Source organism: Nicotiana sylvestris, chromosome 3 (genome assembly GCF_000393655.2).
Source record: "Nicotiana sylvestris chromosome 3, ASM39365v2, whole genome shotgun sequence".
Classification (NCBI taxonomy): Eukaryota; Viridiplantae; Streptophyta; class Magnoliopsida; order Solanales; family Solanaceae; genus Nicotiana; species Nicotiana sylvestris.
This window is the reverse complement of record NC_091059.1, coordinates 210,665,957-210,738,045: the sequence shown is the minus strand read 5'-3', so window position 1 is coordinate 210,738,045 and position 72,089 is coordinate 210,665,957. Positions and strand designations below refer to the sequence as shown.

At 36.9% G+C, this 72,089-nt stretch overlaps 4 protein-coding genes and 1 long non-coding RNA gene across 6 annotated transcripts; 4 read left to right on the top strand and 1 right to left on the bottom strand.

Annotated features, from left to right (window-relative positions):
- Positions 1-13,463: 13,463 nt before the first annotated feature.
- On the top strand, positions 13,464-15,238 carry LOC104221126 (uncharacterized). Its single transcript, XR_011406342.1, has 3 exons — positions 13,464-13,585; positions 14,033-14,331; positions 14,462-15,238. It is a non-coding gene; the product is annotated as an uncharacterized lncRNA (long non-coding RNA).
- A 12,474-nt stretch (positions 15,239-27,712) lies between these two features.
- On the bottom strand, positions 27,713-40,943 carry LOC104221123 (ribulose bisphosphate carboxylase/oxygenase activase, chloroplastic). 2 transcript variants are annotated; one of them, XM_009772115.2, is made up of 12 exons: positions 40,567-40,940; positions 40,384-40,469; positions 40,270-40,279; positions 39,518-39,580; positions 38,982-39,095; positions 38,092-38,153; positions 37,128-37,182; positions 36,756-36,957; positions 34,641-34,747; positions 34,156-34,211; positions 30,215-30,307; positions 27,713-28,113 (listed from the first exon to the last, which is right to left on the bottom strand). In XM_009772115.2, the coding sequence occupies exons 1-12, from the start codon at positions 40,898-40,900 to the stop codon at positions 28,006-28,008; spliced, it is 1,290 nt and encodes a 429-aa protein (XP_009770417.1). In that variant the 5' UTR covers positions 40,901-40,940; the 3' UTR covers positions 27,713-28,005. The 2 variants fall into 2 exon arrangements, with proteins under 2 accessions (XP_009770417.1, XP_070027540.1); XM_070171439.1 differs by lacking the exons at positions 27,713-28,113; positions 30,215-30,307 and adding an exon at positions 33,458-33,898 and having other exon boundaries at positions 40,567-40,943.
- A 3,561-nt stretch (positions 40,944-44,504) lies between these two features.
- On the top strand, positions 44,505-46,508 carry LOC138888629 (uncharacterized). The gene has a single exon (XM_070170525.1). It carries the CDS (start codon positions 44,505-44,507, stop codon positions 46,506-46,508), a length of 2,004 nt encoding a protein of 667 aa, XP_070026626.1.
- Positions 46,509-52,542: 6,034 nt separating this feature from the next.
- Positions 52,543-53,847, top strand: LOC138888628 (uncharacterized). The gene has a single exon (XM_070170524.1). The coding sequence runs from the start codon at positions 52,543-52,545 to the stop codon at positions 53,845-53,847; it is 1,305 nt and encodes a 434-aa protein (XP_070026625.1).
- A 2,139-nt stretch (positions 53,848-55,986) lies between these two features.
- Positions 55,987-56,610, top strand: LOC138888627 (uncharacterized). Its single transcript, XM_070170523.1, has one exon. The coding sequence runs from the start codon at positions 55,987-55,989 to the stop codon at positions 56,608-56,610; it is 624 nt and encodes a 207-aa protein (XP_070026624.1).
- Positions 56,611-72,089: the final 15,479 nt, after the last annotated feature.

The window sequence follows — 72,089 nt, the reverse complement described above, 5'->3', positions numbered from 1 at the left end:
CAGACCTGCCTGACATGCCGCCCGATAGGGATATTGACTTGGTGCCGGGCACTCAGCCCATTTCTATTCCACCATATTGTATGTCACTAGCTGAGTTGAAAGAGCAATTTCAGGAACTCCTTGATAAGGGGTTTATTAGGCCTAGTGTGTCACCTTGGGGTGCACAGGTTCTGTTTGTGAAGAAGATGGATAGTACTATGAGAATGTGCATCGATTATACGTAGTTGAACAAAGTCACAATCAAGAATAAGTGTCTTTTCCCGCATATTGATGATCTTTTTGACCAGCTTTAGGGAGCGGGAGTGTTCTCTAAGATTGATTTGAGGTCTGTGTATCACCAGCTGAAAATTCGGGATTCAGATATTCTTAAGACAACTTTCAGGATCCGTTATGATCATTATGAGTTCCTTTTGATATCTTTTGGACTGACAACACCCCAACAACATTCATGCATCTGATGAATATTGTATTTCAGCCTTATCTCGGCTTGTTTGTTATTGTGTTCATTGATGATATCCCGGTGTACTCTCGTAGCTAGGAGGAGCATGCCCATCATTTGAGGATTGTGTTGTAGAGATTAAGGAAGGAGAAGCTTTATTCCAAGTTCTCCAAGTATGAGTTTTGGTGGCGTTCTTGGGGCACGTGGTGTTCAGTAAGGGTATTCGGGTAGATTCAAAGAAGATAGAGGCGGTTCAGAGTTGGCCTACACCGTCTTCAGCTATGGAGATTCAGAACTTTCTAGGGTTGGTTGGTTATTATTGTTGCTTCGTGCATGGTTTCTCGGCTATTGCATCTCCCTTGACCAAATTGACCCAAAATGGTGCTCCTTTCAGGTGGTCAGATAAGTGTAAGGTGAGCTTTCAGAAGCTCAAGATTGTCTTGACCACGACTCCAGTTCTGGTTCTACCATTAGCCTCCGGTTCTTACATAGTATATTGTGATGTTTCTCGAATTGGTATTGGGTGTGTCTTAATGTAGAAGGGTAGAGTGATTGCTTATGTTTCGCATTAGTTGAAGCCTCATGAGAAGAACTACCCTGTCCACGATTTGGAGTTAGCTGCCATCGTATGCATTGAAGATTTGGAGGCATTATCTCTAAGGTATGTCTTATGAGGTATTTAATGATCAACAGAGCCTCCAGAACTTGTTCAAACACAAGGATCTAAATTTGAGGCAGCGAAGAAGGTTGGAGCTACTAAAAGACTATGATATTACTATTCTATATCATCTGGGAAGGCCAATGTAGTGGTCGATGCCTTGAGTAGGAAGGCAGTGAATATGGGTAGTCTTGCATTCATTCATATTGGTAAGAGACCTCTTGTAGTTGATGTTCAGGCCTTGGCCAACCGGTTCGTGAGATTGGATATTTTGGAACCCAACTAGGTTCTAGCTTTTGTGGTTTCTTGATCTTCCTTATTTGATAGCATTAGAGAGCGCCAGTATGATGACCCTCATTTTCTTGTCCTAAAGGATAGGGTTCAGCACGGTAATGCCAGAGATGTGACTATTGGGGATGAGGGGATATTGAGGATGCATGGTCGGATTTGTGCGCCCAGTGTGGATGGGCTACGTGAGTTGATTCTTGAAGAGGCCCACAATTCGCAGTATTCCATTCATCCGGGTGTCGCGAAGATATATCAGGACTTGAGGCAGTACTATTGGTAGAAGAGAATGAAGAAGGATATAGTTGGGCTTGTAGCTCGGTGTCTCAACTGTCAGCAAGTGAAGTATGAGCATCAGAGATCAGGCTAGATTGCTTCAGAGGATAGAGATCCTAGAGTGGAAGTGGGAGCGGATCACTATAGATTTCGTAGTTGGACTCCTACGGACTTCGAGGAAGTTCGATGCTATTTGGGTGATTGTGGATCGACTGACCAAGTCCGCGCACTTCATTCCAATTGGTACTACTTATTCTTCAGAGCGATTGGCTGAGATTTACATCAGAGAGATTGTTCGCCTTCATAGTGTGCTAGTTTCCATCATTTTAGATAGAGGTATGCAGTTTACATCGCAGTTTTGGAGATCCATGTAGCGAGAGTTGGGCACTCAGGTTGAGTTGAGTACAACATTTCACCCTCAGACAGATGGACAGTCCGAGCGCACTATTCAAATATTGGAAGACATGCTACACATTTGTGTCATTGATTTCGGGGTTTCATGGGACCAGTTTCTATTGCTCGTAGAGTTTGCTTACAACAATATCTATTAATCGAGCATTCAGATGGCTTCATATGAGGTTTTATATAGGAGGCGGTATAGATCTCTGGTGGGTTGGTTTGTGTCGGATGAGGCTAGCATATTGGGTACCGACTTGGTTCAGGATGCTTTGGACAAGGTTAAATTGATTCAGGAGGGGCTTCACACGATGCAGTCTAGACAGAAGAGTTATGCTGATAGAAAAGTCCGTGATGTTGGTTACATGGTTGGGGAGAAGATTCTGCTAAAAGTTTCACCCATGAAAGGTGTTATGAGGTTCGGGAAAAAGGGCAAGTTGAGCCCTCGGTTTATTGGTCCGTTTGAGGTACTTCAGAGGATTGGAGAGGTAGCCTACAAACTTGTCTTTCCACCTAGGTTGTCGAGTGTACATCTAGTATTTCATGTTTCTATGCTCCGAAAGTACTTCGACTGTCGGTCTCATATTTTGGATTTCAGCACGGTTCAGTTGGATGGTAATTTGACTTATGATGTGGAGCCGGTGGCCATTTTGGATTGGTAGGTTCAAAAGTTAAGGTCAAATGATATAGCATCGGTGAAGGTACACTGGAGAGGTCAGCCCATGGATGAGGCTACTTGGGAAACCGAGCGAGAGATGCGGAGCAGATATCCACACTTATTTGTGACTCTATGTATGTTTCTAGACCCGTTCGAGGACAAACGTTTGTTTAAGAGGGGGAGGATGTAACGATCTGGCCGGATGTCTTGAGAGTTGTAGCCCTATTTCCTTATTTTCTGCTCCTTTTGTGCTTTACATCTATTATATGACTTACCGGGTTGGTTGGTTCGGGTCTGGAAAGATTTCAGAGTGAATTGAGACACTTAGTCTCATAATTGAAAGCTTAAGTTGGAAAAATTGATCGGATGTTGACTTATGTATAAACGACCCTGGATTTGAATTTTGATGGTTCTGTTAGCTCCGTTGGGTATTTTGGACTTAGGAGCATGTCCGGATTGTGATTTGGAGGTCCGTAGTAGAATTATGCTTGAAATGGTGAAAGTTGGAATTTTGGGAAGTTTGACTGGGAGTGAACTTTTTGATATCGGAGTTGGATTGGATTTTCAGAAGTTAGAGTAGGTTTGTTGTGTCATTTGTGACTAGTGTGCAAATTTTGAGATCAATCGAACGTGATTTGAGAGGTTTCGACGTCGTTTGTAGAATTTGAAAATTTCAAAGTTCATTAGGCTTGAATATATGCGTGATTCGTGTTTTTAATGTTGTCTGAGGTGGTTTGAAGGCTCAACTAAGTTTTCATCATAATTTAGGACTTTTTGGTATGTTTGGTTAAGGACCCGGAGGCCTCGGGTGAGTTTTGGGTGGTTAACGAATTATTTTTGGACTTGGCTTGATGGCTGAAGATTGCTGGTATGAATTTTTTGGTTTCCTCTTATGCGTTTGCGAGAGAGGTCTCGCGTTCGCGAAGGGCATCTGTTGGCTGAGGAAGTTTTGTTCTTCGTGTTTGCAAAGAAAAGTACGTGAACGTGAAGCTTTGGACTGAGAGCGCATCACGAACGCGGAAATGGTAACACGTTCGCGAAAAGGTATTGAGGCAGCTGGGAACCCCAAGCTATTGGTCTACGCGTTCGCGGGGCAGTGAACGAGTTCGCAAAGAGAGGGCTCGGCAAGCTTCACCTTCGCGAGGCTGGGGTCACGTTCGTGAAGGGGTAAATTGAGGGGCAGTAAGAATGGTCTACACGAACGCAAGAGGAAGGTTGTGTTCGCGATGAAGGCATCACTGGGCAGTATAAAAAGGTTCAAAAACAAGGATTTCGGGATTTTTCACATTTCTAACATTTTTGAGATCGGCTTTAGAGATTTTTGAGAGGATTTTGAAGGTAATTCTTAAGGTAAGTTCCTTGTGTTCATTTTTATTCAATAATTATGTTTTTCCATTGATTTTCCAACCTAGTTGGTGTGTTTTTTAGGTGTAATTTGGGGATTTGAGGCTAGGGATTTGGAGAGATAATTTTGGGGATTTAAATGGTCATTTGGTATCGGATTTTGATGAATTTGGTATGACTAGACTCGGGATTGAATGTGCTTTCAGGTCTTGCGACTTTTGTCAGATTTTGAGACGTGGGCCCGGGGGACTGCTTTTGGCCAATTTCGGATTTTGGCTTGTAATTTCGTATTTTTCTGGTGGAATTGATTCCTTTAGCCTATATTAATTGTATTGTACTACTTGTGGCTAGATTCGGGATATTTGGAGGCCGACTTGCGAGGCAAAGGCGTATTGGAGTAGAGTCTTGCTCGGATTGAGGTAAGTAACAGTTCTACATCTAGTTCTGAGGGCACAAAACCCAGGATTTTGTGTTATGTGATTATTTTGGAGGTGACGCGCATGCTAGGTGATGGGCGTGTAGGCATGCACCGTGGAAATTGTGACTTGGTCCGTTCCGTGAAACTGAAAAATTGAATAAAGCTGTTATTAGCTATATGCCCTCCATGTATTATAGAAATTTGATTGTAAATCATATTAGAAATCATGTTTAGGCTATGTGTTGGTGTTGTTGGAACCCACAGAGGCCGTGTTATGTGCTAAAATTACCTGCTAAATGCTATTTGTACTTAGTCTCAGTTTTTACTCGCATATTATATCTCAGTCTCTATTATTCTTGTTGATACATCATATCATTATTGTTGGACTGATTTTTTTAATTTTTGAGAGCCCAAGATACTGGAGAGATTGATGATTGAGTGAGGCCAAGGGCCTGATTGTGAGGATATTTATGGGAACGGTCTGCACGCTGCAACATATTTCATTGATTTACGCCATTATTGGCTTGATATAGTGCTTGGGCTGAAGGAGCCCTTTCGGAGTCAGTACACACCCCAGTGAGCATGGAAACCTACTGAGTACGAGTGCTGAGTGACCTTGAGGAGTGAGTGACTGTGAGGAATGAGTGATTGTGAGGTTGGAGTGAATGGGAGGACTGGGTGATTGTTGCCTTGAGAGGCTGTATATGATTTCATTGTTGTTGCATATAGTTGCTATATATCACTGTTTTGAAAACTTCGGAAAGATATTTTTTTATCTAGTTTTACTTGAACTTGGCATGTATAAACTGATTTGACTTAATTTACCGAATTTGAAAGCATGTCTATCTTCTTTGTTGAGACTACTGAAAATGAATTATAACTTTATAGCTTGCCATTACCTTTCAGTTCCTTATATATTATTATTACTTACTGAGTTGGTTGTACTCACACTATACTCTGCACTTCGTGTGCAGATATAGAAGTTTCTGGATGCGGAGGGTGTTGATATTTCGCATAGCTGATCGTTGCAGATTTCGAGGTAGCTGCCTGGCGCACGTAGTCCTTGTTTCTCCCTCCTTATCTTTTCTTTCGTTGTATTTAGATCCGAATTGTTACAGACATTTTATTTCTAGACTGGTGATATATAGATGCTTATGAGCTCAGTGACATCCCAATTTGGGAGTCCGCTTTTGTGTTTTGGATTTTATCCCTGTTTATGAGAACTTGGTCATTTAAAATCACTTTTGTTCATTTTCTATTAAATATTGAAAATGTCGGTTGTCCTAGTATTGTCGATAGGTGCCATCATGGTGGATTAGGATTTTGGGTCATGACATCCAGATGAGTAACGTAACACCACAGTGTTTTCTTCAAACTTGGAATCCGCCGTTGAAGATGACTCTGCCTCCTTTTATAGTGGTTGGACGAGTATAACCGCCTAATTAAAATAGTTTAAAACATAATAGTAGCAACTTACACGGGATATAGAGCCCGTTTGAATTAGCTGATTTGAAGTAGCTGATAAGCATTAGGTGCTGAAATTGATTTAATAAATAAGCAATTACGTGTTTGGGTACAAGTGCTAAAATTGATAATAAGTTGTTGCAATATTTAATAAAAAGTACTTATAAGCTCTTTTTCTATTAAAATGACTTAAATAATCTTAGAATTGTTTATACTTATAAGAGCATAATTGTTTTAAAATTTTAGATTCCAAATCGATTCAAATATAAAATATTCTATTTGTCATTTTATTTTAAATACAACGGTGCTTAGATAAGAGATAAATATAATTTATTTTATGATAAGCATATAATCATAAGTTATAATAATTAATAAATTGACAAAAGTTTCTCAGTAAAAAATAAACATAAATAGGACAAATTATTTGAAGAGAAACAAACATTATCTTCATCACCACAACACTTAGAAAGCAACAACAACAACAACAACCCAATAAAATCTCACTAGTGGAGTCTGGGGAGGGTAGTGTGTACGCAGACTTACCCCTACCCCGAAGGAGTAGAGAGGTTATTTCCGAAAGACCCTCGGCTCAAGAAAATAAAAAGACAAAAGAAGACAATATTAGTATCACCACAAAAATCATAGGAAAATTAGGAACAATATGAAATCCAGAAGAAAGATGTAAAGCAAAAAGCGTTAGCTAGTAAATATGTCCTGCATTGAAAAGTGAAATAGTAAGACACAACATTGTCACTAGCTATCTTACACAAAAATTCTACCAGACTAATCTCACAAAAGTACGAACACTTAGAAATCAATATACCAAAAATTTGATATGTCCTCATTTATTACATACATTTCAAAGATTAATATACAATCACATAGATATAAGTATGCAAAGGAATAGAGAGTTGCTTATCTTAAATAGTCAATGATAATTGCAAACTTGAAGAGGTGGGATAGGGAGGGAGGGGAAGGGGGAGGAGGGGGGTTAGGTTGAATACTTGAGGCAGTGAGTGTCGATGTAGGAGTTTTGTTCTAAAAAGGAATATTTTAAGGATAAAATAGTAAAAATCTTGGTCAAACTTAAAGTGCTTATAAGCTAAAAATTCATAAGCTGGGGGTGACCGGCTTATGGCTTTTGGCTGATTTTTTACTCATAAGCACTTTTAATTTTATCAAACGCATAAATAAGCTGAAAAGTGCTTATAAGTTAGTAATGATCTAGTAAACAAACTGTATAATTCTTTTGGTCTTATTCCTAATTACAAAGCAAGATGATCATAGTACTCCTAATAATACAACAATTATATATACTTCCATTAAGTTGAGCTCTGATGTATAAATTCTTACTATCCACCTCATTCCATTTAAGTTAATTTAAGTCTAATATTAAGTATTATGAAAATTCATCATAGATAAATTAGTTTTACGCTAGTTATCTACTTGTTGTAATCCCTCATTGTTTTGTAGTTTGAATAATTTTTTAAAGGGCGGGGGCGTGAGACGGGACGTTTTACTTAATATGGAACGAGACGAAAGCTCGAGGCACGAGGCATAAGCCCCATGGATCTTTAAATTTTTTAATTTATAAATTAATAAATAACATAATAACACAAAAAACTATAAAAATTACATGAAAATTAATTAAAAAAATAAGAAAAAAACTCATAAAAAATAAAATATCTAGCATTTTACCTCCCTAAAAGTTGTGAGATACAAATCATTCATACTTAACTTTCAAATAATTAAAAAATTATAATTTTAAAAACTATTATCAAACTACACATTTTACCTCCCTAAAAGTAAATTAATTAATAAACTTCATCATTACTTTAATTTAAAATATTATTCCTTCACAATTAAATAATAATTATTTTCATATTTGAGAGACATAGAACTAAGATATGAAGATCAATGGCAAGTGAAGATACAAATTTTGGCTATCTAATTCCTAAAGAAATGTTCAAATAAATCCACTCTCACAATGTTCAATTGAATCATATGTAATACTACGGCTCGTTATTTAAGTTACTCCCAATTTTTACATTCCTACATATGAATAGAACTTTTATCATTCATTTGCTTTAGAATTATGAGAGCAAACAAAGCTAATTAAGAAATTCAACCCATAATTTGCATAAGAACTCTTGAGCGATCCTCGAACGTTGAGCGTTAAGCGTATTCAAGGCACACAGTCGGACGCTTGGGGCGTAAGTCTCGTGGAACTAAGCCCCGCATATGAGCCTCAGGTATTTTAATAGTGCTCCACGCAGGGACGAGCGCGAGTAAGTTCCCAAAAAGCCTTTTTAAAACAGAGGTTTGAAACTGAAAGAGATCCTCTTTTTATTTCGGAAGCTCATAGCATTGGCCCCGATAAACTTCAATTTAATGCTTTGTCTCTCACCCGGGTGATGGTGAGATCAAACTTATTAATAAATAGCTAAGTCATTTCAACTTCGTCTAATTAATAACTTTTACACGAAGTTTCAAGTGGATGAGATTGATCGTATGGTCTCAATTAGAGATGGGATTGCAAGTTTTTATGTTTTGGATGACAAGATTCAAAACTATCTTGCCAGTTTAATGAAGAAAATGACTCTCACATCACCCGCCCGTTTGACTTATGGCATCATCGACTTGTTTTTCAATCAAAGCAATTTCATAAGCATAAAGAAAGTCCTCTTTTTCGGCATCAATCCCGTCCCCAGATGTAGTAGTCAATCAGCGAGATATTTTAAGAAGCTATACACCTTGAATGTTAATAAAAAAAAGCCTTTTTTTTTATCCTAATCTCATATACTAAAAGGGTGTCGAGCGTAGCATGTTCTTTTTTGGGACACATAAGCTATTACATACACATAAAAAATTGACTTTTCGAAGCGCGAAATTCTATAATTAAATTATTGCATAAGAAGGTATATCGCTTGAGAACCGGAACATGATTAAGATAAACATACATATGAGTATTTGTTGTCAGCCCCAATCCTTCGATTTTCGGATTAAAATAAGGAGATTCCATGTTTATACTGACGCATCACTTTATGCCATTGAATGTATATTGGGACAAGAAGGATGGCTTGATCACTCCATCTACTTTTAAAGTATCCGACTTTCTGCTTAAGAATTATACAACCTTCGAACTTCTTTAATTTATTATGATTCGACCCCTATCTCATACCCAAAGTAAGCTATAATTATCTTGCGAAACAAATAAAAGAACCAAAAATGACACTGCCTGTATAAACATACAAACTTTGCCCAACCAACTTACGCAAAAAAAAAAAAAATCCCATATACTATGCTATGAAATACTGTTTGAGCAAGCTCATGCATGCAAAGTTGATCATACTCCCAAGAGAGAGGGTGGGGTCGGGGGTATCATTTCAGAAGAAGATACACATACATTCTAGGATTAGGTGCTCAAGAAGGTTAAAACTTGAAAGTTGGCATATGCAGCAAACAACCTAGAATCATATTTCCAACTAGAATGTCAAATTGACTTTTCCTAATTTGGCAAACTACCTGCTCTCTGTTATGCAAAAGTTTGTCATGTTTAACAATTTTACATCTTCATTTTCAGAATATGTAGCTTAGGCATGGAGCTTAAAAAACCTAGGAAAAAATTGGTGTACTATTACTCATTTCCTCGTTAGTACTCAGAATCTTTTACTTCTTTTTTTCCTGCAACACAAAGTTCTCTTTTTTTATTTTCCCATGATACCATTACTTGCAAAATTCATCTAAATACATTATCAAAGAACAAAAATACCCACGCGCACTCACGTTATTTAATCTCAAACGCTCTTTGAAGCCTGAGTACTAATCGCGTGGGTACTACGCAGAAGACAGCGCGTGAATAATGTGAGCTTTATAAGCGAAGAGAGAAAGAAAAATAGAATTAGAAAAATTGCAGAAAAAGAATTTGCTATTTCTGATCAGACACAAAAACGAAAAAAAGTCCGATTCACAGAGAGAGAGAGAGAGAAGTATCGGAAAAGAGCGATCAGAGAGAGAGAGAGAGAGAGACTGTGTGTGTGTGTGTGGAAAGTGGGTCTTCGTAGTTTCTGATTCAGAACAGTAAATTTTTGGAAGAATTGAAATGCGAAGCAATTTGTAAGGAAGAGCAATGGAAGAAGAAGCATGAACAAGTAAGAGTTGAAAAGCATTTGGGTTTAATATTAAATCTGAATTTCGAATAAATTTTGGTGACGTTCCAATAAAGGTTAGCTTCTCTATATTTTCTAATTTCTTTCTTCCTTCAAGCTTAAATATCTCCTCTTTAATCCCAATTTCGAGTGGGATATATTTGAACTTGAAGTGGGAAGCTTGAAGGTTTACATTTTTGGAGGCATTTTCTGTCTGTTTAGGTCTTGCCCTGTAATTTACAGGCAGTTTGAACTTATTGAATTGGGGAATAAAGCTGTGGGTTTACTTGGACTTGCAGTGAGATATCAGAAATTGAGGGTTTTTATAAAGCTGTGATTTTGATTGGTTTTAAGGTTGGAGTTTTCTTGGACTGAGAATTTGAAAATTTTTAGGATTGGGATTTTTGGAGGGAGAGTTAGTTGATAATTATGGATCTCTAGAACCCCCTCCAATAGCTATACTGTTACAAGTTGGAGTTTTTGAGATGGATTTTGATTCAGCATTGCCTGAATTGCTGTTAGAGGAGTACAATCTTGTTTCCACTATGGGTTTTTGGAATTGGGGCGAAACCCTAATTTAGTGTTGGACTTGGATACTGACCCTGACTTATTGTGTTATTTTAAAATATTGGACTTTATGTGTTGACAGAGATGCAACCGCCACATCAGCATTCGCGGATCAATCTTGCTGAGCTGAAAGCTCAGATTGTGAAGAAACTTGGACCTGACAGGTCTAAACAGTACTTCTATTACTTAAATAGGTTATTGAGTTTGAAAATAAGCAAGGTTGAGTTCAATAAGCTCTGTCTTAGGATATTGGGCAGAGAGAACATTCCACTGCATAATCAGTTCATCCGTTCTATTTTGAGAAATGCTTGTAGCGCGAAAGTTCCACCAGAAACTCATGAGACAAATGTTTTGAAGCTTAGTGCAGCAGTTGGCAGTAATGAGCCCCAAAACGATGCTTATGAGCAAAATGGATCGCATGTTTCCTCGAGCCAGGCTTCAAGTCAACCAGGTTTATCTAATGGGGATATTCTCCCATTATCTCCCCGAAAGGCCAGAACAAGCTCCCGTGATCGTAGGACTGCGGCGCTCCGTAGTGCACTAGGTCAAAATGGGAAGACCAGTTTCACTTTTCAACTACAGACAACAACAGAATCGGGTTTTGGCGTTATGGAAAATGGGGATACTAATCCACCTGATGCACGGAGGGCTGTGCAGCTTTATCAAGGACTCTTGCAGCAAACTGATGATGAAAGGGAGGCATGTGGTCAAGAAACTGCCAGATATTCTGTAATAAAGAGATCACAGGAAGGTCCTGTTTCTGTATATAACAAAGACCAGGTTAGAGATGATTGGAAAGAGATGCATGCTAGGAGTCAGCTCCAAGCTCCGCTTGGGGTTCCATTTTGCCCTGTTAGTGTAGGTGGAGCACGTAAAGCATTGCCTTTGGCAACAAATAGTAAATGTGTTAGCTCTTCTAGTTTTGGTGCTTTGTTGGATAGTGTATCACTAAAGGAACGCATGGAGCAGATTGCTGCAGAACAAGGCCTTGAAGGAGTGGCCATCGATTGTGCCAACTTGTTGAACAATGGATTAGATTCTTACTTAAGAGGTTTAATTCGATCTTGTGCTCAACTTGTGGGGGCAAGGTCAGGGCATGAGCCTACAACGAACAACACCAAGAAACAGCAGACCCATATGAAGCTCGTCAATGGCCTCAGACCAGGTCATCATTTTCAGATAAGTAGTGGTAGATCTTCAGAAGTCATGCAAGAACATGCTCCCCATAACTTGATATCGTTGCAAGATTTTAGGGTTGCCATGGAGCTGAACTCACGGCAACTTGGCGAAGACTGGCCATTGCTGCTGGAAAAAATATGTACACGCACATTTGAAGAATAAGGCATTCATGAACCTTCCAGTTGAATTTTTGGTCCCTACTGGCTCTAAGGGCACTGTTCCGTTCAGGGTTTCTGCGCAGCCACATCATTTCAGCTTTTGTGGCCTTTTTGAACCAGTCAACACCTCTTGAGGTCAATATTGTCTCTTGAAGATGATAGGCACAGAGCCCTGAATCTTTGTCTCACCTGCTACAGGGCTTAACTTTACCGGGAAACACCCCATTTCTTAGCAACCACTGAAAGGGACTTGAAGAAAGGAACACCTGCATTGGTCGCGCTGTTGTATGATTAGCATAATTCTCTCTGGATATTTTCTGCATTCTCCCTCCTGTATTTTACAGTAAAGAGCAAATTTGGCACAAGTTTTGCAGGAATAATTGTGTAGCCTAGGACTTCAGTAGAAAGGTGAAACTAGATGATGCAAGAATGGCTGTGTATCTTTAAAATCAAGATTGGTTGAACCTCAATATTAACAACACGTTTTCACCAGTAGGTTTATCATCTTATTATTTCTTAGTTCTAGATTGATGTTCATTGGGTCGGTGACCCACTTCTGTATTTTATCTTTTCTTACTCTATTAAATGTATACCCCGGAACAGTTTGATTATTTGATTCTCTTTCCCATAAACCATGATGCTAAATGTTGAGTTGATATTCCTCAAACTGACTTGACCATCTGCTCGACTTTCAATTACAAAGTAATTTTTTGTTCTCGATTTGAAGAAGCCCCCATAAACTAATTATTTAAGTGGTGATAAATTGCTGATATTCCTTGATGGTGTCTGCACTGAGCGAATTGTCTATGGTGTGTTTTGTAGAACATGCTCTATAGGATCAAAAAAAGCTTTTTACTAGTACCCTAAAGTGTCCAAATCTAATCTGATGTATGTCCACCTTTTAACTAACGGATAACTATGTTATTATTTTGGTAGTGCTTAACTAACCTTAGAGGTTTGGTAGAAGTTCAAAATTCCTGTTTTCCCCATTGCCTCACGATTTTCTATGAGTTCAAGTAAGTTCTTGCAATTTACTGCTGCTTCAATTAATCTTTATTTCTTTCCAGGAAAGATTTGAGAATCTTTTGTTTTATTCATTAGGTTCATTGACTAAGCTCACTTATTTTGGTGGTTTGATTGCTTTCATGCACTAGATAGTCAATGATACAGCATGAATGACTTAATGGGCATTTCTTTATGATATTTGCGTGTATTTATCACTTGGTTACTTTATTTTCTGGCTAATTTGGATCTCAACGATGTGTAATTGCTGCTATATTCAAAGCGGCTCATTCTGTCAGAGAATCAAACAGTTGAGCTGGTCTAAAAAAGATAAGCTCATATACTTTACAATGAAAAAAGAAAAAGAAAAAGAAATGAGCTTATATCCTATCCTGAGCTGGAATATTCAGTGTATGCATTCAAAGGAAATGTGGGCAGTGGTGGGGTGCCTTTAATGGAAAGACGGACAACAGACCGAGATATGACTAAAGTGCGTCATTCTGAAGATGGAGTAAAAGTTGGAAATAGAGCAGAAGACTGCTGATAATATTTCTTCTCTTGAGACAAACTTTACCTACTGGAAAACAGAAAAGGTCAGAAGAAAGTTGATCTCTTTCCTTATCTCTCTATCTATATGTCTTTTAGCTCTGAGTACTTGAATTTTCTTTTAAGAACTGAACAAATGCATATCTTCTCAGGAAACTGTACTATTTCGTTTCTTATGTATCTTCCTATATTGCAAGTTTGTATTCCTTATTGCTTGGCTCTTAGTCTTTAAGTTTATGTGCTTCATGTCATGCGTTATCGCTGTGTACTGTCCTAATAAAATTGGCACTTCTTCTGGATAAAAGTATTGCTAAATTGTAGGATCCGGATATATGAAGTTTACCAATAAGCCTGCTAATAATCAACCACTATTTCTGTTCTGTCTTCTGTGCATTTCCAAGTTAAAGATTTGTCTGTAAAACTCCATTCCATCTTGCGGTAATTTATTCAAGTACTAATCACAGCCTTAAATATCTTATGCTCCTTTTCTGTAGGAGACAAGCAGTCACCTGGGTAATTCTAGAAGACTGTTTGACTTGGGGTAGCTAGTGGTAAGAAGCCTCCTCCTCTAACCATGAGAAATGGCGTTTGATTCACTAGGGAAGCCAAGTTGGGAAGTCACTGTTTGGCTTCTGGGCAGGGGAGGTTTTGAGCGGGGCTGGGAATCTTTTTGAGGAAGGTAACCGCTTGTATATACTATCAGCAGAAAGGCAGTGCTGAATGCCATACTTACAGTTTGAAATAACAAAAGTGTGTCCTTATTCTTCTTACAAGGATTGTATAACATCTAGAGGTAATCCTGCATCATCTGAAAATACCTCTTTACACCATTAGTGAAACGAAAGAAGACAATTCATCTTGATCTTCTGAATAGAGCTACATCTGTGTTTAAAAACATCTTGTGTTCGTTCATATGCATGCAGGGATTGTTTTCCATCTATTCTTCTGCATGAAAAGGCTGCCAGAGCTATTACAGCGTACTAGTAAGTCTCCTGTTGAATTTGGCATTGTCCAGTTGTTTCCTTTCACATTTAAGAATAATTGCCAGAGTTGGTCAGTGACTCCACAGTTCAAAAAAAGGTGACTGTTGATCTCTGGTTCCTTCCCATACAAATAACATCTTAACATAGCACAATCCTCCTTCTCTTCAAATTATCTTGGGTCAGGCTGGCTTCTTTAACAACAAGTCATACAAAACAGATGATAAGTAATTTTCACTCTCCATATGTGTTTGAAAGGCCAAGAGTTAACCTGTTCTCCAATATGAGTGAGTGCTTAATAGGAAGATTTATCTGTATTGTTGCCTTTGCTATGCCTCTGTCATGATAACCTGTCCGCACGTTCAGTTGAATTAAGCCAGAACTCTGAAAAAATCAGCACTCTGTTGCCTTCTCAATCAATCAACAGTGTTCTAAAGCTCAGGTTCTACTGCTGTTGACCCCATATTTGGCTAACAGTTGCCCCTTTGTGGCTGGCTTAGGTAGACCCCTGTCTTAACCAATTGTTTCCCTAGAAAGAAGTTTTCATCCCATTCCCCACTTTGAGGTTGACATTGGAACTGAAAATGGGCCAAAAAGCTCTCGTTGACCTCCATACAATAACCCCATAAGGTGTAGTTACTGTTCTTGAAACCCACTGACCTTCAGTCCCATATTTTTCATTAATTACTCTCCTCCATAGAGCTTGTTCTTCCCCGCTAAACCTCCATAGCCTTTTGATAAGCAGACTTTAAGTTTGTTGCTTTAAGTGTCTTATGCCTAGATGCCCTTATGATAGTGAGTTTACTCCATCTGACCAAATGGAAACATCCCTTTCTCTATTTCCTTGCCAAATGAAGTTCCTTTTGAAACATCTATTCTCGTTTCAACCTTTGCTGGTATAGGGAATAATGACATCGTATATGTAGGTAGAGAATCCTTGTACTTTTTGCCAAAATCAATCTACCCCCCACCCCATATAAAGGTACTAACTTTTCCATCTTGCTAATATTTTCTCACATCTTTCCAATACCCCACTCGATATTTCTTTCTTGTGATTTGGTTTTTGATCCCAGCGGCAGTCCTAAGTAGTTTGTTGGAAGAGACCCAATTTTACACCCTTGATGTCTGTGCTAGCAACTGGATTTCAACCACTTGATTTACTGGGAGGTGGGAACCCCCAAAAATTGGATTGTACTAACTGGGAGCCCCTAAAATTTTATCTAGTATCTGTGGACACCACCAATTTTATGTGTTACTTGACGATCAACTTTGAAGCAGGATTTAACATTATTCAGTGATTTAAAATGTACGGCAATTGCTGTTTGGCATTTCTCTTCAGTTCTGATTCCATGTAATAGTAGATAGCAGATGAGAACAGTCATGATGAACCTGTTCTGGCTCCGAGGGGAAGGATGATGTTTGAGTGATTCTCCTCTTTCTTTAATCGACAGGTAGATGAGAGTTAGTTCTTTTGCATCACAAATTCTCTCTGTGGATTTAGTTCTGATTTTGCATGAAATGACTTAGCATTTGTTGCCATCATTGTTTGTCCTTGATTATCCCTTTCTGCTTTTGATGTCATTTCTTTGTTTTTTCTTTTTCTTTCTTTCTAAATGGATCAGCTTAATAGTCTTTTATCTTTGTCGCTTCAATCAGCTTAACATTTCTTAAACTTATGCATTGCATCCGGGAAAGACATTATTCAGAAGGAGGATGCAAAGTTGAAGCAGTGCAAGATTCTCTATCAAGTTGGTATGCTAAAGTGCTGCATTGCCACTCTATTGGCTAGTTTTGGCTTATTGATACCACACCTTGTAAAAATGTGTACAAATATGTGGATCCTTGTTTCATTTCAACAACTCATAGCCTTTTCCATTCGCCAGAATTTTTCTCCCCTCTAGTTAAATTTTTCCTACTCTAAAAAGTTCGAGATTGAAGTGACTGAATGATTAGATTATTTTGGCCAGAACTCCCTGCCCTTAGTTCCTGTTCGCTTTTTTCTAAATGTAATTGTGAGATTTTAAGTGACTGAATTATTAAGATTTTTACTGTGACCTACTGTCCAATTACATATCTGTCATTTTACAATTGCACAGAGGAGAGTGCATACTTGAGTAAGTGCACATACTATAGCTTGAGTAGAGTAAACGCCTGTCTCTTCAACTGGTAAGTTATTCTCAGGACAATGAGGCTGGTTTATACCCAAACCTTTCATTTGTTGTACATTCAGCCGCAGATGATGAATATCAGAGTATTAAGCATAATAGCATAAATTAACCTCCCAGAGGAAAGTTGAGCTCTTCACAGTTCTTTTTATCTATTTAATGCTGTAACATGATCGCGGATCATCACAAAGATGGTATATTTACAAATGACACCATCATAGATAGTCTCGTTATGGTCATGCTAGCTATAGAGGTATAGTAGATATACTTCATCCTATGCTGATATGGACATACAATAGCTTTTGTACCATATCTCAGGTTATACCACCCTGTGGGGCTCAAGAAATGGAAGCGCCATACACGCGTCTTCACTCTTCAGATACTTTTATTGTTGTTGAAGATGTAGCAAAGTTGTCTATTGATGAGCATGATCTGAGGAGAAGGATGAGTTAGAACTATGGGTGGACCATACAAAAATCCTCCACAATGGTCTGCGCTTGCGCTTCTGGTGCTTAGATGTCACTTCCGACTCGGTTCTTCTGAGCATTTCCCACATAACCTGAACATCTTCATAGCCACAAGTTTGTATGTCATCGCGAAGCTTCAAAAGCCCAGGACCTGAAGGAAAGAATAGTCAAGGTACAGACGCGTAAGTGAATCTCTAAAGCTACTGCTTCTATTTCCAGAACATGCAATATTAATCATTTCCCTTTTCCTGTCAATTTTCTTTCTCATATTTGGCTAAGATGTAAAATGCATAAGCTTCTGTTTCGTACTGATAAATATATATATCATACTTTTTGAAACATGCTGTAGAAAAGTAATTCCGATAATCCTCTTGATACTTTTGAGTATATGGTCTTCATTGAGGAATCAGATGCTTTATATTTTCAGTTGAAAACACATAAAGTGGTAGATGCTTTGTGTTTTTGAGATAATTTGGATCACTGAGGAATCAGATACCTTGGATACTATGTGCACTTATTTAGAATCTAGAATATTATCTGCTTATCTCATCCATGCGTGTGGCTAGTGGTCGATAAAATGGGACGAGAAGCATGAGGTTTCATGTTCGTATTCCAGCAGATGTAAACACTAGATGATTTTTTTTTCCCATCTGCCTAAGCCTTAGTGGGCAGAATTATACAGTATTACTGTGTTGGTAAGAGATACTAATAGGTATCCGGTGGAATAGACAAATTTTGACACGTTTAGACTTGGGTATATGAAGACACTTACGGATAGCAATAGAAAAATAGATAGAAGATTGCAGAAAAACAAAGCATATATTTAGTTGGCTGAGGTTTATCTTACTAACAAGTAGGCCTTTTTTTGGGTTCTATGCGGATCTTAAAATATATTCTAACAGAAATCAGACGAGTGGATTCTGATGGCACTAAGCTAGTGGATGGAAGTAAGCCACTAATAGCATCCTAAAAAATATGCTTGCCTTTTTTAATAGGTGAAGTGCTCATGACCTCAAGAAATGCTACTACTTTAGATATGGATGGACTAGGACTGATTTGAATTCTTTACATATTTGGTATGTTTTAGTGCTTTTATTAAAGATAAGACTGCAATTTTAGGTAATCAAGCATGCCAAACATTTTTCTGGCCTCTATGAGCATAATCATTTTTGTATCAATATGTTGGAATCTTCTAAAAAATTCTGAACACAATTCAACAGGAAATGTAGATAACGATAATGACACTGTATAGCCGGTTTCAAAATAATAGGCGAAAGTGTATATATTTTTTGAATATATATAATTATATACATTCTATATGTTATATAGAAAAATTATACTACAAATTTTACATTTTTCGGCTACCGAATGCAAATAGTTTCTGGCGCGGGTTAATGATAATACCCAAAAAAAAGTATATAATGGTCCGAACCCTTAACCCCCCCCCCCCCCAAAAAAAAAAAAAAGAAAGAAAGCCTGACAACTTCAATTAAGTTTCAATTAGCACTTTGTCATGGATGAATTTATGGTAAAGTCTTAATTTTAGTACATGGTTTATTATCAGAACTGATAAGCATATGAAGTCATAAATGGTGTCCAAATTAAAGAACTAAGTATCTGCTACACAGAAGAAAAAGCTTTGTTAAGAAGGTCATATAAATGCTTTGTCTCAATAAATATGAAAGTAAATTTTCTTCTATCAAGTTTCCAAACTCACTTTTTATCTTTTTTTTTATTTACTTTCCACGTGCGTCATATTGCGTGCTGAGTTAATTCCACAAACATATTCTCCTTCATCTTCACACCTCCCAACTCCCACCCACTCACCGCACCGGCACAACCAGTAATTAAAAAGGAGGGAAAGATATAGATGAATAAAAGATATAAAGATGAAAATTTTCTTTTAAAAAAAAAACAAACTTGGGCAAACCCCAAAAATCTTAGTACAATTCATACGGGTAATCTATCTGAAATCGATATTTTACGTTTTCATCACAGGTTGTAATGGAGTGATCAGAAATCTTGAATTCGAATTTTAGGAATGGAGTTCCCGTTGGCAGGAGGTTTAACTCGCAAATGAGGATGAAATAAATTAGTTGGATCTCAAAACGAGTACCAGTCAAAACAAAACAAAAAACGAAATTTTATAGTTTCCAGTTTCTCTCTTATTCTAACCAACTGGACGAATTCAATTAAAGCCATAACTTTCTACGCGGAATAAAAATCTATTAAAATTGTATAAGTAATAGATATGAACTCATAATTTTAAAAATATAATGTCTTCTTAAAATCTTAAAAGTTAAACTCATAGAATTTAAATCCCACAAAAATAGAAGAAAACGGGGGAAATAGTCTAAAAACGAACACATGCATATGTACTCTTTTGCATGTTGAGAATTCAAATTCACTGAATCATTGTTAAATTCTCAAATCATTACTCTTTCTAAGCCAAAATATAAAGGAAGAAAAAACTAACCATTTTTACGAGCTTTAACACGAGCAGAAACAGCAAACCAAACACGGCGAACAGGAAAAACCATTTTTTGCCACCAATCATCCATTACTTTGAATTTAATCTTCAATTTCTTCCTTCTATTTCTACACCCACCACCTCCCAATCTACTCACCAAAATCTTTAACCCGGCCAGACCTTCTCTATTTTTCTTTCTTCTAAAAAATAACAGAACAAATTACACACTTTTATTTTGAGAGGAAACAAAACGAGGACATAACACTGTTTTCTGTTGGGCTCAATCCCACTTTTCTACTTTTTATAAGGAGTGGAAATTAATGACTATTTCCCCACTTTAATGTTTTTTTCCTTTTTTTTATTTTTTTTGTTTGTTCGGTTTTAGATTAGGAATCTACCCGCCGACACGTGACACTGTTGTTAAGTACTTTTGTTTAAGAAATAATTTTCATGCCACGTGGTTGTTTTGCGCGTTGGACTTTGTTTTTATTTTTTTCTTGATTGGTATTTTTCATTTTTTTTCTTACTATTGTTACTGTTTGTTTTTTTAAAGCTTTTTGTCAGAACAAGTATTTTGACTTGAGTGGATACAAAAACGTGACATGTTTAAGTGGGAAAGCAACATAAAAAAGCAGAAATTCTGGTGATTGGGCGGTTTGTTTGACTGTGAGATTTTAACTTACATAAAAGTAGAAAAGATAATTCTATTTTCCTAAAATAGAGGAATTTTATTTTTATAAGCATTTGCTTATTTCTTGATTGTCGGTGATATTTAAGCCTTTGAGATTGGGTTAATCTGATTAATTAGATTCGTAATCCAGAAAAAAAAAGAATAAACGATCAACATCTCATTTGTTTTCTTTGAGGAGGGAGTTAACTTAAAATTGGTTAAAATTCTCATTATTTACATCACTTGAAAAGTAAGGGGGAATCCTCTTTTTTCCAACGGAAAGTTTCACTTTATTCGTGTTTATCTAAAGATGGCGTTTAATTGGTATTAACCATGGGAGGACACAAGATTTTCGTGAGAATCAAGAAACTTTTTGTAGTAGTCGTGATAGTGATTTTTTTCCGGGTAGAAGGTGATAACCCTAATGAATTGACTATGAAGGTGACTCTTAGCTACATCAGCGTCTAAATTCCTTAATCGTTATTACTCAGGCGGTTACCTTTTTTTCATGTTCATATTTATATCTTTTGGAAGAATTATTGGGACGGACTTTCGTGGAAAAGAAAAAAACCCTTTATCAGATTGGAAGCGATGAATTACCCGGCCTAAAAGACCGATGGAAAAAACTCTTTTTGTTGGTCAAGTCTTTGTTGAACTAAGTAAATATGTTTTCTATACCAAATTAAAAAAATGAGATTTATATTCAAGTGACGATCCAGGTCTAACTATGGGTGTTAAGGAGCCGGGCCGGGCTAGAGGAAAAGAAGAACGACTGGTCTTGGTATCGATGGGTTACCAGTTACAAATTACCGGTCTTACCGGTTCCGGACTTAGCCAGTGAAAAATTGAACCGGAACAGTTCCGGGCCTATTAGGACGGGCCGGGGTGATTTTTGGATGACATCGGCACATGCCGGTTCACCTACAAACCCAACCCTAACCTGCCCTTTTACCGCCGATCTAAGCCGGTCTAGAACCGGATCAGCCCAGCCCGTTTGACAGGTTTAGGTGGTAATAGAATAATTAAAGACGTAAGCCAAAACAGATTTGAAATTATCCTTATGACATTTACACTTAGAATGCACTAGGAACTGTACATTGCCTTTTAGAAAAGTGTTAAATCACTACCAAAAGGATTTGACTCGTTATTCAAAATTTGAATTATGTTAGCGGTTAAGAGCTAATTAACAGTTAAGTAATGATGTCATCACTCATGTTATACCGTTTCAATTCCTTATGTTTTTCTTTTCACATAGTGAATACAAAACTATAGAAAATCTAAAAGAATTCTGGCAAAAGCTGTTCATATTGGTGGAGTAGAAATTTTATTTAATTGAAGTCTAAGGATTCAAGGAAAAAATAGATAGAGTCAAACATAGTGAGAGAAGTAGATCAATTAGAAGTTGTAATATACTATTTATTTAATCAAATATCCAACAGAGGACTTTCCGTAGTGTCGGCAGGCGTTTGGACCACGTGGTTATAATCAATTTGAAAATGAATTTTATACTCATAAAGTAGTAATTATTGGAGTCTTTAGGTGTTCTTGTTGAGAAAGAAAATGACTAATTAACCGAATTCACTCTCGAAAAATTACATCGTTATAACATTTAAAAATTTATTAATATATGATAAATATTGAATTTCTTAGTGAAATTTCTTCTTTCTCTAAAAATATAAATTATGATCAAACAACAACAGAGTTACTTTTGTTTTAGGGAGCAAAAGAGACTGCGAAACTAGAGGTGCATAAAGGTTTATTCCAATTTTCTCTCTCGAAAATAATATTTTATATATACATATATATATACGATAAATTTTTTTTATTATCGTAGTAAATATTGAATCTCTTAATGAAATTTTTAAGATAAAGATTATGATCAAATTAAACAACAAGGAGTTACTTTTGCTTTAGGGGGCAAAATGTTTGGCCAATTACATTAGGACAGTTGAAAGGATCATATGATGTTTTTGTTTAATTAGTGACAAAGCAAAATCGTCTGGTCTATTAAATAGACTCTATTTCTTCCTTTGTTTTCTACTTTATACTGGTTTTAATCTTTGTCTTGGCTTTACGTCGAAAAAAATAAATTAAATATATTTAGGCTGCATTAACCTTCTAACCACTTATTTACATAATTTTTAAGGGAAGGTTGTTGGAGATAATCATACCATGATTCAAGAAAACAGCCATATATTGTATGATCAAATAATCATCAAGTTGATGCGGTTGTTTTCAACTTGATATCCTCAACCAATGTGACTCTTGGAGGAAAGTGAACCTTAGTTTCTCAACCCAATAGATTGTAACTTTAGAATGACAGCCAAACCATGGTTATTGAGTATTGGGTTAACTATTATGTACTCCTTCCGCTCACTTTTACTTGGCAGGTATACTAAAAATATATTTTCATTTTTACTTGTCACTTTACGCATATCAAGAAAAGACAATTTTTTTTTCTGTTATACCCACAATATTTATTACTCTTTCAAATCATCTTCTCAAATCCAATAAAATATGCATAAATTAATGTGTATCATGATAAATTATGCACTTTATTTATTATTTTTTAAGAGGCGTGAAAAATCAAAACGTGTCAAGTAAAAATGAACGAAGGGACTAGTTGTTTTCATTGTTTAATCTCCGAAGCGAACAATAACATGAAAAAAGAATGTATATTATTCACTTAGGGTTGGATATCAAATTAGGGATATCACAATTATTCTATTGGATGAACACTTATCGTTGTCTGTTAGATTATTGCCTCATAATTCTTCAATCCGTACCAATTTTTTTTTGGAAAATTTTCATAAAGCACAATTTTTTAGTTGTAATTAACCACCTATAAATATTATTTGCTATATTACGGATTATAGATACATTTTCTGTGGTTATAAGATGTATTTGATGTATTTAAACTATTGTATTCATGAATATAGTAGCAAAAATAGATGTGATTCAGGAAAGTCCAGCTAATGTGTTGTGGTATTCGAGTGTATTCGACTGTATTCATGGAGTGAAACATGGGATTACAGCTGGATAAATTATTGTATTCGACTGTATTCACGACATTAAATAGGGGATTACACTGCTTTTAAAACGGAATGTGAATCAATTAACATAATAGACTCCTAATATAACTCAACAAACTCAATTATAACACACAAAAATTATATTTTCAGTTATAAAAAAGATTCTCAACCGAAAAAAAACCCCAAAAACATAGCACTCTTCAGAGAAATTATATAATACATATGAATACATAAATTATATTAATTAAAAAAAACATATGAATACATTAATGGCATATAGCGAGACAATGACTCCAATAAAATACATAGAATACAGCACGATACAATGAAATTCGATGAAAAAAAAACACAGTGAATACAATAAAATACATGAAATACAATGAGATACATTGAATTGCAATACATTGAAATTATATTCGTAATCCGCCAGAGTTTTACTATTTTCCAATCGCCATCCCTCAAAGATTAAAGATTTTATGAAATCGAATACCCTCATCCTCTTGAATTGTGACCTTAACATCTGCAACAGTATAATCAGACTCAACCATTAACTTTAAAGTGCGTCCACTTATAATTTTTACTATGATTTGCATTGTTGGTGCATATTGAAGGACCAAGTAATCATCGGTGGCTCCCAAAGAATTTAGAGTATGCACATCACTCAGAACAACCTCATCTTCATTCAGAAGCTTCTGTTTCTTAAAAGAGATGGCAGATTACGAATACTAAAACCATAGATTGCGAATAGATTTTTGCCCGGGGAAGACTCGATCAGGAAGCCTGAGATCCCCTGAAATTCCATAGTCGAAACCAGCATTTCTGAAGTGGGCTTTGCATAAATCCGGTGAAAGGAGGAGGAGATTGGAAGTTTTAATGGGATGGGAAAGAGAATGAGATGTATCAAAGTAGAGAGAGAGAAAGAAAATAGTGTAACTTATTAGCGTATTTAGTGGCTTAGGGCTAGGAGGTAACCAAAATTAAATATTTTGCTATAAACCTTAAAAGGTATTTATAGAATATAATTTTTTTAAATGGTATTTATTTAAAATAAATAAGGTGTTAACTTTTACTATAGGAGTTAAAATGTCCTTTTTTTTTTTTTTTTATATTGCGTTTATAAACAACTTTGTAAAGGACTAAAAAATCAATTCTCCTTACAATTTTGGGTAGGAGTATACATGGACCGGGTTGATTCGGATTTTACCATAACCAAACCAAACCAACAATATCGATTTGGATTGGTTCGGTTTTGTTGGATTTTCGGATTTTTTTTTTATTACATGAATATTATTTCAATCTTACTTTATTAAAGTTATAGATAAAGTCTTGATAAGTGAATATATGTTTATTAAAAATTAATAAAATATAACGAACATATGATCTATTAAAGTATTCTTATGAGAGATTTTTTTTTAGTAACACATGATAGTTTATTTTCTTAGTAGTCGTCTGACAATAATTTTTTCGTGGATGTACGCTTTCAAGGTTAACCGAATTTAATAATTAAACATAAAAATTAATATAAGACTTAAATAATGATATGTTCTATGTAATTTTAAATTATTGAAATATCGCTTCAAATTCGAAAAAGATATAAGAAATCTTGACATATGACTATGAAAAAACAAAGAGATGATTGACACATTTCAATAACACTTAATAAGAAAGTGATAATACCCATTATTTAAAATAAACAAAAATGAATACACTTCATAGTTCTACTATTAAATATTACATCTCATGAGAGGATCCTAAATATTTCTAGATATTTTTTTAAATAAATTCTATATAAAGTCTTAAAGTATATATGAAAAATTATATATTTAAATGTCATTTTGGTTCGGATTTTAATCGGTTTGATTTGACTTTTCAATTTGATGTGATTTTTCAGTTCGGTTTAAACGCCCCTAATTCTGGGACATAATCAAGAGCTACTGCATTATGAGCTTCATATCAAATGTACGTAAAAGTGAATAAATTTTTACTACAGTAACGAAATTGAATCTATACCGGAAAAAAATAACGAAATTGAAAGGACAAAGTTAGTGCAAGTGTGTGTTATACGTAAATTCTTGAATTATGTATTCGTAATAATTGAAAAGATGGCATCTAATAGTACGAATCTTTCCTTAAAAACACAAAGAAAAGAAAAAGAGAAGGAACAAGAAAGTGTAAAGAGTGTGGTGATAGTATAGACTATAGACCAAAAGATTTCGTTTACGTTTCGTCAACTTCGACTAACAGTTCTAGTGACCCAGATATTTTATTAACCATTCAAGTCTAGAAGCCTCATAATTAACACCTAATTGTTTTTTATGCTTTTGCAACTTTAATTAATAATTATCATCATACTTTTTCTTTGTTTATTCTAATAAAATAGTTTTATCCCTAATTAGACAATGGAGTACTCTGTACTACTATTATTTTTGCTAGGACTGATGATTTTTATTTTATTCTTAGTTTTTTTTTCCTTGGAGGGATGGCCATTAATTTGAAGAAATAGACTATTGTAGTGGATTTATTCTTCACTGATCATGATCGTTTGTTTAAATAATTTGAAAAGTGAAACCTCTTAGTTAGTCATAAAGGCAAAAAAAAAAAAAAATTAAGCACTTTGTTAGGTTTTGAAAATAGTTTGATTAAGTAATGGATTAGCAAAATGGACCACTCTATTCTGTTTTAGAAGTGGGAATTTCATGAAGCATGAAAACACTACCTCACCTACCTTGAAAGAAGCCCTACACCACACAACAAGAGACTTTCCTCATACAATTTTAAGTACTACTATTATCCTATATGATCTCGACAAATTTTATGTTTGGAGTTATAACTTACATACACCGACAATATATATATGAATTTTACATTATCAGGTCATACAAAATATAATTACGGTAACCTTCCGTAAAAGGTAAAATTTATAATCTTAAAAATCAGTTACTTACTACAACAGATAAAAGTAAGATATATAAAATTTCTTATTCTAAGGATGGAATAAGGAACTCCCCTCCTAACTCACTCAAATGCACAAACATTAATGCTTTTAATCAATTGGATTTTGACTTCTTGTCCCTCTATCAATTTATAATGCCTTTGGCATCTCTTTCATTGCGATTATGTATTATATTTTCGGCATGATTAATGATGCATACAACGGTCCTCAAATTCGTCAGCGAGAGCCATTCATTCGATTGATTTTATTAAGGACAAAGCGTGGCGCGATTATTAAAAAGATCTTAATATATATATATATATATTTGTGACTTCCTTTGAGTATAGTATTTTAACGGTAATCTGGACTTTTGATTTGATTAATCTGGTTGTCATTCTTTAACATTTAATTATGTAGAAGTCTTTTTAGTCCAGCAGCCATGCTTCAAATATTTGCACCAGTTTGAAATTGAGCTTTTAGCGTATGAAATTTCAATTTTCGTGATAAGAGTCACAGAGATTTCTATCAAATTCCACGGAACTTTGTTTGGTTTATGTCAAACTAATGTCTTCGGTCTGCTACTGTATTTGATAAAGGCCTTTGGTGAAAAGATATAATTTGAATCAATTGGTGTTTTGTAAATTTTATACATATTTTCTTGCTACTTGACAGAAAATTGAAGTTGGAATTGAGAGGATTCTATAACCCAAAACTCATTGAAATGACTTCTGATGCTGCAAAATTTTCACCCTATACATTCACTCAGGTCCTTGGTAATAAAGTACACACTACAAGTACTATAAACAATGTAATTTTGTTATACTATATATTTGCCATTTCCATTGACGTGGATCTACCCCATTTAAAAAAGTTACAAAATCTTCATCACAATAATATGATTTAACGCCAAAAGCACTCAAGGGTGCAACCTAACGGTCAATGAAGTGGGTGAATACCTTAAAGAACAGGATTCGAATCATGGTGGAAACAAAAAATCTCTACCAATAGCAAAGTCAAGTTTAGGGATTGGTGATTCAGCAGATAATCGCTTTGTTTTTAGCACATTTGTATTCCAAATACAAAGGCATAAAAGATAAACTGAAGTAGAAAGGAAGAAAAACAGGTTTCTCACAATAAGTGAGCCCAATGAAAGCAGGCTTCCATGAGAAAAGTACCAAGTGCAGTTAGTCAAGATCATCCAGTACTCATCAAACTGGTGGGGCTGTGAAGAAAGGAAATGGTCCATTTGTAAACTACCTTAACTCACATTAAATTAGAAGGGGACTTGAGCCCTTGAGAGATGAATATGTACCTACTTTATGGCCACACTATTTAGAATACCGCGTTACATAGAGTTCGGGGAAAGGCCGTACCCCTAGGAGGTGTGATGTAGGCAGCCTACCCTGCTTCCACGGCTCGAACCCGTGACCTATAAGTCACACGGAAACAACTTGACCATTGCTCCAAGATTCCCCTTCAGCTAACGATTTTACATCATTTACTTAAACAATAAAGAGGGAGTTCACATCCTTTTTTCTCAAAAAAGGTTTCTGGAATGTCCTGATTTTGGGACCTCAGTATTACAGAGGAAAATATTCAGCTCTTTTGCATACAAGAAAAAAAAAGAATTGAAAAAATAAACTTAGATTCCCCTTTTCCGGTTCGTCCTTTACGGATAATATGTATACAGTTTGTTCAGTCAAGATGTACACAAAATAATCTCAAGCATTTATAAACCATATAGTCACGTACTATTCATCCATGTTCTTCATGTATTCTTTTGAAAGTTTGCTATCCATAATCAACTTTTGTTCTTTGACAAGAGAGTATCCTGATTCAAGCAAGGCTTCAACCGTTTGCTGTCCAAGAAAAATACCGGCAGGATAGTCAATAATTAGTAGGGGGGAAAAATGTTAATGGTAGATTATACTAATCCTCATCAGAAACAAGCATACTAGAGCTCTGACTAACGATATCAAAATTAGCTTAAATTTATAGGACTAGCCCAAAGTTTGACAAGTTAGGTTAGTAAGTTTGACAGCTTAGATTAGTGATATAATCAAGGACCGTTGCAATGGTTCAACCCAAATTGACCTTCAAATGGACTATAGTAGATAAAACTCAGTAGTCTTCTAGTTGATTCTCAACCCGCCTATGTGAAGACCTAAGGCTAAAAAGCACTCAATAAGTTACTGAATTCTCTAAACTAAGGAAAGGACAGAATTAATGGATAGAATGATTCTTTATACACAACTGTACCGAAATTTTTTTAGAAATGGACCTGGGTTGGGCGGGATGTGTTATAATCTGTTATCCATTACGTATTAGACCCAACTCTATTGGCCCAAGAAAATTTGGGATGAATTGAGTCGAGTCACCACCGTACTTTCATTTTAAATTGACCCCTCTAGTTTTGACACAATGCATTTATTTCAACCAGAAAAATTAAAGAAGCAGCAGAACAATTTGACCAAATAGGGGCAACTAGGCAACTTGGAACACACTTTAAGCTCAGCAGAATTCCCACTGAACCTTAACCTTAAACAATTTCTAGGCAAGCTAGAGCTACTACAGATCTTGTCTGCTAACTCTTCCTTTCAGCTTACAAGGGAAAAAAGGATAACAACGAGACTAATTTCTCTTGATGAATTTAATATCCATAAATGATCCACACTATGGAGGATGACCTTACTATATTCAAATTTATCAAGATTTTGTTTCTAATGCTAATACACCATACTCTAAAGGTGCAATGTTAGACTGTATTGGGAAAACGAAGGTCCATCCTTAGATTGGTAAGCTTAGGAGTACGACCTGAAGAAAAACAAAGAGAAAGAACTACTGCATTATCAATAACCTTTTTTCGTTATGCTATAATGCTTAAAATTCTGTTGCCAGGTAGCAATTAATGCAGAACCAGGCCCAGCCCGTTGGGAGAGAGAGGAACTATTTCTGTCTAGCCCTAACACTTTTCTTGTGAAAAAATCAGGGCCAACGCAAGTTTAGTTATGGTGAAGAGAAAGGTAGCTTGAATCCATTTCTGGTTGGCTCTTGAAATCCAAGGCTACGAAGGTGTGAGCCCGTGAGGAAGACCTTCAGGGATTGTCACAGCATGGCCGACATTGAATCTTCTTTTTTTTTTTTTTTTTTTGGATAAGGGCAGACATTGAATCTTGTACGAGCTGTGTAAGTTCGATATGAAGAAGGGAAAACAATACGATCGAGTTCAAGAGAAGAGGTAAAAGGAAAGGATGATTGTTTTCAGGCACACGCTTAGCTGGAAGACTTCATCATCCCGGGGCTCGGTTGAAACGTTAGGTGATTAGGGACAAACCCATGAAGGTTACACTAGGTCTTAAGTCATCTGGAGATTAAAGATGCTCTACTTCTTTTCAAATTTCACTCTTGAGGAGAAAGCTGAAAAGGTCTTCCCATACTTTAGTGGAGAAAAACACATTTCATTTTCCATGAGCTAAGTCATTGCATAAAACTGGGTTTCTCTTCTCAAATATTGCTTTCCCTCTAATTCTCCCACCTCTTATTCTTAGATCTAATGAAGGTAACACATTTCATTTTCCATGAGCTAAGTCATTGCATAAAACTGGGTTTCTCTTCTCAAATATTGCTTTCCCTCTAATTCTCCCACCTCTTATTCTTAGATCTAATGAAGGTTAGCGGCTTAGACCACAGGCAAAGCACTATTCTTAGACCTAATGAAGGTTAGTGGCTTAGACCACAGGGCAAAGTACTTATCAACCCCCCCCCCTTCCCCCCAAATTTTTCCCCTTTATGTATGAAAAGAGATTTCTATAGTTCTCCAAACAACTTTCTGCCAAATCAACAAACACAAAAAAAGCTGTTTGTAAAATATCACTAAGAAAAAGTAAGGATAGAATTGCTCCCTGCACTGACACTGTCTTAATTTTCATGAAAAAGAAAGGAAAACAGAAAATGCCTTACCTCTGGAGGAACAAAAACCGGAAGTTCTCCTTTCTTTCTTTGACGAATTAATCTTCTGCCAATATCTTCAGCACCTCCAGTGTCTTCAACCCACTGCATAAAAGCAGAAAGCACAAATAAGTAACTGAAATTTAGTCAAGCCTTTGAAAGGTAGCGTCATATTAGAAACTTGCGCACCATTGAGGTCAAAAAGAACCAATCACAATATATTAGTTGTAATCACCAATAATAAGCAAGAACAGTTGATGGTGAGATTGATGAGGCATATGTTCGTCATGACTCACATCGTATAGTCTGGCTGCTGGAAAACCATCAAACTATTTTTCCAAACCAAAAAATACTAAAACTTTCACTAAATATCCTAGAATATCAATTTGGCCAAAAACTGGTGAATGTTGGACGGAACTCATCCAAACACATATTATAATCATTCTATCCATTAAAAATCCTTTTAAAGTAAAAAAAATCTCCCTCACTTAAGAAGGGCAGATTATAACTTATTTTTTGATTATGCACAACCTTTTATCGGATTAAATTGGCATGCATAAACAACTTTTTTATTTAATGATCTATGCATGCATGTGTGTGATTTAGTCATTATCGGATTGAAGTGACATGCATAAAACAACTTTTTCATTTAATGATTTATGCATATATGTGTGTGATTTAGTCATTATCTAGGGCTAACTTACGGCTAATGGTTGCATTCGAGTTCGTTTTGTGACTTTAAGCATTAGGATTACAACAACAAAAAACCTAGACTAATCCCATAGGAAACATCTAATGGCTCCAGTGGAGATGCGGGGTATCGATCAATTTAAGCATTCGGATTAATCCTTTTATTTACTGATTTAAGAATGTATGCGGGTGATTTATTCATTTCCAAGGGTTAATCTAGGGCTAATTAATCTGCCCTTTCTTTAAGTTATAGTATGCAGCTTTTAAGTTTTAAGTTAGGGAGCATTTTCTAGTTTAAAATGATTTTTTTTTTAATCTTAAAATGTGATGGATGAGTTCTGGCCAACCTTCACCGGTTTTTGGCCAAATTGATATTGTAGGATATTTGGTGAAAGCTGAGTGATTTCTTTGTTATAAAAATTAGTTTGATGATTTTCCTGCAACTAGACCATACATAAGTTCAACGACCTTCTATGTAATTAACCCACTCTTTTATGAATTTAAGCATTAGGATTACAACAACAAAAAACCTAGAGTAATCCCATAAGAAACATCTAATGGCTCCAGTGGAGATGCAGAGTATCGATCAATTTAAGCATTCGGATTAATCCTTTTATTTACTGATTTAAGCATGTATGCGGGTGATTTATTCATTTCCAAGGGTTAATCTAGGGCTAATTAATCTGTCGTTTCTTTAAGTTATAGTATGCTGCTTTTAAGTTTTAAGTTAGGGAGCATTTTCTAGTTTAAAATGATTTTTTTTTTAATCTTAAAATGTGCTGGATGAGTTCTGGTCAACCTTCACCGGCTTTTGGCCAAATTGATATTGTAGGATATTTAGTGAAAGCTGAGTGATTCTTTGTTATAAAAATTAGTTTGATGATTTTCCTGCAACTAGACCATACATAAGTTCAACGACCTTCTATGTAATTAACCCACTCTTTTGTGAATTTAAGCATTAGGATTACAACAACAAAAAAACCTAGAGTAATCCCATAGGAAACATCTAATGGCTCCGGTGGAGATGCGAGGTATCGATCAATTTAAGCATTCGGATTAATCCTTTTATTTACTGATTTAAGCATGTATGCGGGTGATTTATTCATTTCCAAGGGTTAATCTAGGGCTAATTAATCTGCCCTTTCTTTAAGTTATAGCATGTTGCTTTTAAGTTTTAAGTTAGGGAACATTTTCTAGTTTAAAATGATTTTTTTTTAATCTTAAAATGTGCTGGATGAGTTCTGGCCAACCTTCACCGGTTTTTGGCCAAATTGATATTGTAGGATATTTAGTGAAAGCTGAGTGATTTCTTTGTTATAAAAATTAGTTTGATGATTTTCCTGCAACTAGACCATACATAAGTTCAACAACCTTCTATGTAATTAACCCACTCTTTGTGAATTTAAGCATTAGGATTACAACAACAAAAAACCTAGACTAATCCCATAGGAAACATCTAATGGCTCCAGTGGAGATGCGGGGTATCGATCAATTTAAGCATTCGGATTAATCCTTTTATTTACCGATTTAAGCATGTATGCGGGTGATTTATTCATTTCCAAGGGTTAATCTAGGGCTAATTAATCTGCCCTTTCTTTAAGTTATAGTATGCTGCTTTTAAGTTTTAAGTTAGGGAGTATTTTCTAGTTTAAAATGATTTTTTTTTTTAATCTTAAAATGTGCTGGATGAGTTCTGGCCAACCTTCACCGGTTTTTGGCCAAATTGATATTGTAGGATATTTAGTGAAAGCTGAGTGATTTCTTTGTTATAAAAATTAGTTTGATGATTTTCCTGCAACTAGACCATACATAAGTTCAACGACCTTCTATGTAATTAACCCACTCTTTTGTGAATTTATGCATTAGGATTACAACAAAAAAAAACCTAGAGTAATCCCATAGGAAACATCTAATGGCTCCAGTGGAGATGCGGGGTATCGATCAATTTAAGCATTCGGATTAATCCTTTTATTTACTGATTTAAGCATGTATGCGGGTGATTTATTCATTTCCAAGGGTTATTCTAGGGCTAATTAATCTGCCCTTTCTTTAAGTTATAGTATGTTGCTTTTAAGTTTTAAGTTAGGGAGCATTTTCTAGTTTAAAATGATTTTTTTTTTAATCTTAAAATGTGCTGGATGAGTTCTGGCCAACCTTCACCGGTTTTTGGCCAAATTGATATTGTAGGATATTTAGTGAAAGCTGAGTGATTTCTTTGTTATAAAAATTAGTTTGATGATTTTCCTGTAACTAGACCATACATAAGTTCAACGACCTTCTATGTAATTAACCCACTCTTTTGTGCACCTCCATATGATTTTGGCAACTCTTATATTATGACTCTGATTTTGAAAACAACAAGAATTGCCCCTAAGGTACTAAATAGACTAGCAAGTCTCTTCCATAATACCGAGTTCTCATCAACTGTTACTAGTTCTATCGCTCTCCACTTTCCTGAAAAATGATAAGTGATAACATTATTCTACAACATTGACAAAAACTATGCCTTAATCCCAAGAGATTTCCTAATAAAAGTACTTTCAGTTCCAAGATTTCTACCATTGATTAAAGAATGCATAAACTTTGTAAATGGAAAGGAGTTGAAGAGAGAGTAATTTATACACATGTCCGTCTTCTGATAAGTTTTCACAACATTATGAACTTCTCTTAAAGGATCTTCCATCATGTGAATCTAGGGAAAATCAGAAAAATATGCAAAAAGCATGAACCTTTTTAGCTATACCTGAACATGGTCATCTACTTTTGTCTCTCAGGGTAGAAAGGAAAATGTGGAATGTAGTTTTCCAACCTTAGATGGTAGATACCATGGATTTATTTATTTATTCATTTATTTCTCCTTTGCTGACACAAAAGCATCTTACAGAGCACTTAGCTTCAGGAATACAAATGCAATGATCATAATTCAGCAACTTGACATCTTTGTCCATCCTCAGACATAATAAGGTCATTGTTCACCAAATCACACCTTTTCCCATCATCTGGAAACTAATTTGAAAATTGATAATTAAACAAACAATTAAATCAGTTTTTCCCCCAATAATCTAAGACTTTGATAAAGAAATTTCTTAACGATGTTTACCTTCTTTTCATCTTAGGTGACAAAAGGAGAGAAGGTTATGTAACCAACTATTTGTCACAACAAAAAAAACACAAGAAGAGACCTTTGAAACATGATAGCGGAGTAGTTTATAGGTAAATGAGGCAATAAATAAAGTAAAATGATATTGCTCTAATTAGATTACCTTTAGGATGGACTGGTCGTACGTTCTAGATCTCATAGCTCCATAGAAATCCAATGCTGCCAAGAGATGAACAAGATATATAAGAGGAAAAAGGACCTTTCTCACCTTTGCATATTGCATTAGATCTACTGTCTACATGACAATCTAGTAATATAAACCGTTTATGATCATGAAGTGTAATATTTGAACCAATTCTTAACCAATTACATAGTCCCATAACAACATATGCAGCAATGTGATGGTGCAAGATCATTAGTCCTTATTGTCCAAAGTGTGTTAAACACACCATATTTGGGCCATCTATTAGACAAAACTGAAACATGCCCTAGTTTCTGTACCAAAACAGTGATTGTACCTATTAAATAGTGTTGCTTTTAGAGATATCCAAGGGAAAGAAAGCAAAGTGTGAGCAACACAAAAATTATCAAAACTTTGAATATGTGCCATGAGAGAAGCAAAAATAATTCTCATGGATGGTTAGTCACCTTGATTCGGGAATGTATTAACAATAGTCGCAACCTCATCCTTTGTTATGCCATCTTTCTCGTACATTCTGCAAACAATATTCTCGATGTCTTCTTGGGTGGGCTGCCTGTATCATGAAAGAGCAAATAGTCACTACTTGTCATGAAATGCATTACAACAAATTGTTATCCACGGAGGACATATAAATTATTTCCAAAGGGTTGAAAAGCTTTATATATTGTCAAGCTCCACACTGGTTGAGAGAATGAGTTGTAGTCTCCTTAATATGGTCTTGGCCTCTTGGGCAATCCTGTTGAGTTAGGCTCAAGGTCCATTTCTTCACCTTGTATCAGAGCCAAGTTGTTGTGTTTCTCAATGTTGGGCCTCTTATGTAATCCACGCCCAAGTTGTGCAGTCCTAGGCATGTGGACAGTGTTAAGTCGCACATTGGTTGAGGGAATGAGTAGTGGTCTCCTTATATGGTCTTGACTAGCTTTTGAGGTTGAGTTAGGTCCAAAAACCAATTTCTTAAAAATAGGTTAGCATTATTATTTTTGATCAACTGAGAATTTTTTGTTAAGTTTAAGTATAACAGTTATCATAATTTAAAATCAACACGGAAACCAAAGTTTATAAATTAATCACTACCAATATTAGCTACAGTGGCGTTGTAATTTTCATAAACTTGAAAGTGCCAAGTTCATGATGCTAACTTGAACGCTAAATGGACACCAGTTAGTTCAAACGAAAAAATAGGTCTCCTACCCTTATTTATGATGTGGTCCACAAAATTAAATCTAGGAAGGATCTCCGTAGCTTTTTGTGTAATATGAACCTTGTAAATGATGCGAATACCATAATACATTTTGTTGGTTCACTGCACAGTTAGGCAGAAAACAATTGGTCAATGTTTTTGGATGTTTTCTCAGCACCATCTTAGTCTGATAACAGTAATAAAACACACTGTCCAAAGATGTGCAGACACCCTATGGTGTATAAGTAAGGAGGGAAATCAGATCACTATGGCCTTGCTTCAAGAATTAGGAATGATTTCAAAGTGGGCAATGGAAGGAATATTTTCTTTTGGTTGGACAACTGGATTGGTGCAGCTACTTTGACAGATTTATTTCCAGATTTGTTCTCCTAAGCAGTAAACAAATTGCTTTCTCTGGCTGACAGCAGACTTAATGGGATTTGGAGCATAGATTTTAGAAGGAATTTCTATGATTGGGAGGTAACTGGGGCTGCTGAATTTTTGAATCTTCTAAACACCTGCCAGTGACTTTCTAACAGTGAAGACACCCTAAGTGAGTTCATGCTAGAGAGATCTAACAGAAGTGGAGAATCTGCAAAAGGCTCGGCCATGGGCACAAATCTGGAGGACCAAAGCACCAGTCAAGGTTGCTTGTTTTACATGGTTAGTGAGCAATGAAGTTTGTTTCACGCAATAGAATTTGGAAAAGGGAGGCTTGGCATTATGCAGTAAATGTTTTCTGTGTGGGAGTCAAGAAGAGAGCATCAGCAATTTATTTTTCCCTGCCAAGTCACTCTTCAACTATGGCGGCTTTTCTTGAATATCACTAGTATGCAGTGACTATGCCAGGAAAACAACTGATTTGACGAGATCATGGACTAGAAAAAGAAATGGAAGAGTAAATCTCTTTGGTGGAATATGACACCTGCTTGTATTTGGTGGACTGTGTGGATTGAGAGAAACAGGAGATGCTTTGAAGATTCTACTAATTCTATTCACATGTTAAAGGCTAATTGTATATTTTTGTTTTGTTTTGGTGTAGATTGGAACATGTAAGTGAGGCTGAATCGATTTTACAGACAATAGAATCACTACAGGATTAGCTGGGGAATACTTTTGGGTTTTTTGCTTTGCCAACATTGTACAGTTTCATCAGCACGTACTTAGTGCTGACCTTATTTATCAAGTTATCTTACCTTCTCAAAAAAACATGTTTAGAAAAAATTAGACCGAGGAAAGATAGACCTATTGAGGTTTCTGTACTGCACTAGACCTTCATTAACTGATATTATTTGTAATACAAGTGACTCCTATAGATCCTCCCAAGTTGCAAGAAAAGAAGCCAATGAACCAATGGACAAGCGAGAGAGAGGGGGCGTACCAATAGAACTTTTCCATTCTCCCATCACGAATTAGGGGAGCATACATTGTTGAAAAATCATTTCCTGTAACAATAATAGGAATCCTGTGTGTTATATCGTTTTGTCTCCAGTCTTGCCCAACGCTTACCCTTGTAGGATTATCACACAAATTCATCAGAGTTCCAACAACAATTTGGTTGTTGACAGTCACTTGAGTGTTACCTTCACGGGAAAAGAAACAATCTCTTTAATGACAGTATTTATTTCTTGGTTAAAAAGAGAGCAGAAAGATATACAATGATTTAGACAGAAGAGATGCTTTATAGAAACTGACAAAAAGAATAACCAACAAGTGTAGATTTGAACACCCAAGTAAAGATAATATAGCTTACCAAATCTGCCAAGGCCAGCATCAATGTCATTGATCATCAAACAACTCATTTTTCCCTGTTAAGCAATAGGAACCATAACACAGTTCATTAATTGTTCAAGTTAAATGTTAAGACTCCAGAGAGAACTATAGCAGGAATAGAGAATATTCAATGTCACAATAACTCATAACTTCAACTGGTGAGCTGCATATATGAAGTGGAACAAATTCTGCAATTCGCGGAATGTGCAACTATTAGTAGGAAATTCCGTCACCCCCTCCCCCAAATGCCCAAAAGGTCAAAGTGGAGAGAGAATCAGCTTATAATGCAACTACTTTTGTACCCGCAATTAAATATGCATGTTTTGTAACAGTTGTTCATAACTGAAACAGACAATGCATGCATATCCTGTGCTGTGAAGCTACTCTTTCTTCAGTGGACCAAATGCACATTCTCAGTGAAGCATGAAACATCATGGATGTCTCATTCTTATTGTTTCAATTTTCATCTGCCTCTCAATCTAAACTTGGTGTGTGTGTGTGTGGGGGGGGGGGGGTTCTTTTGCTTCTTTTTCACCTAAGAGAATGAAAACTACTGTGGAACTCAAACATGAAAGGAAGAAATATATAGCGTGCAATATTAGGAGTGTACATATATTTATCACATACATCCATTTGGAACTTTGTTATTTAATGTTTTGGATAAATTTTAATTTGTAACTTGTAAGATTAAATAAGCTTACATTTGTAACTTATTCTCTATACATTTCTATTCATAAAAAAATAAAATAAAAGAGATCCATTACATAAGAACTACTGTCACAGAAAACAGAAAACCAGAGAATGATAAATGTAAGTGTCAAAATTAAAGCAGCTAATAAGTCATAGTATATAACAAAAATCATAGCATAAACTATATTAAATAACACAACCTAGACATACAAACTTATACATATACCAGTAATAAAAGCAGTAAAGCTTCTAACTTGGTTCTGAACCACTTGAGAAGCAGTTCTGTAACGTTCACGTATTAACTTGCCTGGTTCTCCTGTTAGAGGAAAGATAAAAAGGAAATAAATAAATAACTCCTGTAAAAGTAAAAAATATATTTAAAAAAGGTAAAAGAAACACAGATTATAAAATTGGAAAATTATACTCTTTACTTGAAGGTAATCAGGAAAAATGAAAGAAGTATGATCACCATCCGAGATGGTCACAATATGAGTCCTTGAAATTGAGTTGGAAAGAAAGTTTATGCATATAAATTTTGTGTCTCATTATGGAAATGTCTTCTCCCATACTAACCTATAAAATTGTTGGATGAAGGTGAACGTCTCTAGCTCTTGGATAAATATATGATTAAAGCCATTTATACTTTTCTGAACCAACAATAGTAAATCTTGGTTCCTCTAAGACAATGCTTTAACTAACCATAGCACTTGTGATAATTGATCTAGTAAAAAAATTTAAACGAAAGGCAGTCGAGGTTTATTTATAGACTCTTTCCAGGTACGACAGTGGGGGCAATCTCAAAGTAGGAATCACGACAAGTCAATTATGTGTCCACATTTGCATCTAAAAAATCATCAAACAGAATCTGAAATCAACATGGTTAACTTTTTTCCAAGTCATACTAAAAAAAATCCCAGAAAGGAAGATATCACAAGCCATTTTTGTATGTCAATACTGTAGATTGCCACCCTGGCTTGTCAGTTCAGAAATATTAGTTTCAAGGTGGTTTTTCTTTTTGTTTTTTCATTCAAGGATGACAATAGTTGCTCAAGTTCGAATTTTGGTCAATACGTCCAAAAAGTAAGGAGCATTCCTGTCTATATCATTCTTCAGCAATTTATAAAGAAACCAGAAATAATTCTACCAGCTCTTTCTGATTCCAGTTCTCCGGCAGACATAATGACAGGTTCAATCCCCATTGCCTGAAAGATCAGTTCAGTCTGAAATGATTTGCCTTGCCCCTTTCCTCCCCAAATGCCTGTTACAAAAAACATTATCTTAAGAATATCTTCTCACATCCCCCTAAAATTCAGCTCAAAAGCTGATCAAGCATAATACAAAACTTTTGCAGCAAAACTAACAATATCCACGGAGTATCAAGATCATGTCATGGTATGTGCATGATAAAAATTATAATTATGATAAAAATTTGATTGTAAAGCAATTATCACAATCAGAGAATATAAAAGAATAGTGAAAATATCTAAGATAGTCCAGCACTAGAATAAAATGTGAAGTGCCGGGTATTTCTAGTAGGAACAGCAGTGCAGGAAACTGTTGCTTTCAAATCTCCATCACAAAATAAATTTTACTTGTACAAAAAAATACTTTCTCAGAATAAGGTACATGTAAAGATCCTAAAGTTGCCAACAACAAAATGGGAAAAGAAAACATACTTGCCTAGAATCAGAGGAACTTTGGCGTTCAAAAGATGAGAAATGTAGTTCTTCACAATGTGACACACTGCAGGTGTAAGAGTCCACATATCATCGAAATGGGGCCAGGAAAAAAAATGTTAAACACCAATGCTTTTAAATAAGGAAGCACTGCTTGCAATAATAGCATACAAGAAGTGCAGGGTGAAATAACAAGTTCACAAGTTAAAATCTGCATAAAAGTGTAGATGTTAAATCCTCCAAAAACATGAACTACTGAACCAATTTTATACCTGCAGAACTTACAGATACACATCCAAACCAAATGAAAGGAAAGAGGTTTGCGAGAAAACATGTTATGTACCAGGTGCGGAAAACGTAGATTAGTCTTTTGAGTCAATAATTAGACATCAAGAAATTTTTTCTATATAGCCTCTTATTAAAGGAAATTTAAATTTGCCCCAAGGTTGATTGAGTACCACCTAGCTGTTAAAGTGAAAGTGCCTATATAAATTGTAATAATAGCAAATCATGATTCTCTTTTTTAGAACACTCAAAAGTCAAAAGAATCTTAGTCAAATGTCTCTGCAGAATCTTAGTCTCCAGCTGATCTCTATTATTCACTCCAGCAAGAAAGTAAGATTCGAAAGGAAACTAAAACGCTAGAATCAAACTCATCTTGGCAGGCCGAAGCACGAGTACTCATACACAAGATACAGTAATCGTGTAAAATTAGCTGTTGGAAGATTTAAAAAGGCGGCACTGATTGAAACTTACCGACTTTATCCTGTTCACATGAAGAAAACAAAGAAGAAGAAAAAAAGTGTGTGAGCAACTCAAATTGATTAATTTCCTAACAAATTGAAAAAACCACCAATAGAATTAATGTACCAGAAACGCCGGAGCAATATAGTAGTCGCCTTGAAGGTACGCAAACGACCTAGTCACCTTCTGTCTATAATCAAACACAATATCCGCTGGAAAAAGACAAACAAATTAAAAAAAATTAAGCGGAACAAATTTTTGCAGAGATTATGGTAATGATAAAGAAAGTGCAAAATTGAAGTATTTTACAGTCTTTTCCGAGGAAATTTCCGGCGAAGAGATCATCGATGACTCCAGCCCTAGCACCAACAGCGATATTCATATTATCGGCTTCAGCGCCAAGCCTGTAAAGATAATCGTTGCCGTCGGAATCTTTGGCTTCCCATGAAGACTGTTCAGAGAGTCTTTTCTTCTTCTTTGGTGCATCTTGATTGGATTCCTGGCTTTCACTCTGTTGGCTTTCACTAGTAGAGCAACGAACGCTAAGAGAAGAGTAATTGGGAAATTGCTTAAAATGGGAAAGTGGAATTGAGGGGGTGAAGTTGCAGAGGAAAGTAGATGAATGGAAACTGGGGAGAGCCATTGTTTGAAGAATTTTGGGCCTTTAATTTTCTTTTACTATAGCCGTTACAACTTTAAAACAAGTAGGAGTAGTATTAGCCGACCAATTTTTACATTACACGTTATCGGTACACTATCAGTTGGAGAGGTTATTTCGCGCCCCCTCTCTACTCTAATTTTTTTCTTACATAAAGCAATATCCAGTTAGACACGATTAATGTAATTCGAACCCGTTTACTTCACACAACTTTTCGCTCATTTTCTCATGATCAAGTAATTAAGGACCCGTTTGCCCGTAAGAATTTTTTTCTTTTTTTGAATTTTCTTTTTAAAAAATATGTTTGTCCATGAAATTTTGCAAGTTTTTAAAAAAAAATTCAAAAGTAATTTTTTCAAAAACCAAAAAGTAGTTTTGACAATTTTTTCAAAATTTTCAAAAAAAAAATTCCCCAATCACAAAATTGCAATATATTTTCAAGTGAAATGCATGTCCAAACACAATTTCGAATTCCAAATACTATTTTTTTAATTATAATTTTTATGTTTAAACACCTACTAAGTGTCTATTTAGAAAGCAACTATAACTATTTGTAGACAATAAGTTGCGATAAGAAAATAATCGAGACCAGAAAATATCGCAACAATCGTAATATTTGATTTCAAGTAATATGAGTGTACAGTCTCTATGAATCCTCTGATTCTTCTTTTCAATAGTAAATAAATTCAAAGGCATTCGAGCTTGATCTTGAATATGTAGTTGTTGCCACGAATGATGATCTTGAATTCAACTAGCGAACTTTGATTTGAACTCATACTCCTTGAATCTTGACATGTTCTTCGTTCTTGAGCTTGAACTTGATTTCTTGAACTTGAACTTGAACTTGATTGTTTGAAGCTTGAAACTTGTGGAGAAATTGTAACACCCCAAAATTTTTATAATATTTGCATTCTTGATTGAGCATTTTTATAACGAGGAAATATTTACTTTGCACTTCCTAAATGTGAAATGGTCAATATATGAAAATTTCTTACTTTAGGTTGTGTTAATATTGACAATAAAGTTTCATGATGTTGCTATATGTAACACTTAATATTATTTTGACTAGTTGTTATTAAATATAATATATAATTAAGTTTTGGTTTCCAACCTTTTGTATTTATCTAAGAATATTTAGTAGTTGGGTAACCATTTTATTTCATATCTATCCATAAACTCCCCAATTTTTCTACTCTTCAAGACAAATAAGAATAGCTATCCATCTCTCTCTCTCTCTCTCTCTCTCTCTCTCTCTCTCTCTCTCTCTCTCTCTCTCCTCTATCTCTCTCCTCCGTAGAAACTTGAAAATCTGAAGTTTCATGAAAAAAACCATGGATTTCTACTAAATCAACAAGCAAATTTCGTTTTTGGTGAAGATCAAGTTGCTCCTCTTGGTAAGTTTCTAAACTCGTTTTTATACTAGACACCTACTAGAATTGTCTACATATCCTTTTGTAAAGAGCTCCGGTTTAAGTGATCCAGGACTTTCTGGAAAGGTATTTCATAAATCTATAACTCTTATGAAGAAACCAAAATCTAGTTTTGTTGGTATTTACCTGAAAAAAGATCAGAAAGTACAGGGCAGGTGCTGTCCAGATTTTCAGTTTTAGAAATACTTCATGTACCGCTGTTAGTAATTGTAGCATAAAATTTTGTTCAAAATTGATATGGAGGTTATTCAAGATGTTCTGAAATGGTAAGACATAGATCTACAACTTTTGTGAAGACCAGAAAGTCTAGTTTGTCCGTGTAGATCTTCAAAACTGAGTCACAACTCAGAACAGTGATACTGTCCAGAATTTCTGTTTCAAACGTTTTTGGGTAATTTTTACCAATATCATATTTAGTTTAACTTGCTAAATCACTGAACTTATTTAGATATACACCCTTGAAAAAAATCAAATGGGAAGTGTTTGAGGGAGTGGACAGATTTGGTTTTTTTACGGCGTAGACGATTCGAATGTCCCCAAGTTGTGACTGAACTGTTTTGTGGTAAAACACCAAGGTTTGTGTATAAACTTGTACTCTTTTTACTTGTTGGAATATGTTGAAATAACTTGATATTTTATTTTTCTTGGCTTCAATTTATATTGTTATATTCGTATTATATCAAGTATTGTAAGATATTTGCTAAATCGCCCATTTGTACGGATTGTTTGATCATTTTGCATTCTTGTTGGGACTTTGTACTTCTTGTGGCAGTGACTTTGTCACTCATCTTGGCATGCCTCTTGATTCGGATCTTTTTCCATCTTGACTTTGGATTTGTAGTTCGTCTTGAATTATGGAACTTGTCTGTGTTAAGTACGAACTAGGAAGTCATTTTTAATATGGTTCTTGATTCTCTTGTCTATTGGGTTTTGACCCTACTTGATTTGGGGCTTCGGTCCATCTTAATATCTTATTATGCTTAATGTGATGGCATGACGTACATATTGGGCGAAAAATGAATATTTGGTATACTCTCTTAAATTGATAGTATACACTTTCTAGACTCTTGAACATTGTTATTGATATTTGGAAGCACTTCAAAGTTTGATATTGATATGTTTGATATATTTGTTCAATTGTTTTAAATTATGTTAAATTGAGCTAACTATGACTGAAAAGGGGAATTGGAGAATTTAATGACTCCAAGCCTAAAGTTTATACACCACTAAGCTTTATGCTTAGCGATAGTTGTTTTCTATCGTAGGAAATGTTCGTGATGAAATCTGAAGATGGCCAGGGTGAAGTAGTCTTTTTTAGAGAATTTATGGAGATCACATTTGCATATGCATCTTGGTTTGCATAGTTTTGGGACATGTACATGATATACATGATATACATGATATACATGATATACAGGATATACAGGATATATACATATATACATATATATATATATATATATATATATATATATATATATATATATATATGTCACACTTATGTTATTTGGAGGCTTGTTGGATTTTAAAGACCAAAATCTTGTAATTTGAATTTGTAACCTATTTTATTGTATTAGGGTGTTTTAATAACTCAAGTCTTGTAATATGCTGAATTTACACTTTGTCTTGTAAATATGTAGAAAAGGAGAAAACTAGTTTCTTTTTTACCCGATAGTTTGAAATTTATGTACAATACAAACTTGTAGTGATTTTGAATGATTGTATAAATCTGTTAGGAAGTTGCTTTAATCTGTTGATTAATCAAGAAGGGTTATATCACCATATGTTAATATTTTGACATTGTATTTTATTTAAAATAAAATTATGGTGTATTTTCAAAAAAAAAATATATTGCACTTTGAACCTTTTCGCATGGGCCTACTTCCGCTACTAAAATTATTCTGAATATTTTTATTAATATCTCTTTTAATATTTTGTAAGTAGGAAATTAGATTTATTTCTTAAGTAGTACCCTCCCAAAGGGGTTGCTATAAGTTTTGGTATCAGAGCCACGGTTTGTGATTCTAGGATTTGTTTTGTTGTGATAGTACCTAGTATTTGTTGTTATTTTCTTTCTTTAAAATGACTTGGAGTTTATAAATTTTTGCATACTTGTTTAATTTAATTTATTGTATTCTGTGTGCATATGCATCATGTACATGTCGCTAATGCAGTGTGATCTTATCTTTTATAGGACTTTTAATATGGCCTCTTCTTCGAATAGAACTGTTGAATCTGTTGATGAAAGTCAGGCCCAGTATAATGTCGTGCCTCACCCTCAGGGAGGAAATGAGGAACTCTTGCCTGACCTAAATCATCCTCGTGTTAGTGGAAATGAAATGGGCAGTAATTCAAGAGCAATGAGTCATAATACTCCATTTATGACTCCTCCATTCCAGCAGATGGCTGAATTCTTTCGTCACTTAGCTAGGACAATGTCAGAACCTAGTGAAATGAATTTTGAGAAGATGAGAAAAATGGGCGGAGTTGAATTTGAAGGCACTACAGATCCCACGGTAGCTGAACAATGGCTCGAGCACATGGAGAGGGTCTTTGAACAACTGGAGTGTACTAATGCTGCCAAATTTAAGTATGCTATCTCCCTTTTACAAAAAGATGCCTATGATTGGTGGGTAAGTGTGCCAAATGCAAAAGCAAAACCTCCGGTGCTGACTTGGGATGACTTTGTGAAATCATTTCGTGCAAAATATGTTCCCCCTATCTATTGTGATGCTAAAAAGAAAGAGTTTCTGAATTTAAAACAAGGGAGTATGTCTATTGCAGAGTATCAACAAAACTTTCTCAGGCTTTCTCCCTATGCTAAAGGTATTATTGATGGTGAAAGAGACAAGTGCAGAAGATTTGAAGAAGGTTTGAATGGTTACATTCGAAAATCAGTGGCAATCTTCCAACTTGAGGATTTTTCCAAACTGATTTCAGCTGCACTTACTTGGGAAAGAATTGACAAGGAAGAAGCTAGTAGGAGAGAAAACAGGTTTAGGAAGGGTAATTCAGATTATGGTGGTCCATCCAAAAAGGGAAAGTTTGACTATTTCAACACTGAGAGTACACATAAATCATTACATCATAAGCAGAATAAGTCAAATTTTTCTACTGCCAGTACTCCAAGTTATGCCCAAGGCAAAACTCATACACCTACTTGTGCACAGTGCGGGAAGAATCATTATGGTGCATGTAGACGAGCTTCTAGTGCTTGTTTTAATTGTGGAAGTATGGATCATAAAGTGAAGGATTGTCCTAATCCTAATCCTCTTTCTTATACACATACAGAAGGATCAGTTCAAAAGCCTATCACTACTCATTCTCAAGCTAATGGTAGTGCTAGACCTCGAAATATGCAAGCAGCGGGCTCGAGTGTAGCTAATCAGGCTGGTGGGTCGAGAGCTGCTGCACGAGTTTATGCTATGAGACAGAAGAATGACCAGGATGGTCCGGACGTGGTTGCTGGTAAATTTCACTTATTTGGCATATCTGTTGTTACGTTGTTTGATCCTGGATCTTCGCACTCTTATGTTTGCTCATCACTTGCATTTCCCGATACTGTTAAATCTGTGAGAGTTGACTTTGATGTGTTGGTCACGAGTCCATTAGGTCATCAGGCCGTTGTTAACAGGATTTACCGAGATTGTCCATTCATGATTCAAAATCTGGTCTTCCTTGTCGACTTGCTTGAAATACCCTTCCGAGACTATGATGTTATTATTGGCATGGATTGGCTCCATAGGCACCATGCATTGGTTGATTGTAGGTTGAAGCAAGTGACATTTAGAACTCCTGCATATTCACACATGGTAGTTCAAGGAGAAACATCATTGTCATCTAATATTATTTCTGCGGTCTTGGCAAGGAAGATGATTTGTCAAGGTTGTGATGCCTATCTTGCTCATATAGTCGATACACGATTGAGGAGTCCAAGTCTTAAGGACATACCAACTGTGTGCGACTTTCCTGATGTATTTCCTGATGATCTTCCTGGGCTGCCTCCAGAAAGGGAGATTGAATTTCCTATAGATCTTGTCCCTGGAACTACTCTTATTTCTATCGCTCCCTATAGAACGGCTCCAGCTGAATTAAAAGAGTTGAAGGCTCAATTGCAAGAACTTCTTGAGAAAGGTTTTATCCGTCCCAGTATTTCACCTTAGGGAGCTCCTGTTTTATTTGTGAAAAAGAAAGATGGCACTCTTAGGCTTTGTATTAATTACCGACAGCTGAACAAGGTAACAATCAAGAACAAATACCCACTGCCTAGAATCGGTGACTTGTTTGACCAACTGAAGGGTGCAAGCTTATTCTCAAAAATTGACTTGAGGTCTGGATATTATTAGTTGCGTGTGAGGGAGCAAGATGTTCCTAAAACTGCTTTTAGGACCAGGTATGGCCATTATGAATTTTTGGTAATGCCATTTGGTTTGACAAATGCTCCTACTGCATTTATGGATCTAATGAACCGTGTATTCAAGCCTTATCTCGATCAATTTGTGGTGGTGTTTATTGATGACATTTTAGTCTATTACAAGAATAGAGAAGATCATGATAAGCATATCCGAATTGTCATGCAAATTCTGAAAGAGAGACAACTCTACACGAAGCTTTCCAAATGTGAATTCTGGCTGAATGAAGTGGCTTTTTTAGGGCACATTGTATCATCTGAAGGTGTGAAGGTTGATCCTAGTAAGATTCAAGCTATTGTTGATAGGAAACTCCCTAAAACTCCAACTAAGATAAGAAGTTTCTTGGGTTTAGCAGGATACTACAGAAGGTTTGTGAAGGGCTTCTCTATTATAGCTTCTCCCTTGACCAAACTTTTAGGGAAAGACGCCAAATTTGTATGGGATGACAAGTGTCAAGAGAGCTTTGAAAAGTTCAAATCCTTGTTGACACAAGCTCCAATACTTTCTTTGCCATCTGAAGGAAAAGATTATGTGGTATACAGTGATGCATCTTATCGTGGCTTGGGTTGTGTTTTGATGCAAGAAGGGAAAGTAATTGCTTATGCCTCTCGAAAGTTGAAATCGCATGAGTTGAATTATCCCACTCACGATCTTGAACTTACTGCCATTGTTTTTGCCTTAAAAATTTGGAGGCATTACTTATACGGAGAGAAGTGTCACATATTTACTGATCACAAGAGTTTGAAGTACTTGGGTACACAAAAAGAGTTAAACTTGCGACAACGTAAGTGGCTTGAACTTATCAAAAATTATGATTGCACGATTGATTATCATCCTGGTAAAGCCAATGTGGTTGCAGATGCATTGAGTCGCAATTCCCTTGCAAGTTTAACTCTAAGTCCATTGCCTTTGCTTCTTGAATTAAGAGCCATGAATGTTTGCCTTTCATTTAATTCTAATGGTTCTATCATTGCTAATTTGCAAGTCAAGCTAGTCTTACTTGAGCAAGTCCAAGAAGCACAAAAGTTAGATGAGAAGCTTGTGAAACGGGTTGAAGAAGTCCAAAATGGAAGAGAATCAAATTTTTCATTAAGGAAAGATGGTACCTTATTTTATAAAAATAGGTTGTGTGTTCCTAATGATGATGAATTGAGAAAGCAGATCTTGATTGAAGCACATAGTTCACCTTATGCAATGCATCCTGGAGGCACTAAAATGTATCAGACCATTAAGGAGCACTATTGGTGGAGTGGTATGAAGAAAGACATTGCAGAGTTCATTTCTAAATGCTTGGTATGTCAACAAATAAAGGTTGAACATCAAGTCCCAGCTGGTCTCCTGCAACCTTTGTCAATACTTGCATGGAAATGGGAAAGGATAACGATGGACTTTGTTTCTGGACTTCCACGCACTCAAAGAAATCATGATGCAATTTGGGTCATTGTAGATAGACTAACTAAGAGTGCTCATTTCTTGGCAATCAGAATAGACTACTCACTTGAACGTTTAGCAGAATTGTACATTAATGAGATTGTGAAGCTGCATGGAATCCCTGTTTCTATTGTGTCTGATAGAGATCCGAGGTTTACATCTAGATTTTGGTCTAGCTTGCAAGAAGCTTTGGGTTCCAGGTTGAATTTTAGTACCGCTTTTCATCCACAAATGGACGGCTAGTCTGAAAGGGTAATACAAATCTTGGAGGATATGCTTCGAGCCTGCATTATTGAGTTTAAGGGTAGTTGGGACAAACACTTAGCCCTAATAGAATTTGCTTACAATAATAGCTACCAATCAAGTATAGGCATGCCTCCTTATGAAGCTTTATATGGGAGAAAATGTAGAATGCCTCTTTGTTGGAATGAGGTTGGTGAAAGAAAATTGTGGGTCCTGAGATTGTGCAACAAACTGAAGATAAGGTAAAAATCATCAAGGATCGTTTGAAAATTTCTTCAGACAGACAAGTCCTATGCTGATCTTAAAAGGCGTGAAATTGAGCATCAGGTGGGTGATAAGGTATTTTTAAAGGTTTCTCCATGGAAGAAGATTATGAGATTTAGCCAAAAAGGTAAACTTAGCCCTCGATTCATTGGACCTTATGAAATACTTGAGAGAATTGGTCTGGTTGCATATAAGCTAGCTTTGCCACCTGAATTAGGTAAGATCCAGAACGCCTTTCAAGTTTCTATGCTTCGAAAATACCACTCAGATCCATCTCATGTTCTTCCTATTGAGTCTATTGAGGTTAATCCTGATTTGACATATGAAGAAGAACCAATCCAAATCTTAGCTCGTGAGATAAAAGAGCTTAGAAATAAAAGAATCCCATTTAGTGAAGGTTCTTTGGAGAAATCATTCAGGCGAAGAAGCTACCTGGGAGCGAGAAGAGGATATGCGAGTTCAATATCCACATTTGTTTCGGGACTAGTACAAGGTAGATTTCGAGACGAAATTTTTTTTAGGGAGAGAGTTGTAACACCCCAAAATTTTTATAATATTTGCATTCTTGATTGAGCATTTTTATAACGAGGAAATATTTACTTTGCACTTCCTAAATGTGAAATGGTCAATATATGAAAATTTCTTACTTTAGGTTGTGTTAATATTGGCAATGAAGTTTCATGATGTTGCTATATGTAACACTTAATATTATTTTGACTAGTTGTTATTAAATATAATATATAATTAAGTTTTGGTTTCCAACCTTTTGTATTTATCTAAGAATATTTAGTAGTTGGGTAACCATTTTATTTCACATCTATCCAAAAACTCCCCAATTTTTCTACTCTTCAAGACAAAGAAGAATAGCTATCCATCTCTCTCTCTCTCTCTCTCTCTCTCTCTCTCTCTCTCTCTCTCTCTCTCTCCCCCTCTCTCTCCTCCGTAGAAACTTGAAAATCTGAAGTTTCATGAAAAAAAAACCATGGATTTCTACTAAATCAACAAGCAAATTTCGTTTTTGGTGAAGATCAAGTTGCTCCTCTTGGTAAGTTTCTAAACTCGTTTTTATACTAGACACCTACTAGAATTGTCTACATATCCTTTTGTAAAGAGCTCCGGTTTAAGTGATCCAGGACTTTCTGGAAAGGTATTTCATAAATCTATAACTCTTATGAAGGAACCAAAATCTAGTTTTGTTGGTATTTACCTGAAAAAAGATCAGAAAGTACAGGGCAGGTGCTATCCAGATTTTCAGTTTTAGAAATACTCCATGTACCGCTGTTAGTAATTGTAGCATAACATTTTGTTCAAAATTGATATGGAGGTTATTCAAGATGTTCTGAAATGGTAAGACATAGATCTACAACTTTTGTGAAGACCAGAAAGTCTAGTTTGTCCGTGTAGATCTTCAAAACTGAGTCACAACGCAGAACAGTGATACTGTCCAGAATTTCTGTTTCAAACGTTTTTGGGTAATTTTTACCAATATCATATTTAGTTTAACTTGCTAAATCACTGAACTTATTTAGATATTTGATTATGTATTTAAGGTATATACACCCTTGAAAAAAATCAAAGGGGAAGTGTTTGAGGAAGTGGACAGATTTGGTTTTTACGGCGTAGACGATTCGAATGTCCCCAAGTTGTGATTGAACTGTTTTGTGGTAAAACACCAAGGTTTGTGTATAAACTTGTACTCTTTTTACTTGTTGGAATATGTTGAAATAACTTGATATTTTATTTTTCTTGGCTTCAATTTATATTGTTATATTCGTACTATATCAAGTATTGTAAGATATTTGCTAAATCGCCCATTTGTACGGATTGTTTGATCATTTTGCATTCTTGTTGGGACTTTGTACTTCTTGTGGCAGTGACTTTGTCACTCATCTTGGCATGCCTCTTGATTTGGATCTTTTTCCATCTTGACTTTGGATTTGTAATTCGTCTTGAATTATGAAACTTGTCTGTGTTAAGTACGAACTAGGAAGTCATTTTTAATATGGTTCTTGATTCTCTTGTCTATTGGGTTTTGACCCTACTTGATTTGGGGCTTCGGTCCATCTTAATATCTTATTATGCTTAATGTGATGGCATGACGTACATATTGGGCGAAAAATGAATATTTGGTATACTCTCTTAAATTGATAGTATACACTTTCTAGACTCTTGAACATTGTTATTGATATTTGGAAGCACTTCAAAGTTTGATATTGATATGTTTGATATATTTGTTCAATTGTTTTAAATTATGTTAAATTGAGCTAACTATGACTGAAAAGGGGAATTGGAGAATTTAATGACTCCAAGCCTAAAGTTTATACACCACTAAGCTTTATGCTTAGCGATAGTTGTTTTCTATCGTAGGAAATGTTCGGGATGAAATCTGAAGATGGCCAGGGTGAAGTAGTCTTTTTGAGAGAATTTATGGAGATCACATTTGCATATGCATCTTGGTTTGCATAGTTTTGGGACATGTACATGATATACATGATATACAGGATATACAGGATATACAGGATATATACATATATACATATATATACATATATATATATATATATATATGTCACACTTATGTTATTTGGAGGCTTGTTGGATTTTAAAGACCAAAATCTTGTAATTTGAATTTGTAACCTATTTTATTGTATTAGGGTGTTTTAATAACTCAAGTCTTGTAATATGCTGAATTTACACTTTGTCTTGTAAATATGTAGAAAAGGAGAAAACTAGTTTCTTTTTTACCCGATAGTTTGAAATTTATGTACAATACAAACTTGTAGTGATTTTGAATGATTGTATAAATCTGTTAGGAAGTTGCTTTAATCTGTTGATTAATCAAGAAGGGTTATATCACCATATGTTAATATTTTGACATTGTATTTTATTTAAAATAAAATTATGGTGTATTTTCAAAAAAAAAATATATTGCACTTTGAACCTTTTCGCATGGGCCTACTTCCGCTACTAAAATTATTCTGAATATTTTTATTAATATCTCTTTTAATATTTTGTAAGTAGGAAATTAGATTTATTTCTTAAGTAGTACCCTCCCAAAGGGGTTGCTATAAGTTTTGGTATCAGAGCCACGGTTTGTGATTCTAGGATTTGTTTTGTTGTGATAGTACCTAGTATTTGTTGTTATTTTCTTTCTTTAAAATGACTTGGAGTTTATAAATTTTTGCATACTTGTTTAATTTAATTTATTGTATTCTGTGTGCATATGCATCATGTACATGTCGCTAATGCAGTGTGATCTTATCTTTTATAGGACTTTTAATATGGCCTCTTCTTCGAATAGAACTGATGAATCTGTTGATGAAAGTCAGGCCCAGTATAATGTCGTGCCTCACCCTCAGGGAGGAAATGAGGAACTCTTGCCTGACCTAAATCATCCTCGTGTTAGTGGAAATGAAATGGGCAGTAATTCAAGAGCAATGAGTCATAATACTCCATTTATGACTCCTCCATTCCAGCAGATGGCTGAATTCTTTCGTCACTTAGCTAGGACAATGTCAGAACCTAGTGAAATGAATTTTGAGAAGATGAGAAAAATGGGCGGAGTTGAATTTGAAGGCACTACAGATCCCACGGTAGCTGAACAATGGCTCGAGCACATGGAGAGGGTCTTTGAACAACTGGAGTGTACTAATGCTGCCAAATTTAAGTATGCTATCTCCCTTTTACAAAAAGATGCCTATGATTGGTGGGTAAGTGTGCCAAATGCAAAAGCAAAACCTCCGGTGCTGACTTGGGATGACTTTGTGAAATCATTTCGTGCAAAATATGTTCCCCTATCTATTGTGATGCTAAAAAGAAAGAGTTTCTGAATTTAAAACAAGGGAGTATGTCTATTGCAGAGTATCAACAAAACTTTCTCAGGCTTTCTCGCTATGCTAAAGGTATTATTGATGGTGAAAGAGACAAGTGCAGAAGATTTGAAGAAGGTTTGAATGGTTACATTCGAAAATCAGTGGCAATCTTACAACTTGATGATTTTTCCAAACTGATTTCAGCTGCACTTACTTGGGAAAGAATTGACAAGGAAGAAGCTAGTAGGAGAGAAAACAGGTTTAGGAAGGGTAATTCAGATTATGGTGGTCCATCCAAAAAGGGAAAGTTTGACTATTTCAACACTGAGAGTACACATAAATCATTACATCATAAGCAGAATAAGTCAAATTTTTCTACTGCCAGTACTCCAAGTTATGCCCAAGGCAAAACTCATACACCTACTTGTGCACAGTGCGGGAAGAATCATTATGGTGCATGTAGACGAGCTTCTAGTGCTTGTTTTAATTGTGGAAGTATGGATCATAAAGTGAAGGATTGTCCTAATCCTAATCCTCTTTCTTATACACATACAGAAGGATCAGTTCAAAAGCCTATCACTACTCATTCTCAAGCTAATGGTAGTGCTAGACCTCGAAATATGCAAGCAGCGGGCTCGAGTGTAGCTAATCAGGCTGGTGGGTCGAGAGCTGCTGCACGAGTTTATGCTATGAGACAGAAGAATGACCAGGATGGTCCGGACGTGGTTGCTGGTAAATTTCACTTATTTGGCATATCTGTTGTTACGTTGTTTGATCCTGGATCTTCGCACTCTTATGTTTGCTCATCACTTGCATTTCCCGATACTGTTAAATCTGTGAGAGTTGACTTTGATGTGTTGGTCACGAGTCCATTAGGTCATCAGGCCGTTGTTAACAGGATTTACCGAGATTGTCCATTCATGATTCAAAATCTGGTCTTCCTTGTCGACTTGCTTGAAATACCCTTCCGAGACTATGATGTTATTATTGGCATGGATTGGCTCCATAGGCACCATGCATTGGTTGATTGTAGGTTGAAGCAAGTGACATTTAGAACTCCTGCATATTCACACATGGTAGTTCAAGGAGAAACATCATTGTCATCTAATATTATTTCTGCGGTCTTGGCAAGGAAGATGATTTGTCAAGGTTGTGATGCCTATCTTGCTCATATAGTCGATACACGATTGAGGAGTCCAAGTCTTAAGGACATACCAACTGTGTGCGACTTTCCTGATGTATTTCCTGATGATCTTCCTGGGTTGCCTCCAGAAAGGGAGATTGAATTTCCTATAGATCTTGTCCCTGGAACTACTCCTTATTTCTATCGCTCCCTATAGAATGGCTCCAGCTGAATTAAAAGAGTTGAAGGCTCAATTGCAAGAACTTCTTGAGAAAGGTTTTATCCGTCCCAGTATTTCACCTTGGGGAGCTCCTGTTTTATTTGTGAAAAAGAAAGATGGCACTCTTAGGCTTTGTATTAATTACCGACAGCTGAACAAGGTAACAATCAAGAACAAATACCCACTGCCTAGAATCGGTGACTTGTTTGACCAACTGAAGGGTGCAAGCTTATTCTCAAAAATTGACTTGAGGTCTGGATATTATTAGTTGCGTGTGAGGGAGCAAGATGTTCCTAAAACTGCTTTTAGGACCAGGTATGGCCATTATGAATTTTTGGTAATGCCATTTGGTTTGACAAATGCTCCTACTGCATTTATGGATCTAATGAACCGTGTATTCAAGCCTTATCTCGATCAATTTGTGGTGGTGTTTATTGATGACATTTTAGTCTATTACAAGAATAGAGAAGATCATGATAAGCATATCCGAATTGTCATGCAAATTCTGAAAGAGAGACAACTCTACACGAAGCTTTCCAAATGTGAATTCTGGCTGAATGAAGTGGCTTTTTAGGGCACATTGTATCATCTGAAGGTGTGAAGGTTGATCCTAGTAAGATTCAAGCTATTGTTGATTGGAAACTCCCTAAAACTCCAACTAAGATAAGAAGTTTCTTGGGTTTAGCAGGATACTACAGAAGGTTTGTGAAGGGCTTCTCTATTATAGCTTCTCCCTTGACCAAACTTTTAGGGAAAGACGCCAAATTTGTATGGGATGACAAGTGTCAAGAGAGCTTTGAAAAGCTCAAATCCTTGTTGACACAAGCTCCAATACTTTCTTTGCCATCTGAAGTAAAAGATTATGTGGTATACAGTGATGCATCTCATCGTGGCTTGGGTTGTGTTTTGATGCAAGAAGGGAAAGTAATTGCTTATGCCTCTCGAAAGTTGAAATCACATGAGTTGAATTATCCCACTCACGATCTTGAACTTGCTGCCATTGTTTTTGCCTTAAAAATTTGGAGGCATTACTTATACGGAGAGAAGTGTCACATATTTACTGATCACAAGAGTTTGAAGTACTTGGGTACACAAAAAGAGTTAAACTTGCGACAACGTAAGTGGCTTGAACTTATCAAAGATTATGATTGCACGATTGATTATCATCCTGGTAAAGCTAATGTGGTTGCAGATGCATTGAGTCGCAATTCCCTTGCAAGTTTAACTCTAAGTCCATTGCCTTTGCTTCTTGAATTAAGAGCCATGAATGTTTGCCTTTCATTTAATTCTAATGGTTCTATCATTGCTAATTTGCAAGTCAAGCTAGTCTTACTTGAGCAAGTCCAAGAAGCACAAAAGTTAGATGAGAAGCTTGTGAAACGGGTTGAAGAAGTCCAAAATGGAAGAGAATCAAATTTTTCATTAAGGAAAGATGGTACCTTATTTTATAAAAATAGGTTGTGTGTTCCTAATGATGATGAATTGAGAAAGCAGATCTTGATTGAAGCACATAGTTCACCTTATGCAATGCATCCTGGAGGCACTAAAATGTATCAGACCATTAAGGAGCACTATTGGTGGAGTGGTATGAAGAAAGACATTGCAGAGTTCATTTCTAAATGCTTGGTATGTCAACAAATAAAGGTTGAACATCAAGTCCCAGCTGGTCTCCTGCAACCTTTGTCAATACTTGCATGGAAATGGGAAGGGATAACGATGGACTTTGTTTCTGGACTTCCACGCACTCAAAGAAATCATGATGCAATTTGGGTCATTGTAGATAGACTAACTAAGAGTGCTCATTTCTTGGCAATCAGAATGGACTACTCACTTGAACGTTTAGCAGAATTGTACATTAATGAGATTGTGAAGCTGCATGGAATCCCTGTTTCTATTGTGTCTGATAGAGATCCGAGGTTTACATCTAGATTTTGGTCTAACTTGCAATAAGCTTTGGGTTCCAGGTTGAATTTTAGTACCGCTTTTCATCCACAAATGGACGGCTAATTTGAAAGGGTAATACAAATCTTGGAGGATATGCTTCGAGCCTGCATTATTGAGTTTAAGGGTAGTTGGGACAAACACTTAGCCCTAATAGAATTTGCTTACAATAATAGCTACCAATCAAGTATAGGCATGCCTCCTTATGAAGCTTTATATGGGAGAAAATGTAGAACGCCTCTTTGTTGGAATGAGGTTGGTGAAAGAAAATTTGTGGGTCCTGAGATTGTGCAACAAACTGAAGATAAGGTAAAAATCATCAAGGATCGTTTGAAAATTTCTTCAGACAGACAAAAGTCCTATGCTGATCTTAAAAGGCGTGAAATTGAGCATCAGGTGGGTGATAAGGTATTTTTAAAGGTTTCTTCATGGAAGAAGATTATGAGATTTGGCCAAAAAGGTAAACTTAGCCCTCGATTCATTGGACCTTATGAAATACTTGAGAGAATTGGTCTGGTTGCATATAAGCTAGCTTTGCCACCTGAATTAGGTAAGATCCAGAACGCCTTTCATGTTTCTATGCTTCGAAAATACCGCTCAGATCCATCTCATGTTCTTCCTATTGAGTCTATTGAGGTTAATCCTGATTTGACATATGAAGAAGAACCAATCCAAATCTTAGCTCATGAGATAAAAGAGCTTAGAAATAAGAGAATCCCATTAGTGAAGGTTCTTTGGAGAAATCATTCAGGCGAAGAAGCTACCTGGGAGCGAGAAGAGGATATGCGAGTTCAATATCCACATTTGTTTCGGGACTAGTACAAGGTAAATTTCGAGACAAAATTTTTTTTAGGGAGAGAGTTGTAACACCCCAAATTTTTTATAATATTTGCATTCTTGATTGAGCATTTTTATAACGAGGAAATATTTACTTTGCACTTCCTAAATGGGAAATGGTCAATATATGAAAATTTCTTACTTTAGGTTGTGTTAATATTGGCAATAAAGTTTCATGATGTTGCTATATGTAACACTTAATATTATTTTGACTAGTTGTTATTAAATATAATATATAATTAAGTTTTGGTTTCCAACCTTTTGTATTTATCTAAGAATATTTAGTAGTTGGGTAACCATTTTATTTCACATCTATCCATAAACTCCCCATTTTTTCTACTCTTCAAGACAAAGAAGAATAACTATCCATCTCTCTCTTTCTCTCTCTCTCTCTCTCTCTCTCCTCCGTAGAAACTTGAAAATCTGAAGTTTCATGAAAAGAACCATGGATTTCTACTAAATTAACAAGCAAATTTCGTTTTTGGTGAAGATCAAGTTGCTCCTCTTGGTAAGTTTCTAAACTCGTTTTTATACTAGATACCTACTAGAATTGTCTACATATCTTTTTATACAGAGCTCCGATTTAAGTGATATACAGGACTTTCTGGAAAGGTATTTCATAAATCTATAACTCTTATGAAGGAACCAAAATCTAGTTTTGTTGATATTTACCTGAAAAAGGATCAGAAAGTACAGGGCAGGTGCTGTCCAGATTTCCAGTTTTAGAAATACTCCATGTACCGCTCTTAGTAATTGTAGCATAACCTTTTGTTCAAAATTGATATGGAGGTTATTCAAGATGTTATGAAACGGTAAGACATAGATCTACAACTTTTGTGAAGACCAGAAAGTCTAGTTTGTCCGTGTAGATCTTCCAAACTGAGTCACAACTCGGAATAGTGATACTGTCCAAAATTTCTGTTTCAAACGTTTTTGGGTAATTTTCACCAATATCATATTTAGTTTGACTTGCTAAATCACTGAGCTTATTTAGATATTTGATTATGTATTTAAGGTATATACACCCTTGAAAAAAATCAAAGGGGAAGTGTTTGAGGAAGTGGACAAATTTGGTTTTTTTACGGCGTAGACGATTCGAACGTCCCCAAGTTGTGATTGAACTGTTTCATGGTAAAACACCAAGGTTTGTGTATAAACTTATACTCTTTTTGCTTGCTGGAATATGTTGAAATAACTTGATATTTTATTTTTCTTGGCTTCAATTTATATTGTTATATTCGTACTATATCAAGTATTGTAAGATATTTGCTAAATCGCCCATTCGTACGAATTGTTTGATCATTTTGCATTCTTGTTGGGACTTTGTCCTTCTTGTGGCAGTGACTTTGTCACTCATCTTGGCATGCCCCTTGATTCGGATCTTTTGCCATCTTGACTTTGGATTTGTAGTTCGTCTTGAATTATGGAACTTGTCCGTGTTAAGTACGAACTAGGAAGCCATTTTTAATATGGTTCTTGATTCTCTTGTCTATTGGGTTTTGACCCTACTTGATTTGGGGCTTCGGTCCATCTTGATATCTGATTATGCTTAGTGTGATGGCATGACGTACATATTGCTTAAATTGATAGTATACACTTTCTAGACTCTTGAACATTGTTATTGATATTTGGAAACACTTCAAAGTTTGATATTGATATGTTTGATATATTTGTTCACTTGTTTTAAATTATGTTAAATTGAGCTAACTATGACTGAAAAGGGGAATTGGAGAATTTAATGACTCCAAGCCTAAAGTTTATACACCACTAAGCTTTATGCTTAGAGATAGTTGTTTTCTATCGTAGGAAATGTTCGGGATGAAATCTGAAGATGGCCAGGTTGAAGTAGTCTTTTTGGGAGAATTTATGGAGATCACATTTGCATATGCACCTTGGTTTGCATAGTTTTGGGACATGTACATGATATACATGATATACATGATATACAGGATATACAGGATATATATATATATATATATATATATATATATATATATATATATATATATATATATATGTCACACTTATGTTATTTGGAGGCTTGTTGGATTTTAAAGACCAAAATCTTGTAACTTGAATTTGTAACCTATTTTATTGTATTAGGGTGTTTTAGTAACTCAAGTCTTGTAATATACTGAATTTACACTTTATCTTGTAAATATGTAGAAAAGGAGAGAACTAGTTTCTTTTTTACCCGATAGTTTGAAATTTATGTACAATACAAACTTGTAGTGATTTTGAATGATTGTATAAATATGTTAGGAAGTTGCTTTAATCTGTTGATTAATCAAGAAGGGTTATATCACCATATGTTAATATTTTGACATTGTATTTCATTTAAAATAAAATTATGGTGTATTTTCAAAAAAAAATATATTGCACTTTGAACCTTTTCGCATGGGCCTACTTCCGCTACTAAAATTATTCTGAATATTTTTATTAATATCTCTTTTAATATTTTGTAAGTAGGAAATTAGATTTGTTTCCTAAGTAGTACCCTCCCAAAGGGGTTGCTATAGGAATTTGCAGTGTTTGTTCCACGAGCTATTTCTTGCTTCTTGTTATAACTTCTGGTCCTTTTTCTGGGTTATAAAGACCTCTATTTATAGTTGTGGGATGGAAGAGTTATGATGAGAACAAACTCTTTCCGACCAATCAGATTGAAGAGTGACAAGGCCTCATTTGATTGGCAAGAACATGTCACACGCACATGTGGCGCGGTTTCACTTGCCTTTTAATTTGACTTGGCATGCTTTGTCATTTTGACATGCGAAATGATCCTATTGGCTTTTCTGTATGACTTGGCGTACCACGTCATTTCATGTGTGGCACCAAACTGGGCCTCTAGGAAGATGCTATCTTGAGCCTAATGAAATGAGCTCATTATATGTAGATCAATTAAGCGGGCCAGCCCAATAAATTTGGACTTATTTAACTTATATACTTAATCCAATAATATTGACCCATAATATTTATTTGGCTAAATACATTCTAAATATAGTCCAAATTATTTTATTGAATAAATCAAATAAATTTTACATGCTTACAAATGCCCCCACCTTAAAGACTTGTCGGAGTATTAACTAGGCTTGAAGTATCATAAACTAATCACTTGGAATGCACAATTGATTTATAGCTTGTTTGGCCAAGCTTCTTTTTGGTCAAAAGTGTTTTTTTTTTGCCAAAAGTATTTTTGACCAAAAATTGAGGTGTTTGGCCAAACTTTTGGAAGGAAAAAAAGTGTTTTTGAAGAGAAGCAAAAGTAGTTTTGGAGAAACAGAAAAAAGTAGCTTCTCTTCGAAAACACTTTTGAGAAAAATACACTTAGAAGCAGTTTTTTAAAGCTTGGCCAAACATTAAGTTGATAGGGCAGAAATTTGAATGATGCGTCGCCGGCACGATGGCCGTGCGATCCGTCGAGTTATCATGAATCATCGCAGCAACGGGCAAAGCCCGCGTCGACCTTTTATCTAATAAATGCATCCCTTCCAGAAGTCGGGGTTTGTTGCACGTATTAGCTCTAGAATTACTACGGTTATCCGAGTAGTAGATACCATCAAACAAACTATAACTGATTTAATGAGCCATTCGCAGTTTCACAGTCTGAATTTGTTCATACTTACTGTTACGCAACGCCTTCCTGATGATCTTTGGAAGGGCAACGTAAGGCTAAGCAACCGATGTCAGTGCGGTTGCTGTCCGCCAATGAGGTCCTCGCCGCACGCTAGACTAGATTGTCAGTGCCGTGCGGGAAAACCAATGTCGTGGGCAATTGCGGAAGCTTGAGAGAGAATTGGGTTTTGAATGCTGATGATGATTTTATTGATGACTGAAAATGATGATTACAATGATGTGGTGTCGAGGGGGAGAGACACCAGAAAATGCTGATTGAAATGTTTGATTGTTTGGTCCCCCTTAATAATGCTTAAAAAAAATAAACCAACATGACAAGACTAGTCCTAATAAAGCTGTAGAAGCACACTGAAATGAAAATGATGAAAACTAGTCTATGATTACAATGAAAAGGACTTAGATTATTACAAGGAAAAACTAAGTCCGATGGCAGCATCTTTGTCTTGCGGGTCTGCGCGCGCGTTGCTGTGGGCGCGCGCGACACTTGATGTGCTGGCCTGAGGCTGGGCACTGGTGCTTGGCATCAGGGTCTGTGCGCGAGGCGCTGCTGGAATGGGCCTGCAGCTGGGCGCTGGCGAGGCATCAGGATCTGCGCGCGCGGCATTGTCAGGGCGCGCGGCGCTGTTGTCATTGGCCAGCCCTTGGGCGCTGGCGAGAGGCATCGGTGGGGCGACAGAGGCACATGCGCGCTTGTCGCTTGGCGCAGCCAAGACCACGGGGCCGACCATGGCGCTAGGCATTGTGAGGCTTGCTAGGCCGCCATGGGGCGCGGCCAAGGGGTCATGGGGCATGTCTGGAAAGCAGCCCATGACATTCTCCCCCACCTGAGTTGGCGCCGTCCTCGGAGCCTTATGATGATGATGATGATGATGATGATTGTTGTTGGATGGGAGGTCTGCGCCCCTCTGTTGTTTGAGCTTGCTGTTGTAGCGAAGCAATGATTTCATGCGGCTGACATGGAAGACTGGATGGATCTTCCACCAGGATGGAGTTTTTACCTGGTATGTGGACTCCCCAATGCGTTTTTCAATGGACAGGGGCCCGATGTATTTTTGTTGCAGCCGAGGGTCATGGGTCCTTTCTGCAAACAAGTACCGCTTTGGGATGCATAGCATTACTTTGTCCCCTGGTTGATGTTGGGCAAAGCAAAGATTTTGTTCGGTGAACCTTTTTGCCCGCTCTTGGGCCCTGATGAGATAGCTCCGCACTATCTCCATGTTGCGCTCCCATTCGCTCGAGAAGTTGGCAGCTCGAGGAGATTTCGGCATGGTTGATGCATTCACCGTTTGCGGGAGAAGCGGTTGCTGTCCGGTAACAATTTCAAAAGGGCTCTTGTTTGTATGATGGCTCTTTTGAGAATTGAAACACAGTTGAGCAGCATCCAGGAGCTTCACCCAATGCTTCTGTGATCCGGTTGCGAAGTTGCGGAGATATTCCTCCAGCATGTCATCGAACCGGTCTGTCTGGCCATCCGATGGTGGATGGATGTATGTGTTGTGACTCAATGTTGACCCAAAGCACCTGAAGAGGTGGGTCCAAAAGTTGCTAGTGAAGCGTGAGTCGCGCCTACTAACAATGTTCTTGGGCAGGCCCCAATGTTTGACAATGTGCGAGAAGAAGAGTCGAGCTGTATCTTCTGCTGAGATGTTTTGCGGGGCTGCTATGAAAGTTGCATAGTCTGAGAATTGATCTATGACAACCATGATGGATGCAAGATTGCCGACTTGGGGCAATCCCGTGATGAATCTGAGGGAAACACTTTCCCATGGTCTCTGAGGGACATGTGATGGCTGCGAGGGTCCCGGCTGTGATGAGTGATCCGACTTGTCCTTGTGGCATGGCTGACAAGTCTTCACACGATGATGAGCGTCACCAGTCTTTTGAGGCCGATGACATGATGACTGATTGCTGCTGCGAAGGGTAGCCTGAACCTGGGGTTCATGTCTGTTGACTACCTTCTCCAACTGCATGGCCGAGATGTTTTCAGCGGCCATCTTTATGGGGAAGCATGGTATGGTGCAGGGCTTGGCCCCTTTTTCTCCCATCATCAGGAGCATGTTGGCATATGGTACCGGTATGGTGTTGGTTTGCCTCATGAACTCCAAACCCACTATGATGTCGAAGTCATCTATGATTGCGATGCGCAGGTCGATGCTTCCTTTGTATGGGCCAAGTTTCACTGGGACATTTGTAGCTGTTCCACCCAATGTCTGAGGTGGTGAGTTGATAGCCTTGACGCGGCCTTTGCTCTTTTGTACCACAAGACCTAGGCGCTCTACTTGCGTTGATGACAAGTAGTTATGGGTGGCACCCGTGTCTATCAATGCGTGAAGGGGCTTGCCGTTCACTTTCAATTCGACGAACATTAGGGTCCTCGCTTGCTTAGGAGGTCCTTCGTCCATCTTTTCTTTCCCTTTCCTGGTGATCGGGACTGATGTTTTCTTAGGAGGACATGCACTGGTCCCCGCTAAGGCATGAGGGATAGAGCCAACAATTGCATTGAAGGCGCCTACCTGGTTGTCTTCAGATGTGTCTGATGCATCTGTCTCATCCTCGACAGTCTGATGAGCATTGACCTTGATGTTTGGGCATTCATTGTTCCAATGTGCCCCGCCGCAATGACGGCATTCTGAGGGAGGCTTTCTCCCCTGATTGTTGTTGATGGATGCAGCACTGTTGCTGTTGGAGGGAGGAGTCTTAGTTTTGGATGCACTCCGATCTCCCCCACTTTTGCTTGGGCCACCATTGCTGGGATGGTGCCCGTTGGATCCCCCTCGGACAGACGGCTGGGGCCTGTCGTTCTGAGTTCCCAAATGATAATCGCCAAGGCATTCTGCAGCTTGAATGGCCTTGGGCAGGGTGTCTACCCGTTGTCGCTGTAGTTCCATACGGGCATGAGGTTTCAAACCTTCTATGAATGCGAAGAGTTTGTCTTTGTCCCCCATGTCGCGTATGTTTAGCATGAGTGCGGAGAATTCGCGCACGTACTCCCTCACTGATCTGGTGTGGCGGAGGTCCCGTAGCTTTCTCCTTGCATTGTATTCCACATTTTCGGGAAAGAACTGCAGGCGTATGGCTACCTTCAATTCGTCCCATGTCTGAAGAGTATCTTCACCGGCCTTGATGGCTTCGTGTTTGACCCGCCACCAAAGTTTGGCATCGCCCTGAAGATACATGGCAGCAGTCGCTACCTTTTTGGATTCCTCCAAATGGCCCACGGCATCGAAGTATTGTTCGATGTCGAAGATGAAGTTTTCCACTTCTTTAGCATCCCGGGATCCGTCGTATGGCTTTGGCTCCGGTATCTTAAGCTTTTGTGGAATGGGGGTGAGGTTTGCTGCACCCCTGATGTGATGGTCGCCTTCTCGAAGTAGGCTCTGTAAGGCAGCATTGACAACGTTGAGCTTGTCTGTCAAGTCGTTTATGGTTTGCTGCATGGCAGTTAGTCTGTCTGCCTCATGTTGCTGATGGGCTAAATCGTCGGCACGCTCCTGTTGGAGGTCCTCAAATTTGCCATGAATATTGGCAGTTTCGATGGCTGCCGTTTGTCGGTCCTCGTCGGAGTCACGACTGATGTTTGCAATGTCATTTTCGGCCTGCCGCATTCGGCGGTCCAGGTCGTCCAACCTTTGCACTAGGTTGTTGTTTTGATCAGGCACCGTATCCACGATGGGTCGTAATCGGTCAACCGTCTCTTCTAGGGATGCTAGACGCTCCCCATGATTCACCATGGTCAGAAATGGTGATGATGGCAAATGTTTTCCCTCGTCCGATGTCGAGCCTAGGCTCTGATACCAACTGTTACGCAACGCCTTCCTGATGATCTTTGGAAGGGCAACGTAAGGCTAAGCAACCGATGTCAGTGCGGTTGCTGTCCGCCAATGAGGTCCTCGCCGCACGCTAGACTAGATTGTCAGTGCCGTGCGGGAAAACCAATGTCGTGGGCAATTGCGGAAGCTTGAGAGAGAATTGGGTTTTGAATGCTGATGATGATTTTATTGATGACTGAAAATGATGATTACAATGATGTGGTGTCGAGGGGGAGAGACACCAGAAAATGCTGATTGAAATGTTTGATTGTTTGGTCCCCCTTAATAATGCTTAAAAAAAATAAACCAACATGACAAGACTAGTCCTAATAAAGCTGTAGAAGCACACTGAAATGAAAATGATGAAAACTAGTCTATGATTACAATGAAAAGGACTTAGATTATTACAAGGAAAAACTAAGTCCGATGGCAGCATCTTTGTCTTGCGGGTCTGCGCGCGCGTTGCTGTGGGCGCGCGCGACACTTGATGTGCTGGCCTGAGGCTGGGCACTGGTGCTTGGCATCAGGGTCTGTGCGCGAGGCGCTGCTGGAATGGGCCTGCAGCTGGGCGCTGGCGAGGCATCAGGATCTGCGCGCGCGGCATTGTCAGGGCGCGCGGCGCTGTTGTCATTGGCCAGCCCTTGGGCGCTGGCGAGAGGCATCGGTGGGGCGACAGAGGCACATGCGCGCTTGTCGCTTGGCGCAGCCAAGACCACGGGGCCGACCATGGCGCTAGGCATTGTGAGGCTTGCTAGGCCGCCATGGGGCGCGGCCAAGGGGTCATGGGGCATGTCTGGAAAGCAGCCCATGACAGTAAGTATGAACAAATTCAGACTGTGAAACTGCGAATGGCTCATTAAATCAGTTATAGTTTGTTTGATGGTATCTACTACTCGGATAACCGTAGTAATTCTAGAGCTAATACGTGCAACAAACCCCGACTTCTGGAAGGGATGCATTTATTAGATAAAAGGTCGACGCGGGCTTTGCCCGTTGCTGCGATGATTCATGATAACTCGACGGATCGCACGGCCATCGTGCCGGCGACGCATCATTCAAATTTCTGCCCTATCAACTTTCGATGGTAGGATAGTGGCCTACTGTTAGGGCCTGACTTTTTGTCATCGGGCGTGGCACGGCTGTGGCAAGGATTTGGGCGTGATGGCCTTGTCATTGGCCTATGTGCGGGCAAAACGATCATGCGGATGAATGACAAGACAGTGTCATTATGGGCTGTCAGGAACAAGTATTGGCCGAGATCTTTGGAACGACAAGATATGCTTGGCAAAGGCTTGAGAAGGCAGCAAGGACTAATTGGGGCGGCATGGCATGGCATGCGCGCCAAAGTCAGTAAACTAATTGGGGCGGCATGGCACGGCATGCGCACCAAGAATGGGCACGAGCATGACTGTTGAGAACAAGTATGGTCAAATGTCTTTGGAACGACAAGACATGACAAAGGCTTGAGAAAACAGTGTGGCGAGTGGAAGACGGACAAGACATTGTCATTGAGGGCTGTTGTAGGCAAGTATGGGCCAAGACCTTGGGACAGGCAAGGTGCGCTTGGCAAAGGCTTATTTCATATAATATATATATATAAACATATTTTTATAAAATATATATGGCATTTGATATTCGTTTATCATTGTTATTAATTGCTTGATTAATTTGATAAGGTCCTTGATTAAATTTTGAGACTTGACATTGTGATGGAGATCATGTTAATGAGAGTGAAGTTTCTTATAATTTAATCTAAATTTTGTTCTTGATCATATTATTATTAATTTGGACATTAATAATCCGGTTAGATCAATATCTATGTGATCATCTTTATAGGATAAAGATTAGTTGATCTCATTAACTAAATCACGTAGATAGATGATGCATATAGAGATATGATCATTGAACTGACTCATTGAATAATTCCTAATGGTTAGAATTACCATAAACTGTCAATGGGATATTATCTGGAAGAATGTGATGTAAGAACTTCCTTTGACCTGATATCATCATAGTAATTGACAAGTTATTTATTGTACTTTGATACTAGACACCTATGGCCCTAGGGCGATAGTTGAAAGGATATTGGGTATGATTAAATACTTGTAGAATTAGTGATTGATCAAAATGGAATCTGTCAACTCTTGGTAATGAGTTTAAGCTCCATGTTGTCATAAATTATAACTGACCAAATTAAGACCTTGGCCAGGGTGATTAAATGAAAGAAGAAAAGAGTTTCTTAAGTCATTCAATGGTTGATTATATTTTGACATGAACACATAGTTGGTCGCCTATTAGGATTTAACAGTTGAACCATATCCTAGGGTGACCCAGAGCTATAATGACAGAAGGAATTAATACATTATTCTTCTACAGGCTCTTGAGAGTAAATTGTATACTTCATATTATCCGGTCGTTAAGGAGTATTGCTAGATGTCACCATTGATTAGTATACTGATGTGATCAATTTACTACCGGCTTAGTATTGAACCTATGGGGTCGCACACTAACGAGTGTTCTGATCTTTGCTAAAGGATTAATTGATTTATTATTTGATAATTAAATTAAAGAATTTAATTAGTCAAATAAATTTAGTTATTAGTCCTAATGAAATATTATTATATTCTTTGCTAGCACAGATATAATTTGTAACGACCCGACTGGTCGTTTTGAGCTTTAGCGCGTCGTTCAGTAGTCTGAGGCCATGAGTAGCTTCATTTCAGGTATTATGACTTGTGCACACGATCGGAATTGAATTTCCGAAAGTTCTGAGTTGATTTGGAAAGAGAATTCTCATTTCGGAAGCTTTAAGTTGGAAGAATTAACTAAGATTGGATTATATAGTAAACGACCTCGGAATCGGGATCTGAAGGTTCCAGCAGGTTCGTATGATGACTTCAGACTTGGGCGTATGCCCGGATCGAGTGTTGGATGACCCGGGAGCGTTTTGGCGCCTATTGTGGAAGTTAGCATTTTGGAAGAAATTTCATAAGTTTGGCTTGAAGTGCATTTCAGTGTTATCGACGTCTATTTGGGATTCCGAGTCTGGAAATAGCTCCGTATGGTAATTCTGGAGATGGGAGCGCGATCGGAAGTGAATTTGAAGGTCCGTAGGTCATTTGGTTAAAGATAGAAAATTTAAGATTTTTGAGAAGTTTGACCGAGAGTTGACTTTTTGATATAGGGTTCGGAATCCGATTTCAAAACTTAGAGTAGGTCCGTAATGTCGAATATGACTTGTGTGCAAAATTTGAAGTCAATAGGGCGTGAATTGATAGGTTTAAACATCGAAAGTAGAAGTTTGAAATTTTGAAGTTCATAAAGCTTGGATTGGAGGTCGATTCTTGATTGTGGCATTGTTTGATGTGATTTGAGGCCTCGAGCAAGTCCGTAATGTATTTTGGGACTAGTTGGTATGATTGGTTGGGGTCCCGGGGGCTTCAGGTGGATTCCGGGTGGTTAACGGATCGAGAATAGAATTTTTGGAAGGCTAAAGTTGCTGGTTGCTGTCATAACCGCACCTGCGAGAATTGGGCCACAGGTGCGGAGCCGCAGAAGCATCCAGAGGAGCCGCATATGCGGTTTGGACCAAAGTGAAGGGGACCGCAGATGCGGTGGAGAAGCTGCAGAAGCGAAACCGCACCTGCGGCGGTTGAATCGCAGAAGCGGAAGGGAGGGCCTGGTGAGATATCCGCAGAAGCGGTAGAAGTGTTGCACCTACGGAACCGCAGAAACGGTCAAGGGTCCGCAGGAGCAGAAGTCGCTGGGCAGAATGTTTTAAAAAGTGGGGTTGAGTTCATTTTACCCATTTTTTCTCTACTTTGGGGCAATTTTGGAGGGCTTCAAGAGGGGATTTTCATCATCAACGATAAGGTAAGCTATCCTCACCTATCTTGAGTTAAATACATTGATTATGTACGGATTTGAGCATGGAATTTTTAGAAAACTTGGGGTTTGAGGGAAAACCTAGAAAATTGATATTCTTGGAATTTGACCACGATTTTGGGTATGAAATTGAGAGTAAATTATATATTTGAATTCGTGAGGTTATGGGTAAAGTTTATCTTCGAAAATTTTTGAAATCCGGGCACGTGGGCCCGAGGGCGTATTTGTCAGCTTTTCGATCGGGGTTAGGGGTTGTTATAAATTGGATCATTAGGGGTAATTGAGTATATATTGGTGGATTGGTATTATTATTGGCTAGTTTTGGAGCGTTGTGCATCAATTTGAGTCTTCGGAAGAGCGTGAAATACCGGTTATGGATCTTCGGAGCGAGGTAAGTCTCCTTTCTAACCTTGTAAGAGGGAATTGTCCCTATAGGTGAGTTAATTGGTTATGTGCTCTTATTTGTGGGGGCTACGTATGCACGAAGTCACGAGAGTCCGTGCGTAGCTACTATTATGCTATTGTCTGGGTAGTCTAGGACCCAAAAACATGTTATACTTGGATTATTTGTAAACTTATTGACAGCTTGAATTGCTTAAATCACATCAAATTAGTAAATGAATTTCTAAACAGATTAAGCTTCATTTTTTCTTAAATCATTAAAAGAGAATTGACTTTTATTGGAATAAACATTTCCCGATAAACTCTTAATTGGATGTTTGACTGTGTGTATCTATGTGTGCCCGCGTCGCATGTATGATTCACGAACGGGGTATTTGTTTATTTATGTTGACCGCTTCGCATGTATGATGCGCGAGCGGGGTAATAGATGCATCTATGGTGGCGTCGTTCGACCCTCAGAAGTACACATTTTACATTTCTGTTGGATCGGGCCGTACGACCTCGACATGATTTGCGCATGCTTGTATTGCTTGCCTTGAGATTTATTGACATTGATATTTGCCCTCCCCGACTTGAGATAATTGAAAACTAATGGATTATGAATCCGGAGACTTTTAATATAAAAAGGAACTTTCACTTGTTCGTGACTTACTTGAAATTACTGTCATTCTTAATAAATCCATGATTACCGCATTAATAGTATATCATTATTGGACCACTAGTAAGTGTCGAAGTCGACCATCTCGTCTCTACTTCTTCGAGATTAGACGGGATACTCATTGGGTACACATTGTTTTTGTACTCATACTACACTTCTGTGCATTTTTGTTACATAGGCACATGCATCACTAGTGGCCTAGTGGGCGTAGCAGCATGATCAACACAGAGACTTAGGTGAGCTGAATTTCCCGAGATGACTCGCAGCCAGCAAGTTTCTTTCAAATTACTGTATTTATTTTCTGTCCAACGTTATATTCCGGACGGTTGTTGTATTATATTACTTCTTAGAAATTGCTCATGCACTTGTGACACCGGGTTCTGGGGTGATTCTTGGATTATTCAATATTAAGTTTGTTAAAGACTTCATGGTTATTTCTGTAAATTTCATTATTTGTTATTTAATGTATAAAGAAGAAAAAATGATTTCAGCAAATACTAAAATTTGAAAGTAATAAAGTCTTGTTAGTAAATTCAATTTTGAATTGGATTAATTAACATGAAAAGTCCTTATGTTATTGTCTACAATTTTCAACCCATTTGATATGGGAGTTAATTTTTTAATAGAAAAATATTAATAAGTAGAATTCAATTTAGAATTGAATTCTATAAATGTGTTGCATGTTTTTATTTTCAAATATTGACTAAGTTATAGAATTCAATTTAAAATTGAATTCCATAAATGAGTTACATGTTTTTATTTTAAAATGGTGACTAAGTTGTAGAATTCAATTTAGAATTGAATTCCATAAATATGTTACATGTTTTTATTTTAAAATGTTGACTAAGTTGTAGAATTTAATTTAGAATTGAATTCCATAAATAAGTTATATATATATTTTAAAATATTTACCATAAGACATGTGATTTGTATTTTCCAATGGAAATTATGTATATATATATATATATATGTGTGTGTGTGTGTGTGTGTGTGTGTGTGTGTGTGTGTGTGTGTGAGAGTCCTAATTAAGAATTAGAGATGTATAGATTTTATACATATTGTAAAGAAAGCAAGAGAGTCATTCTTGAGAAGAAAAATTACTTTGAGAAAATAATAATGCAATATAAAACCAAGATAGAAAATACTAGTACAAGAAAATTGTTTCTTGTTCTTCTACCTTTGAGTTGAGATTTTTGAGAAAAATTTCAACACAATATTTATATTCAATTTGCTCACGGGGTTTCATTGATCAAGGAGTTCATAGCAAGGACCAGTCTCGGTATGGATACACATAGAGTCTTCGCACTATCGAAGAAATTTTAAAAAACGAGACTCTCTTCACAAGGTACGTCTTAGATCCGATCTTTGACATGTAAATAAAATTTTAAACACGAAAGTTTCTGCCTATGATTGCTTTTATCTTCCGTTGCATATTTAGAACACCTATATGCGATCCTATAGTGGTATCGGAGCCATGATTTCTCATGTCTAAAATTTATTTACGAAATATTTTATGATTATATTTGAAAAGTTCAAACCATAATACATGTGTTGTCACGACCCTAACCCCGAACCCGGTCGTGATGGAGCCTCTCGTGAAGACAAGGCCAACCAGACCAAAATAAAATACCTCTTTTAAACAGTTAAACACCATAAATAGTTCTAAAGCATGATATAATATCCATAATTTGCGGAATTTACGATAACAATAGTAGAAACTATCCCGACACAGCCCAAACCGGGGTGTCACAAGTCATGAGCAACTAATAAATCCGGATACCAGTCTACTAGATACAAAATTCGATACAGAAGTTCAAGAACATGATAATAATAAGATAGGTGTGGCACGAGGGCTGCGGACGTCAACAACTACCTCGTAGTCTCCGAAAACACTGCCTGGACTGGAAGATCAGCACTCAGGAGCGGACTCTGCGGTGCCTGAATCTACACACACAGTGCAGGGAGTAATGTGGGTACTCCAACTCAGTGAGTAATAACCATAAATAATGGCTGAAAGCAAGAAAACACGTAAAGACACAAAGCAATTCTATATCAAGCAGTAAATCCATGAAGAAGTCAAATGAAATTCCTTTAAAACCAAGTAAAACAGGTAATTTAGCAGGTAAATAACAAGTAGAAATCCGCCCCTCGGACACAGTAACAATCACTCAGAACGGTATCAGCTCCTCGGGCTCACTCTCATCACTTAGTGCTCATTCTCAGCTCTCGACCCATATATCTCTCATAATAACAGAAATCAGAATAACCGTTGCGGCGTGCAGCCCGATCCGCACATCGCTGCGGCGTATAGACCGTTCCTTATAGATAGTCGACTGTGCTCACTGGGGGTGTGCAAACTCCGGAGGGGCTCCTACAACCCAAGCGCTATATTGCTGCAGCGTGCAGCCCGGTCCATATAAGTATTGTTGCGGCGTGCAGCCTAATCCATAACATATATAATATCCTCACCATTGGGTTCTCAACCACTCTCAATTATTTACCTTACAGCCTCTCGGGCACAATAATAGAAGATAGGGATCTCAGCCCACAAATTCCTCTTATTTAGGAATAGTATGATAAAAACTAGCTCGAATCGTTTAAAACAGATAGAAACATGACCGAGGATATGATTTTTAACAAGTATAGTGAGGAAAATCAGTCAAAATCCCCGAAGGGTTCAAATAGTTGGCACGAAGCCCAAATATGACAATTAGCCTAAATCATGATGATAACAAATAAGTTTCAGTCAAATACGCGGTAAAATCATCAGTCGGGATGGACCAAGTCTCAATCCCCAGTAGTAAAAGACCCACGCGCATCATCCAACGTGTGCCTCACCTCAATATAGCACTACGATGTGCAATCCGGGGTTTCAAACCCTCAGGACATCATTTACAATCATTACTCACCTCGGACCGGCTACAACTCTAGCTCGCGATGCCTTTGCACCTCGAATTAGCCTCCACGCGCGTCGAATCTATCCAAAATCAGAACAAATATGTCATAATATGCTAAGGGAATGAAGCCCAAGCGAAAACAATCGAAAAATATCAAAAATCCCAAAATTAGCAAAA

Excerpts from the sequence above, each read along its gene's own strand:
- LOC104221123 (XM_009772115.2), bottom strand. The coding sequence starts at position 40,900 with ATGGCTCTCCCCAGTTTCCATTCATCTACTTTCCTCTGCAACTTCACC. Across the intron at positions 39,096-39,517 it reads CAAAGTTCCTCTGATTCTAG|GCATTTGGGGAGGAAAGGGG; the intron begins GCAAGTATGTTT and ends TTTTTGTAACAG. Across the intron at positions 34,748-36,755 it reads AGAATGGAAAAGTTCTATTG|GCAGCCCACCCAAGAAGACA; the intron begins GTACGCCCCCTC and ends TTCATGATACAG.
- LOC138888629 (XM_070170525.1), top strand. The coding sequence starts at position 44,505 with ATGTCGCTAATGCAGTGTGATCTTATCTTTTATAGGACTTTTAATATG.
- LOC138888628 (XM_070170524.1), top strand. The coding sequence starts at position 52,543 with ATGTCTATTGCAGAGTATCAACAAAACTTTCTCAGGCTTTCTCGCTAT.
- LOC138888627 (XM_070170523.1), top strand. The coding sequence starts at position 55,987 with ATGCCTCCTTATGAAGCTTTATATGGGAGAAAATGTAGAACGCCTCTT.